We start from the raw sequence: 59,139 nt of genomic DNA, 5'->3' as shown, positions 1-59,139 counted from the left end.
CCCTCCCCCATTTGAGCCGCCGGCTTGAACCCAAATCCCCCTTACCCCCTCCTTTCTTCTTCATTAATTTCCTCCAAAAATTCCTAATTTCATCTTTCTCTCTCCTAGCTCAATCATGGTTATCAATGGCTTCTCCAACTCAATTTCCTTAAATTATCTCACAAAAACCCTAATTTATCAATTGAAGACTTTAATTTCACCTTGAATTTCTCTCTCCTCCTTCCATGGTAAGTGGAGGGCCCTTGCAGAAGCTTTGCCCGCCCCGATTTCTTTCGGGAGGAAGCAAACGGTTGATGTTTCTGGGTGTGGGTATTTTCGTGGTGGCCTGGCGATGGGAGTAAGGTGGTTTCTTGGTGGTGGTTGACAACGGGAGTAGGCTAGCTGGTAGTAGACTAGTAGGTTGTGGCTGGGGTGGTTTTCGTGGTTGGCTTGGATGGGGGCTACGATTCTGGTGGCTTAGTGGTGGTGAGGCTGCTTCTAGGGGAGGGGGAGGGGGAGGGGGAAAGGGAGTGGGTAGATGATGGTTTAGATTTTTTATTTATTTATTTATAAACTAATTTTATTATTAAATAGTTAGAGAGTAATTAGAAGTAATTAGTGGTTAATCAGGTGAATTAGAGGTATCAGGTTGTCTTCAACAAAAATTAGATGGGTTTGGGTTTTCTTTTACAAAAAAGCTTTTAAAAGGTTTTTTTCGCAAAACAGTGCATTTAAAAGGTTTTTTTTTTGACAAATTTGCCCCAATTTTTTTTTTGAATCCTATAGACTTTGTAAAGCTTCTTCAATAATCCTATTTAAAGTACTAGTTCCACTATTGTCTCCTATGAACAGTAATTGGTTTCTTGTTACCCACATGCCCCACATTGTTGCAATAAAGGTATTTATTATTATATAACGAATTCCATCCTCACTATTAATTTGCAAGATATAAGTTTGAATTCATTTCCTTAGAGAGATAGAAATGGAGTAATTGATTGTATGGCTATTGGTTACGTTGGCATTACTCCACGCAAAACTAGACAAATTACATAATCTAAAGACGTGTTGCGAATTATCATTCTCTAAGCCACAACAATCACATAATGCATCCACTTGCATTCCTATTTGAACGAGTTTCTCTTTCGTAGGGATAACATCATAAAAGAGTTTCCACATGAATATACTCCATTTTGGGGAATATAAAGTCTCCACATGAATATACTCCATTTTGGGGAATATAAAGTCTCCATACGATTTTAAAAAAATCAAAAGTTTCCTTGTAATGACTTGGATTTTGAGTTTGAGCATTTGCTGAGTGAAAACCTTACCCTGTTTTGACTGTAAATTTTCTAAATGAATGATCAGGCCAGTACATGAAATCATTATTACTTTCCTTTGGTATGTAATTCCATCCCTAAGTTCGCCTTTGCACTATCCCATTTAAACTTTTCTTTCACTATTGTCGCGTTTTAGAAGCCTGTATTTTGATCAATAAAGTTTTAAACCTTCCATCTTAAACTTTGGTTATACTTAACCACCAGAACTTTTCCATCAGCACTCCTAATCTTCCAAGCAAACCTGGAATTGAAGAAATCGGATTGATACCTTTTGGAAACCTTTATGAGCATAGGAAAATGAACCTAACGACAGGTTCCTAGTTATTTCATGACATAAGACACACTATAATTTAGCATTGAGAACTTTAGAGGCAAGAAGTTGGGGGGGTTTTATGCATCCTATGAACATTTTTGAAGAGACAAGTATCATTAACCATGCTATAGTAGATCGAATCCCTAAATCGCCCGTACCTTTTGGTGACTGTGTAAATGATTTTTTAGCCCAATGAATACCCTTTTCTCCACGCGTGGCTCACCAAAGTCCAGTTATGATTGAGTCTATCTTGTTCGTTGAAGCTGTAAGCAGCTCGAGTGATTTCATAACATGAGGTGAGATACTCATTAGAATAGAGTTTTTAAGTACCAATTTTGCAGATTGTGATAACCTGCACGTAGTCCAAGAAAGAATTTTTGGTCTTGTCCTTCTCTACAAGGAAATTGAAAATTTTCGATTTCTTTCCCAAAATATCAATTGGATTCCCCAAATGTATTCCCATTTTTGCACATTAGGAGTACGGAGAATATCCTTAAACTCACTTATTAGATCTCGGAGAACATACAAACAAAATTTAATGTAAGATTTTTGAAAATTTATCCTGAGACTAGCCCAAACTTAGCTAGTATATCACAAATATTAGTGCAAGAGGTTTTGTGTATTTTGAAAAAAGAATATGGCATCATCTGCAAAAAAAAAAAAAAAAAAAAAAAAGTGAAAATTTTGGGGCTCTTCATCCAATTTTAATACCACTAAATTGTTTGATTTCTTCAGTTAATAAACATTCTTGACAAAACATTCATACATACACAGGAATAGATAAGGAAATAAAGGACAACCTTGGCGGAGGTCACAATGTGGCTTGAAGTTCTATGTTGTTTTCCTGCTAACAATAGCCTTGAAGATGACGGTTGAGACACATTGAAAAATTCATTGGACCAGCGATGGGAGAAATCATAAGCTTTTAGGACCTTAAATAAAAATGTCCAATTTACATGCTTACAAGCTTTTGACATATCAACTTTGATAGCGCCAAGTGAGTGATCGAGCATTTTTTCGTATTTATAAAGTAAATAAGCTCTTGTGATAAAATACACATTATCTTCCATAACTGCCGAATGAGTCTAGAATATTTAGTTTGACAAAGGGAATAATATATTGATGATTGATGTGTTTTTGTGAAAACTACTTTACCAAAAAGGGGGAGGGGAGATGGGGAAAAACCCTTACATATTAGCAAAATGGTACGGAGTACATTAAACTTTAAGAGCTACATATAAAGAATTGAAAGTGAAAATAATAAATAAACAAAACATTTTACACCATTTTGTCAAACCTTCCTAAATTAATACAGTAAGAAAACTCAATTTCTAGAATTTAGTAGCCTATGTATGTTTAATTGACAATATTTTTACTAATCTGATCTAATAATAATCTGATTTGATTGTCTGATTGACTAAACTTGACCTCATAGGCACGTGAGAGCTTGTTATATACACCCGGGTGTACCGAACACCCATGAGTATATTGTTCTCATTTTGATGATTGTTTTTATTTAATCATCAAATAAAGAGCAAACACTAACATTAGGTTAGTTGGGTGTACAGTACACTTGGGTGTATATAACAAATTCTATAGGCGCGTAGTATGCTAATACATAATATATAATTTCCATAAATTTCATTACCAAATTAACAATACTTAGTGATAAAAAAACATAAATAAAGTAATAAAGACTAATGTGAACTTTTTTTTTTTCTAATTTGATTACATAGCCCTAAATGCTTATCAGTATCCCTTAAGATAGTAAGACTATACCAATACATAGCATTACTCATTAATTTATAACTAGATAAATTTAGATTTTTTTTGTTACAAAAAGAAGAAGAAGAAGAAGGAAAAAAAAAAAAAACAGTCTTGCTATTAATGTGCATTCCTTCTTGTTTTAGAGTTTGTGATATCATTAACTTATTGGAGAGAGAATTTTCCAATTTAGAAGACAGACAATAGTTTAAATTATAAGTGTGTCAGCGATGTTTGTGCAAAGAAGACAATCATCAAACAACTATTCTGAGTCTTTGACTGGTAGATTCCTGGTGTTGTATGGAATATAAGAAAAAAGACACATCATTTCCAAGACTAAGTTTTACCATAATCAGGAAATGCAAATGCAATTAATTTAAGGAACTAAGAATGATAATATGAAATTTCCCTCTTTTTTTATCATCAAAACAATTAAACTAGATAAACATCATAGCAAGAGCGAGGGCGCATGTATAAATACAGATCACATATCTTCTCTTCCTCCTACTAAGGGCAACCATAGAAATCCATTTGAATTATAATTAAAGAAAAAAAAAGAAACAAAAAAAAAAAGGAAAAAAAAAAAAAAGCAGAAAACCCAGAAGTTCTCGACTTTTATCTTGATTTTTCCACCTTTTTTTCTAAGCTGAATGTAAGAAAATCATATCCTGATAGATACACGGTTAAGTAAAACCTTTCCTGCAAGACTTTGGCTGTACCAAATCCTTCCGAATAACCCCCCCACAAATCTGTCTATCCCTTTTGTTCCTCTCCTGTCTCGTCTTTAACTTTTTCTTTCTCTTCCTCTGTGCATTAATCTGCAGTCATAGGTTGGGTAATGCAGCACCTGAAGCGTGCCTTACGAACAGTTGTCATGATCTCGGTCTCTGCATGCTCGAGCATCTTCACCACATCTGAGAAGGGTGGCCTCACATCGGGATTGGGGTCCCAACAACGGGTCATGATCTCAGCAAGAACAGGCAAGCAGTCAGCTGGGATAATTGGGCGGACACCCTTGTTGACCACGGCAAATGCTGCCTGAACAGCAGTCATATTCTGGAATGGGAGCATACCCGTAATCAGCTCCCAAAGGACAATTCCAAAACTGTACACGTCAACCTTCTGTGTGTAAGGCCTATGCTGGATCATTTCACTGCAGAAGAAAAATAATAGTGCAGTCAAGAAGATCTCCATGCAAAGCAGAAAAGAATAGATGTCAAGCACAGCAAGTGAGCATACCTAACTAAGGCCATAGAAAGATGAAACACACAAGTGACAGAGAGAAATGTAAGCAACCTCAATTGAAACATCACACCTTCTCAACACAACAGAGGAAGCGAGCAAAGAGTTTTCCTACTAGTGAAACTTTTCCTACATACTACAATCCTCAATCAACTTTACTGTTTAGCCAGCTTACTGAGGCTGAGAAATGCACAACAGTTGTGAAGTAAGCATAATTCTTATACAAGTGATTATAGCTAATAATTGTTCTTGATGTCCTATAGCAAACATAAATCTGTAACTAATTAGAATCTATGTCGCACCAGCCTACCAACCCCCTAACCCCTACAGAAATTAGAATTGTAATTATCCTCTATTCCTCTGCAACTACAACTATACAGCTCCAATTTTAAAATGATGCATCAGCCAAACCACAAATAATAAATTGCATGACACGAGCTTATATAGAAGCAACTACAATAACATACAAATAATGATTTCAGGATACTGTCAGAGAAAATACTACATAATTAATGAACCCTATACATTTATTTGAAATTGAGAGAAGCACGTTGAACACCGAGCATAAAAGTTAAATTTGATATAACATTCAAGTGAACTAATTTCATAAAGATAATTGTTCAATGTCAATATTACATCAGTGTCTTGGGCTACAATTCCATCAGAAGGCTCAAAAGCCAGCCAATGGAAAGCCAGGTCATACCTAGAGTAAAAAAGTACAGATAAGTTTTCTAACAGGACAAGAAAATGGAGCTGCTCTTACAAATGGAATGATAGTTAATTTTCTTTTTTTAAAATATTGCTGAAAGAACCCAAAGCTTGCTCCTTGCTATTCCAAACAACCAAATTCCACATTAAAGTTAAGAGTTGAATTTCAAAAGTATCTTAAAGAAGATGATAACCAAAGTCATTCTAGTTAGGCAGACACATGTACCATGATGGATTCCACTAGAAATCTTTAATGTTGCATGCAGTAAGTTGCTTCTAGTAATAGAAAATATCAGTTGAGTGCAGGCTAGAAAGTTCTTCCTAGAAGCCACCACTTATGGTGTACAAGTTATCTATTGGATGATAATCATCACCCTTCCCCCCCCCCCCCCCCCCTCTCTCTTCCTTATGCAACACTCATAAAAGATAGAATTAAACCCGCCTTATAGGTTATCTATTGGATCATATGAACCTCTCATCCTTCCCCCTTTACGTACGCACATAAAAGATAGAAATAAAGACACCTTGCAGAACAATCGGACAACCATAAATCGACAAATTATAGCAGAATTAAGTCAGTTTCCAAACAGATTATTGATGAAAGCAAGTCTGAACAGATGGGGGGAGGGGGAAGGAATACATGGTATGAGATAAGATTTCAAAGGATATCTAAAATATAGAGGCAAAGTAATGTTGGGATTAGGAGTCAAGTAAGCAGACTTAAACAAGAAAATTGAATAGAGCACGTGAGTATATGATAACTTAAAAGGAAAGAAATACAGCAATTAACAAGAGCAAGGATTCTTACGGAGCCATCCAACGGTATGTTCCAGTCTCTGGAGTCATTCCTTCAGTCTGAACCTCAATCCTAGCAACTCCAAAGTCCGCAATTTTTATGGATTTATCAGCAAAAATCAACAGATTGTCAGACTTCAAATCCCTGTGGATCAGTCCAAGCCGGTGGACATACTCCATCCCTCTAGCCACATCCAAAGCCTGCTTAACAGCTAATTTCAAAGGCACCGATCTGTTATGCCTCTTTGTCAAGAATTGTCTAACGGAACCACCCTTTGCATATTCAGTAACAATACACCAGACCATGGGTTTCCGGCAAGCTCCAATGAACCGAACAATATTTGGATGCTTCAATGTAGCAAGCATCATAACTTCTTGCTGAAATTGTTGCTCCATCAGCTGGGCTCTATCCTGATCATTCTCTGGCCTCTCCAAAATTTTTATAGCAACCTCCTCACCTTCATAAGTGCCCCTGTAAAGCTTCCCAAAAGCTCCCTGTGCAAATGCATCGCCCATGTTAAGCTTCCTCAAGTCGATGGTCCACTCCTCAAAATTCTCGAGGCCCTCAGTTGGGTAATTAGGATCCATAAGAGCTTGGGCAAGTGCATCATCGCTTAAAGCATGGGTTACCCTTCCTCGATGATTATTGCTCCCAGCAACCGAATAATTATCTTTGACACGCTTCAATCCTTGGTGACCCAACATACGAGTGTGTGAATCATTAGAACCCACACTGCTATTATCAACAGACATTGCTACAGATCCCCCACCATTACTCGCTGCCAAGCTCGCATAACTGTCAATCGACATGTTGGAATTCTCACCAACACCAAGCTTGTAAAAGTCATAAAATTTGTTGTCATTGTTGTTAATGCCTATGATCCCGGTAAACTTCGAAGCCTCCAACATCTTGTTCCCCCAATCAGAGAAGCAAGCTCTGAATCTATCTACTTCCTCAGCATCAGCACGCAAAATCTAAATCACCCCCAGCCGAAGCCCTACAGAAAAGCATCCACAACAATTTTCAAGCAGAATCAATAACAAGCCGAATAATTACACGTAAACAATAACAAGTTCTACGATTTCTAGCCAAAACCATAAACCACAAAAACCCATCAAATTAAATGAATTAATCATAACTTAAATTACACACAAGATGAATAAGAGCACAATCAACCCGGAAAACCGCCTCGAATCAACTAAAATAAACCTAATCAGTTAACAAATCAGCATTCTTAGATCAATCAAACACCAGAAGATGAAAATGACAAAATTTTACAAGACAGAATTCCACTCCAATTATTAAATTTCATCTAGAAGGAAAGAATCATTTCATAATCTTCTCCAATAGGTAAAAACAATCATAAATAATCAATCACATTTCTCCAAACAAAAAAAGGGTAAAAACAGTATTAATTAACCTACTAAAAATCAAAACCCTAGTTACTCACCCAGTTTCCCTTCACTTCCATCACCCCCAGAACACAACAACACCCAACTCAATACCCTTTTCCACCACCATAACCAAACAATCATAAACCCTAAAAACCACAACAAATTCAAGCAAATAACCCCCAAACTTTTCCGATGACAAAATTCAACAAACACCCAGAAAACGCGTGAATTCCAGGTTACAGTTACAAAAACAAAAATCAATCAAAAAAAAAACCCCAATTCAAACACTAAATTAAAACAATCAAAAACCCAACAAAAAACACTAAAAACAAGAAGAAAATTCCATGATCTGAACCTCAAAATTGACCAAAAACGCGTCGATCGAACCAAAAATTTGACCAGCTGACTTACGCCGATTTCACCAAAAATCAAACGATTAAACCATAAAAGATCAAGCTTTGGTCGAGGAGAGAGAAGATCGTGACAGTAGTCAAGCAAGAGAAGACCCAGAAAGAGGAGAGAGAAAGTAGAGAGAGAAAATGAGGAGAGAGAAAATAGAGAGAGAAGATGAATGAATGAAGAAAAAAAAAAGGGAATTACAGTCTCTTTTTCTTCTAGTAGTATAGTACTAGTATAGTTTGTCTTTTTTTATTTTTATTTTTATTTTTATTTATTTTTTTATTTGGCGTGTTTAACTGATTAACTAGAAGTTTTTTGGCTGTGAGAAATGGGAGTGTGAAGGACAAATGAGGGAGTGACATGTGGAGGGTTGTGTGGGGTTAGATGAGATTGTGACCGTTGATTTAAAGTTGGTGATGATGATTTGATGATGTTGTTGGTGAGTCTGCGGTCTTCCTCGGGAAAAAGATATTGCCGTTCTTTTTGGCGTTTTTTTTTTTAATTATTTTTTTTTTTATAATTGTAATTGTAATAATATAAATATAATTGTATGTAAATGAATAATAATAGAATTAAAATATGTAAGGGAAGACATAACACACGTAAGCGTGTGGCTTTTGTTTTTTTTTACAAGAGGAATAATATGCTTGCTATCAAAATTAGGGTGTGAAAAATACTTGTAGGAAACTAGGTATAGCACAATATGCTCTATCTACCCATTTATTTACCATATATGTGCATAGTAATTGAGTTTCGAAATTCGTGATTCATACTATAAGAGATTATACTAAGTATATTCTTAAAATGCGTACTATCTGCAAATTAAAAATAGGTAATTGTGTTTAGGCAAGAAAATATAATTTTGTACATTGTCGGAGAGAAAGGATAGCTCTGTGTATCATTTGACAAGTTTTGCTTTAAGCTCTCCATCTAATTTTGCTCTCATTCTCTATTAATTTATTTTTAATATTTTAATGCATTACTTCCTTATTCAACATGTGATGATTGTGAGATTGTTAATGATTATCTTATATTTAAGAGACATATCATTTGCATATAGTTTGAATAGATTGTGTTTGAAAGAGAAGAAAAAACTTTTCGAAATCCCTTTCCCCTCCTCCCCCTTTCCCTGGGGGCTCGACCAGTAATCGAGGGCTGAAGGTCCGTCAAGTTCAGATTAAATAATACTTCGGTTGACAAGAGGATAAGTAACCCCGCGCGTGAGTTAGTTCTTCTCAAAGGTATATAAAGACATTGTTGAGAAAATGATGGTTTTTTCAAATGAAATGCAAATAGCATTCATTATTTGAGGGACCATAATGTTAGCTACTTTGTACATTTCTTTTCCATTTTCAATTAAAATTTTGTGATGTTCACACACTAATTCCTCATTAATTGTGTTTAGGGTGAAAGGTATAGCATACTATAATTTATCTAAAAAATAAAACACGTAATCAATAATTTAAGAAAGCATGCTGCGCTTGAAAAGAAAAGGCGCGCGGTTACATGTATTGCTCACGTGAATGCAGATTTGCCTTCTTTGTCCTACGATTCCTTTTTTTTTAAGTAGATTTATCTCATATTGATCAAATAAACAACATCTTCATTCAATATATGTTAAGGGTAAAATTAATTTGCATTATACACTGTCAGAGTTTGTCAGTTAAGATCCATTCGTTCTTTGTTAGAGTTTGTCAGTTATAAGATTATTCATGGGTTATCTGTTAGTGTTATCAGTTAAGATTTGATTTCATTATTAGTTTCCTATTAAAGTTTGTCAGTTAAGATATGATTTCATCATTAGCTATATGTCAGAGTTTGTCAGTTAAAAGACAAATTCATCATTAGTTCTCCGTTACAGTTTGTCAGTTGAGATATTATTGTTGACCTCTTACTTTGTAATCGAACAATTGATTATTATTGAAAATTACATGTAAAATGTGTGCTTATATTGTGTTCATGTTGTAGATACGGTTGCCTGATTTATATTTATCATAACACTACCTTAGGACCCGTGCCATGCATGACAATTGAAAATAATAATTTTTTGCAAATATAAAATTAAACATAGGCTATGTTTAGTTTCTTCTTTTTTTTGCAAATATAAAATTAAACATGGAATATAACAAAAGAGCAATTAGACCATGAGTATATTAGAATTATGTATTACACCCAATGGGTAGAAATAATAATCCCATTTTAATGATATTTGGTCAATTTTTTTCCCCTAATAAAATATAATAATATGAAAATATTTAAGAAAATAATTTAAAAAGTGCATACATAGATTAGAGTTTATAATAATTATAATGTGAAGCTATATTGTTATACTCCCTTCACCTCATTATGTTCTTTGTATATATTATAAAGCGAAACCAATTAAAATATTTTAAAAAAAAAAAACAAAATTCCCATCTTATATTAAAAAAGAGATCCTAATCAAAATATTATGAACATAAAAATTGCACCGGAACTCTAACTATTGCGCAGTTAATACACTTTTTAATAGTGTATAACATAAATAAGTAATATAGAATAATATCCCTACCTTATAAAAAGTAGAAAACTACTCTTATGAATAGTGTAATGCCAATTATACCCTTTAATATGTGTATTTACATACATACCCTCATTAATATGTACAAGCTATATTTAATGAATAGTGTTTAGACAACTATACCCTCTAAAATATTTATTTACTTTTATGTTTTCATTAATGTTAGTTATCTTGAATAGAGTTGTCAATTCGGGTAAATGGAGTGGGTTTGAGTCGGGTTTGTGTGGGTCGGGTCATCTCGGGTCGGGTCAATACTGGTTAATGTCAGGACCTATGTGGGTCGGGTTCAGGTTGGGTCATGCTTTAGTCGGGTCACGTCGGGTCATACATCTTTTCGGGTTCAGGTTGAGTTTAGGTCGGTCAATAAAAGGTCGGGTTACATTCGGGTCGGGTGAAAAACAAGTCGAGTTAAATTCGGGTTTTTACGGGTTTAAATGAGTTAGGGTCATGTTCGGGTTCGAGTTGGCCGGGTTCGGTTCAAGTCAATTATTTTCGGGTTATAATCAGGTCGGGTCATTATCGGGTTCGAGTCGCTTCGGTTCAAGTCAATAATTTGCGGGTTATAATCAAGTCGGGTCATTATCGGGTTTGAGTCGGGTTCGATTCAGGTCAATATTTTGCGGGTTATAATTAAGTCTGGTCATTCTCGGGTTCGGGTCGGGTTCGGTTCAAGAAATGGCACTTGTAGAATTGAGTCACTATTAGTGGCTGCTTCTAAAGGGGATGATCCAAAAAACTCAAAGAAATGGCAGATCTTATGTGTTCCAAGTTTGATAAATATTGGTCCGATTACTCTATGCTATTATCTTTTGCTGCAATTTTTGTTCAGGTCTTCTATCACTACTGCTTAGGGAAAGATATGGACATGAATATGCATGAAAATGACAATAATTTTCTAAGACCAATAATTCACATGCAATTAGTTCAAGAAACCAACAACTTAAAGAGAAAAATATAGTTGGACATGAGTATGCATTGTAGGAGTTTATAGGTACTACGCAGCGGAAATAAACATGAATCATATTCATACAGTACCTAATCCAAGGATCTAATGCATAACACATAAAGCACAAATAATCGTACCTTTGAAGCGTGATTCCACGTGCGATCGAGCAAGAACAAAGGGAGATAAAGAACCTCAAGCGTGATTCCTCTACTTGGTCCACGGGCACAGATTAAGACCTCCACTAATGCTAGTTAGTCGCAATTGAAACCTTCAATTGACCTTCTATGGAGAAGAGCGACATACTAACCAAGAACCACCACGAACCACCACACGCGCCACCAAGGGGGTAGCCGGCCGTGAGTCCAAAGGGGGGAGGAGTGAGAGCCGTGAATCTGAGAGAGGATTAGGGTTTTGGGATTGGTTGCCTTGATGTCAAAATTCACAGTGTGTGAATTATGACTGCTTCTTACAAACCCTAGGCATGAATCTTATTTATAGATCTCATCTCTAAATAAGAGCCCATGTCATAAGCCCAAAATCTAATTCCAATCTAACTATGCTAGCCTAATCCAATTCATGATTAGTTAATTGCTCATGAGGCCCATTAATGGGCCTCTTACTTGCTTAACCCAATACCCTTGTGTGTGACCAATATAGGATCCATTCTAAAGGGCTTTGGGCTATTTGACTAGCCCAAAGATCATCTCTCATAGTCTAGCAACAGAGGATGACGCCCCAATAGAATGAACTTATTATCTCCATAATAGTGATCCTTGATATATCTAGTAATTGCACTTATCGAAGACATAATTCCTTCATGCATGATAATGACTATAATCTCCAAAGAGGCAAAGACCAAAATTCACTTGCAAGCAATACACCACGAAGCTCATATGCAAGGAATCCATGTTAATAAATTGAAAAAAAGCCTGAAACTCAATAGTCAATACGGAGTACTCTTTTTATCCTGAAAACTCCTAAATCCTAAAATTCGGGTTAGTAATAGGTCGAGGTTTAAATTCGGGTCGGGTTAATAACAAGTCGGGTTGAATTTGTGTCGGGTCAATAACAAGTCGGGTTGATTTCAGGTCGGGTTTGTAACAAGTCGGGTTTAAATTCGAGTCGGGTTAGGAACGGGTCGGGTTGACCTCGGGTCGGGTTAGTAACAAGTCGGGTTGAATTCGGGTTTTGACGGGTTAAATCGGGTTTGGGTCATTCTCGGGTTCGAGTCGGGTTCGATTCAGGTCAATAATTTACGGGTCACATTCGGGTCGGGTCCTCTCTAGGTCGGTTCATGGTCGGGTTCGGGTTTCAAATACTCGGGTTAACTCGGGTCTAGGGTTGGTTTCAGGTCGGGTTAGGTCGGGTTAGGGTCACTATTTTTTTCGGGTTCAGACGGGTTAGGGTTAGGGTTAGGGTCGGTATTTCGGGTCGGGTCAGCTTTTGACAACACTAATCTTGAACATTTATACCTCCTACATATAGTTGATTATATATTTTCTCTTATTGTTAATTTAACTAAATCTATACTTTAGTATTTAAAAACTATAACCAAGAAACTAAGAAAGACACATGTCCTCATTCATTCTATTACACTTCTCTAACTATAGTGCCACATGCATCTTACACTATTAATTTTTTATCATCATTTTTTTTAATTCTTTCATTAAACTTATACTTTATCTTTCATACACACTTCATCTCTTCATCTTCTTCTCTCCCCTTTAATTCAACCTTTTCCTATTTTCTCTTTAATTTTAGCACTTCCACCTTCTATTTAAGCCTCTTTTTCGATTAAAGTTCCAAAATTTTAATTTCTTTAATCATATTTCCGATTACATATTATACCCTATAATGACTTACTGATATTTCCTCACTTATCTTTCAATACAATTTTATACAAGTATGAATAACCCGTGCATTGCACGGGCCAAAAGGCTAGTTTGTAATTTAAAAGTCAAACCAAAAAAACCTTCTAGAATGATTAGCTTTGACACGCGCATCGCGCGCGTTAGCTGCCCTAGTATAGCTAAAAAATTTTAAAAAAATGGAATGATGTTATTTATGTCCATGAAGTAAATAGAACAATGTTATATTTTTCTCCAAGAAATACTTTGTAAGTTATTAGTACTTAAGTAGGAAGACTTCTAATAGAATAATACTTTGCAATTTGTTTAACTTTGTAGGTCTCCGAAATTTTTTATAGTAATAATAGTAATAATAACGATAATAACGATAATAACAACAACAACAACAACAACAACAACAACAACAACAACAACAATAATAATAATAATAATAGATGCTTTTGAGGTATGTCTGATCTTCAGGCATGGTATTTAGATGATGGGACTATTATTGGTGATACTTTAGTGGTAGGGAAGGTTTTTCAGTTTATTATGGAGGAAGGGCCTCATTTTGGACTACATCTCAACGTGGAATAAACTCAAGTTTTTAGGCCTTCAAAAGACCCTCGAAGCAGATTTGTGGATGTTTTCCCCCTTCTATTGCTCGACGTTTGCATGGTGTTAAGCTGCTTGGTGGTCTCGTTAGTTCCGATTCCGATTTTAGTCCCGAGCTTGTATTGTAGAGGGTGACAAAGACCATTGCACTTATGGATAAGGTTGCTAATAAGCTTGATGATCCTCAGTGTGAGTTGTTGTTACTTAAGGCATGTACTGGAGTTTCTAAACTCTACTTTGCCTTGCATACTTGTCTCCTAGCACTTTTGAGGCGGCTCAGCGTGTATTTGACGAGGCTCTTTGATCTTCCTTTGAGCGTATTGTTACTGCTTCGGGGCCCGGGTTTGATGATTAGCAGTGGCGACTTGCCACCTTACCATTTACGTTTGGAGGGCTTGGTGTTTATCCCATAGGTGATGTTCGTCATTGCTTCTCCGTTGCAGTCTACTGGGTTGTAGACAAAGCTTTTGCGTCGTACTGGTATTGTTGGTCTTGGTCAAGCCTTTGAGGATGCGTTGAGTCTGTTTAATGGAACGGTGGAGTCTGACATTTTAACTAATCCTTGTGAGGTCACCCCTAAACTCATGAAGAAATTGGCAAATATATATTTCACAAAGGTTATCGCTTCTGCAGAATCCGCCTTTTCTTTGTCTCCTGGTCAGTTGGCATTGTGAAAGTCGCAGCAAGGAGATCACACCTCTGCTTGGCCTCGGGCAGTCCCTATTTCTGGGTTGGGTCAGACGATGAATGCAAAGACATACTGATGTGTGCTGTGCTACCGGATGGGTGTTCCATGTTCTTTGTCTCGACGCTGTGCTCTGCTTGTTCTTGGGGTTTTACTGGGATATTTTTGGCGATCACACGGTGTCGTGTGCTATTGTAGGTATTAAACATCGGCATAATGTTGTTCGAGATACACTTGTTGATATTTGCTACAAATCTAGGATTTCAACAACAAAGGAGATTGACATAGGGTAGTCTGGTGGGAATGACGAGGCCCTTAGACCTGTCGGTGTGTTACTTAATTCATGGGATCGTGGTCGTGATATATGTGTCGACTTCACAGGGTCTTCTATTTTGACACAAACAAGCGGGCTCAGAGGTTCTCGACGACGTAAGACATTGGAGCTTTGCTATATATATATATATATAATATGTATATATATAATATGTATATATATATATGTATATATATTAATATATATGTTATTTAGTTTTGTCTATGTAAATATTTTACTTTCTTGGTATTATATTCATTGAATTTGTTTCCAAATTTAATTTAAGATAACGAATTGTATGTATGGAAAGAAAAGACGTATTCTTGAATTGTTCCAGAGACTATATAGTTTACCTTATTTTCCCTCTTCTCCCATTTTCAAAAATAATATTTATTTTTACACATATAGAACTTCCTTATTCATTATGTTGTAAAGTAAAGAAACACGTAATCTATAGTTTAATTTAAGAAAGAATATTTTACTTCAAAAGAAAAAAGATAATGTAATGTGTTAAGTAGCTGTAATTTCGATTCTAAAATAAAGAAGAGGAAAAAAAAAGCCTCACTTCTTCAAATGTGTTAATTTAAGGGTGGAATTCATTAAAGGTTATACTCCAACCTTAGGAGCGAGACACGTGATGTATTTGAAGAAAATATCTTGTGTAGGAATAAAAAAGATATTTTTTTGTGTATTGTTCAAGTGATTTTAGTTTGAGCCTCTTTCTTAATCTCACTACAATTAAGTAGATATTAATAACTTTATCATTCAATTCATGCTAGAAATGTGATACAAAAAACATTACTCGTATTAACAATTATTCCTCATACTTATCAATCAATACATGCTAGAAATGTGATACAGAGTACATTATTAACCGTTATACCTCATACATACTCATCAATTTATCATTCAATACATGCTAGAAATGTGATACAGACTAATATATACTTCTAAACTAAGTATAAACCAATTTGCCACATGTCCTCATCTCCTTTTAATTTTCTTTACAATCCTTTTTAGACTAATCAATACTTCTACACTAATCTATCTATACTTAGTATTTAAAAAAGCAAACCAAAAAAGACATATGTCATCATTCTATTACACTTCCCTATCATCTTCTTCAACTCAATGTGCCACATGTCGTTATATATTTTTTATTTTTAATTATACAATTCTTCTTAACTCTTTCATTAAACACTTTATATTCATCTCCTCTCTTTAATTCAACCTTTTTATTTTCTCTCTTTAATTTTAGTCCCTCCTTCTTCTTTCTATTAAGTCTCATTTCAATTTAAAGTCCCAAAATTTTTATTTCTTTAATTATGTTTTCAATTACATATTACACTCATAATTATTTATTGGTACTTCCTCACTCATCTCTCAATGCAATTTTCTATGAAAAAGCCGTGCATTGCACGGGTCAAAAGGCTAGTAAGTATCTAAAAGCAAAAACCAATTCGCCACATGTCCTCCTCGCTCTTCTTTTAACTTTTTTTACAATCATTTTTACTTTCTTGGCCCTTTAGCTCCCTTTCTCCATTTTTCAATAATTCTTCAATATCCATATGTAACCTTCACTTCAATTCAATAAAATTTAATTCTCTTAATCTCAGCACTTTTCCTTTTGCCTCATCTCCCTCTATCGTTCAATTTCAATTTAATTGGATTTGACAATTATAGATTGACCCCTATCATCTTCCTCAAACCCTTTCTCCTTATATTAATTCCTAATAAAAATTATTTCATATCACCTAAGCTCCAAAAATAAATAAATAAATATATAAATAGATAGATAAATATCTCTAAAAATGAATGCAAAATTGTTGCAACAATGAAAAAAGACGATTACTAAGGAGAGAGATTGAAGTGGCAAAGAAGGAAGATATGAATAAGAAAAGGGAATAAGAATCTAGAAATTGATTGCATAATACTCCGTACAACATTGCTTGCTTGTCATATTGAAATCATTTTCAAGATATTAATGTGAAAGAGAAATAGATTTGTGAAGAGAAACTTCGTAATATCATACATTAATGTACATATGTAAATTATAACAAGGATTTGGTCTATAACTAGGTTAGGCCTCGTGCCCTGCACAATAAGGTTTTTTTTTTTTTTTTTTTTTTTTTTTTTTTTTGTAAAACAAATAAAATAAGTATATCTAACAAAAAAAAGTGCTGCTTTAAAGTAATTTTTTTTAATATCAACAATATAAATCAATTTTATTATTACTACTTTTTTGGGAAAATATAATATTACACTATTTATAAAATAATTAAGGAGTTGAAATAATAATTTAGGTAAGTTTATATGGAAGAATCATGAACATCAAATAAAAGCGAATTTATTTGACATAAAGATATTATAAAAGATTTGGAATGATATGATAATAATTTTATCAAATATTCATTAAAAAAAAAGGTTAAAAAGGTAAGGAGGGTTTTGGAGGGAAAAAAACAGCACCAGGATGTGAAATGTATCACTCCCGATGTCTGTTTTAGTATTAAGTTATTGATTGATTGTTTGATATGAAGTATTATTTAATCCGTGCAATTAGAGAATTTAATTCTACGATTAGTACATACACTGCTAATTGTAATTATATTTGTTTTGTATAAGATGTTCCTTAGAAAATAAAACTCTAAAAGTAAGGTCAATTTCTAATTACAAACAAAAACATTAACACTTAACAAATCATAAAAATGTAGCAAGATGCCAAAAGACAATGATCGAAATTTATTCAAGTAATTAAACCTGAATATTTTACGCCAAAAATAACTTTTAGAGTTTATTAACTCATACTAGAGTTATCACGTATCCTCCACCCCTTTTTACATTTCTTTTTAGTCATTCTTGTTTCTTGACCTCAATTTACATTTCATTATGAATTCATATAATTTCTCTAGTTCCCCCTTTATTTCTCAAAAAATCTTTATATTTTGTAATCTCCACATTATTTCAACAAATTAAATTTTCTTAACATTCTCCTCTTTTCATTTCATCTTTCCATTTGATTTAATCACAAGCGTCATTCAATTTATTGACCTATTATCTTATCCCAATATCTTTTCAAATATAAATGCAAATTTCCAATAGAGGTTTTTGAGAAATTCTACACGATGACCTTAGCTTCAAGATTTGAAAATTTTATTTGGTGAATTTTTTGTTGACCATACTGTCTATTGACCCCTTAGAATTTATTATGTCTAAGTATCGCCCCAATTCACTTAAATCGGTTAACCCATGGTTTATGGCTAATTTTTTTAACCTTAATCTATTAAAACTTACCTACCCCATTTAGTTTACACTACACCATCATCAGTCATCACCTAACTCCACCACCTAGTTGAAGATCCTCACCACCGAATCTAATAAGCAAATACCTTAAAACCCTCCCTTGATAGATCACCACCGAAGTCAATAACTAAATACCCTAAAACCCTCCCTCGCCACCGAGTCCAACCTACCACCCTGAAAAACCACACCCATCGTTCGAAACGCAACCAACACCCCTTGAAAACCCACATTCACCATTCAAAACCCAGCCACCACCGACCCTAATGACCCCTTGAAATCCCAAACATGCATGTCCTTCGAAACCCAACCACCACCCTAACAACCCCTTGAAAACCCACACCCATTGTTCAAAACATAGCCACCACCCTAGCAACCCTTCGAAAATCTAGACCCGTTGTTCGAAACCTAGCCACTACCCTAACAACCCTTTGAACACCCATACTGGCCGTTCAAAACCCATCCACCACCCAAAAATATACCCACCACCCCAAAAACCCACCCGCACCATCCAAACCCAGTCCCCTTTACCTGAAAACCCATACCCACCCTTTGACCCCTACCTTCAAAACCCTAACTATAGTTAGTATTAGGATTTTTTATGAAAAGCTACTTATTAAAAATAACTTTTTGTGAGAAACTACCTACTATAAAAGATGTCGTAAGATACTACCTATTTTAACACAAAATGTTGTAAAAGACTACAATAGGCCGGAAACTTGCCGTTGACTTTCTACCCCGGCGTTGACCAGACCACGTGGCCTTTACTAACCCCATACCGCCCCATTTTTTCCCCTGAAGTTTTTTCGGCCACTCCCCTCCTTGCCCCCACTTCCATTTCGGCCGCCCTTTCCCTGCCAACCTCCCTTATTCAGTGCTCATCCCTTCCCTAAACTTGATCGAAACACCTCCCTTTTTCCCTTGCTTCTTGAATTTTCGGCTTATCTCACTCTCGAAACCCCGCCCACCCTCCCTTGACACCCAAGAAATCTCGACCCCCGCGAAAACCAGAACCCTTTTTGATTTCGGTTTTGAGTTTTTTGGATTTCAGGTTTCAGGGACATTGAAGTGGGTTTCGAGGGTGGTTGCAGGTAAGAAGGGGGGTAGGGACGACTAGGGAAAAGGAGGGCTGCGATGGGTAAGAACGACTATGGAAAAGGAGGGCTGCTGGAGTGGGGATGGTTGGAAATTGAAAAAGGGAGGCAAAGGGGCAACAAGCTAATTGCGACAGCGAGCCATCAAGGGTAGGGGTAGTCAAAATCTGGACAAGGGAGGGGGAGGCGACGACAAGGGGTGGGGTGGTCGAAAACCGAAAAGGAGGAGGGGCAGCAGGGGGGTTAGTAAAAGTTGCCACGTGGTTTGGTCAACGGTGAATTCCGGCCTTTAATTTGGTAGTCTTTTACAACATTATGCATTTAAATAGGTAGTTTCTTACAACATATTTTATAATAAGTAGTTTCTCACACTAAGTTATTTTTAATAATAGGTAGTTTTTTACAAAAAAAATCCTTAAAATTAACTGAATCTTTTTCTTAAAAAAATTTCCTTTAAAAAAAAAAATTATTTGTGAGACTAATATCTTAATTAAAGCTATTTTGTATTGATTCTCTATTACTAGTATAATTGATTATTATATATTAAAATGTATTTGTACTACCCTCAACAAAAAAAAATGTATTTTTTACAGAATTCAAATTATTTTTATATTAATCTAAAATTATTTGGATTTACAGTACATATACTAAATATTATTATTATTATCATTAGTAAGGTACCCATTTAAATAGATATTTACAGAAATCTTTTTGTGTGATCAAATATCTTGATTTTGTCATTAAGAAATGATTTATAGGCCCCATTCTTAGCAAGCCAATAAAAGGAGTGAATAGCAACCATCTCCTAATTGCTGTTTAGTAAAAACAAATGTAGAGGTTAGGTGCCAATTGTTAAAATCATGCAAAACTGCACTAGCTACTATCAATATCATTATCTCCTTGCTTCCCTTAATCTCAGCTTATAATACTCAGCAAATTGAAGTTAATTACTACTATATCTATATTTCACCTTCTTCCCTAATCATGCTAGAAAGAATTAAGAGTAATTAATAGCTCTTCTAGAGTGTATGCATAGTTAAAGTTGGCTATCATGTGGAAATTGAAGATAGCAGAAGGCAAGGGTCCATGGCTTGAGAGTCTAAATAATTTTATCGGTCGACAACATTGGGAGTTTGATCCAGAGGCTGGAACAACGGAGGAACGTGCCGAGGTTGAGAGGGCAAGGGAGGAGTTCAAGAGGAACCGTTTTAACATGAGGCAAAGTGCTGATCTTCTAATGAGAATGGAGGTCAAAACATTTTGTGTTCTTACACTTTTAGTAAAAATCTATAGCTCAAAGTAGTTTGACTTTTTTGTTGACTACTAACCCTTAGTTTGTGAGTTAAAGTTTGATATATAACTCGAAATTGACTTAAAATTTTAGTAATATTCATTTATGTCCAAAAATTATGTACAATATGTATAAGTTATGTCAATTTTCAATATACGAGTATAGATTATATGTTTTTGTGACGGGGTCAAGAATATAATAGAGGAAATGTGATGTGATGTTTTGACTAAATTTTTAAACAAAATGTTTGGACAGTTGAGAAAAGGAAAGGCAAATGTGGAAATGGCTGAAGGAGTGAAGCTAAAGGAAGGAGAGGTAATAGGAGAAGACGCAGTGACCACAACACTGAAGAAGACCATCAACTTCTTTACCAGTATTCAAGCCCATGACGGTCACTGGCCTGCTGATAACGCTGGGCCACTTTATTTCATGCCTCCCTTGGTAAGTCAATTTTATTTAAAAATAAAATAATATTATTAATGGGAAGGAGAATTATCCAGGGCAGGGCCGTCTTTAGACATGTCTTTTCTCACACACGTAACAGGGCCCCCCAAAATCAGGGCCCCATAATTTAAAAAAAATAAAATTATAGCCTTACAAATTCACCTTCTTCCTCGTAAAAGACCATCATTTTCAAACTAAAACCTAAAAATTCATCTTTGATTATGAAGATATATTTGTGGATTTTGCTTCAAAAAATATTAAAAGGATGACACTTTTTAAATAAAAAGTTTTTGTTGGTTGTTTTATTGAATTGCTACTAAACTTATTACTATGAATATTTAAGCTCTAAAATAATTTGTGGTACAGTACTCGAAAAAAAAAGCCATTTTATAATAATAATATTTTTTAACCTTTTAAAATAGTCCTCTAAAATTGAAGGGCCCAATTTTAAAAGTTAGAACAGGGCCACCAAATTGTCGGAGACAGCCCTAGAATTATCGTTGTTGCTTCCTTCATTTCATATTATTTGTATTATTTTGTTGAAACGTTTGTTAATACACAAATTGATTACTAATAAGTATCTTTAATTATACAATATTAAGAATTATAAAAATTAATGTGATATAATGAAATACATATAGATACTAATTTCTTCTAAATATATATATATACTAATTTAACAATATTTATATAAAAGCATTTGTTCTTTATGCATTAGTAAAAAAAAAATATTAGAGGAAGTACTCTAATACAGTAATTCGGTAGCTTTTCTAATTAACTTTCAACAGCCTCACCATTATGATTAAACAAATAGAGTACATAGAGAAAAGATGAGTCAAATTCATCCACATTTCAACCTTATTTGATCGATCACTGTTACTTTTTGGCCTTATTTGGTAATTAACTGTTAACTCGTATTAACTGATTGGATTAGCTGGTTGCATTTAATATTTTGACACTTTTTAATTTTCTATTACTATGCATCATGCACCGAATTCACGTAAGGAGTATTGCATACAAAATCATAATTAACGTCGCCTTGATAAATAAACTTTCAGGTAATGGCACTATATGTTACTGGAGATCTCGATAAGATTTTTTCCCCTGAACACCGAAAGGAGACAAAGCGTTATATTTACAATCATCAGGTAATTAAATGCCCTTATATAAAATTTAATTGTCCTATTTTATGCCTATTTAAAACAAAGTGTGAAGTATTTATTTCGAAATATATTGCAGAATGAAGACGGGGGATGGGGATTCCACATAGATGGCCATAGTACCATGTTTGGTTCTGCAATTAATTACATTGCCCTAAGGTTGTTAGGAGAAGGCCCTGATGATGGTGAAGATAACGCGATTGCAAGGGGTCGTCAATGGATCCTTGACCATGGTGGTGCTACGAGCATTCCATCTTGGGGAAAATTTTGGCTCTCGGTTTGTTCATACTAATCTCCTTCTTTACTATGTTGTTTCTTGTTTGATTTAAAGTAGCTAGCTAGCTAGAATACTACACAATTTAACCCATATACTTATGTACAAGTGTACAACGTGAGCACCATATATTATACTTCGTATATACATGCTTTCGTTACAAATGACGTTCATAACATATTAACATGTGAGTTCTTTTGAATACGTATGTTGATAGTGATTTTAATTTACTACTATACGTATGTATGTAGTTTGTTACATAGTCTTTTTATCTCGAGTAACACAAAAACTTGTAACAAGCTGGCCCTTCTTATGGCTTTGGGTCGATTACTATAGGTGCTTGGAGTGTACGAATGGGATGGGTGCAACCCTACGCCTCCAGAGCTTTGGCTACTCCCTGATTCTTTACCGATGCATCCAGGTTCTCATACTACGTACTCTGTACAACCATATTTATGTGCTAATTTAGAGAGACTAAAATATGGAAAAGTAGTTATTTCTATTTTAACTTATAAATCCAAAATTGACCTTTGGTGTATAATTAAATTGCAGGGAAAACTTTGTGCTATTGCCGATTAGTGTACATGCCAGTATCATACCTGTATGGTAGGAGATTTGTTGGTCCAATCACTCAACTCATTCGGTCACTTAGAACGGAAATTTACCCCCAGCCCTACCATGAAATTAACTGGAACAAAGCTAGAAACTCTTGTGCTAAGGTAAGTTTTAGAATTTCTTACGACCAATCTGTAAGAGGTGTGACAATGTAACGACTAATTTTGGACACGATCGAGCATAATTATGTAGTTTACACAACTAACAACTTTTTCTAGGAGGATCTTTATACTCCACATTATGTGTTGCAAGACATGATTTGGGGATTTCTTCACCACATTGGTGAGCCAATCCTAAACCGTTGGCCTTTCTCGAAACTCAGAGAAAAGGCGCTCAAAACAGCAATACAGAATGTACATTATGAGGACATTAACAGCAGATACTGCTGCATTGGTTGCGTTGAGAAGGTACATTGTTTTCATTCGCAATGATAACAAACAAGCCCTTAGCCCTCGGTTTTTGTCTTTACTTTCTTTCGTTGTATGCCATATTAAGCACTTGTGGCATAGGTACTTTGTTTGATGGCTTGTTGGGCGGAAGATCCGAATTCAACAGCATACAAGAAACATCTAGCCAGAGTCCCAGATTATTTGTGGGTTTCTGAGGATGGGATGAAGTTTACGGTAATTTTTAGTAACGAGGCAAAATTGTAGTGTAACACGGTAACAATGTTGTGTACAATTTTTCATGTGCAATTCACTAATAATCCTCAAACAAATTTCGGAGCAGGCCCTTGGTTGCCAAACCTGGGATGCAGCACAAGCGTTTCATGCAATATATGCCAGTGGTCTTATTGATGAATATGCAACAGCACTTAAGAAAGCACACAGTTTTCTCAAAGCCTCGCAGGTTTTTTTTTTTCACTCAACAAACACTTTTTTTTTAATGTACTATAAAATTTCACAGAACACTTTCGAATTCTGCAAAATATATGTAAAAACCAAACATTTTAAACCTATATCATACAGAGTAATTTCTTAAGAGACCTATGAATATCAAGAGTATTTCAAATGTATAAAATATCTCGTGAAGCTTCTCCAAAAATCATTACTCATGTGCATAATACGAGTAGACCTGGTTATTGGGCGGGTCGGGTCAGGGTCAGTGCGGGTCGGTTGTGGGTTAGGGTCAAAGAGGGTCACATTTTATAGGGTCCATTTAGGGTCGGGTCAATAAGGGTCGCGGGTCGATAATGGGCGGGCCTACAAAATATCAATTAAAATAAATATTGGACAAAGCCATTATTAAATACATATGAATACAAATTAATCTATATAATTATTTTTACATTATGTATTTTCTTTATCAACTAAATTGGAAAAACATGTTGGCCCTATATTGACCCTACCCAATAAGGGCTCTGTCCATTAATAGCCCTATAAGCTTGGCCCTAACCCTGTTATCATTGGGCTACCCTGTCCAATAACCACCTCTAAATACGTGTATCTAAATCTTATAAACTGTGATGCTCTATTGCAATAGGTTAGGGAGAATCCATCAGGAAATTTTAAGCAGATGTATAGACATATTTGTAAAGGTTCATGGACTTTCTCAACACCAGATCATGGCTGGCAAGTATCTGATTGCACTGCAGAAGGACTCAAGGTGATTGAATACAAACATTTTAAATCATAAAGCAATTTTCTTTTTTTTTTTTCATTTAAATTGTATGCATCATGATAAAAATGAGATCAATTTCCTTTCTAATCATGTTATTAACCGGTCCATATACATGATATAACTTGCCATAAGGTAGGGAGATTATAGAAGCAAATATGTATGAACTCCACCCTCAAATCACCCCCCCCCCACACACACACACACAAATGTACTGGGATCTCCTTCAGTTTTTTTTTATTTCTTTATTTATATATATATATATATTTTTTTTTTCTTTCTTCGAGTTCTCATCTTCAAACGCGAACACCTAAGCTCGCAAAGTAACAACATACCAATAGTTAACACCCCTGTTTCCTCCTTTCCTTTCCTTTCCTGTCATTTTCATTTTTATTTATACAATCCTTCAAAAATTGGAGAGAATTCAACTACAACTTTTCCCAGGTATTTAATCATAGGAGATCCTAATTCAATTCTAGAAAGCCTCAATTTCAATAAGATTTTTATACACACCGAGGTGCAAGGTATATCCAACGATATATTTTGCTCATTTTGATGATTATTGTTCATTTAACTATCAAATGAGCAAAAAATAACCTTGATATGCCTTGTATAAGAGTGTGTTTAATATTTTTCATGAATTTCAAGTAAAGAAACAACTTGAAATACTATTAACAAGTAATTGTAGTTGATTGCTTTACCAGAAGATTTTGTATCCTTATATTTTTTTTAATCGTTAACCCACGGTCTTCTTGTATAGGTTGCACTCATATTTGCAAAGATGTTTCCTGAACTTGAGGAAGAGAAAATGGAAGCTGAGCGCCTATTTGATGCCGTGAATGTCATTCTTTCTCTACAGGTTTGTGTTATATGTAAAATTAAACTACTTAAATTATGTTTGCTTCAACCTATTTTTGACTTGTTTCAAACAAAATAATATCTGCTAAGTCCAGATATATTCATAAATCATAATTTCAAACAATATAATTACATAAGTTTCGATAATTTCAAAAATAGTTATACTAGCAACATACAAGTAAATTAAGTAAATTGCTAGTACATATAGAAATGTTGGAGTAATTATTCCATGCATATAATTCTATCCTATTGTTAGAGTGAGAATGGAGGTTTAACAGCTTGGGAGCCTCAGCGAACATACCGTTGGATTGAGGTATAACCAACTTCTTCTATCATAATATAGATCAAGTTTAAATTCAAACTAGTTTTATAATTTCTTATGAGATGTATTGTCTAATCTCAGAAATTCAATCCTACAGAGCTCTTCGACGATGTTCTGATAGAAAGAGAGTAAGCTTCTATATGCTACTAACTTTTTTCATACTCCATAAATCCATAATCATCAGCTGAAACTATGGCAGTTCCATTCCAAAAAAAAAAAAAACAAAAAACTAATACTATGGTACTTATTAAAGATGGGCCAAGACGATCAGTTGTAGAGTTAAAAAAAATAACTAACAAAACTTACTTTTTTCTAATTTAATGAATATAATCATGATTCTGTTATTATAGGCATGTTGAGTGCACTTCCTCAGTAATACAAGCTTTAACACTCTTCAAGGATCAATACCCAAATCACAGGACCAAAGAAATAGAAGACTCCATTTCTAGAGGAATACAATACCTTGAAAGGACTCAAAACCCTGATGGTTCTTGGTAAATACAGAGTATATTATTTTCGTACTGTTGATTTTTAATTAAAATATGATTTTAGTACCAAAAACAAAATGACAATGTTTTCTAACACACATAATGCAATTTTGATTATCTTGAATTAATCTTGTTAATTTGCTTAGTTAAATTTTCTATCAAACTAAATACACTTGCAGAATTGAGAGTGATTTCCTTTGGGTTTGTTTTGTGACCATAGGTATGGTTTTTGGGGAATTTGTTTTACATATGGAACATGGTTTGCAGTAGAGGCACTACTAAGGTGTAATAAAAACTACCATAATAGTCGGGCTGTGCAAAAGGCTTGTGAGTTTATACTCTCAAAGCAATTGCCCAATGGCGGGTGGGGCGAAAGCTACCTCTCAAGCTCAAACGAGGTACTCTAATCCACTCTCCTCTCTCCCTCCCATGTGGTGGTAAAAGTTGCATCTCTTGTAGTGAAATAACATCAGTCTGTCAAGAGTTTTCCCTGAAAGTCTAGATTTGTGCTTGGTTTGGGATTGTGGAACAGGTTTATACAAACCTAAAAGGGAATAAGTCAAATCTGGTGCAAACTTCATGGGCATTGTTAACTCTCATTAGAGCAGGGCAGGTGAGTATAACTGTATTCTATTTCTATTTTACATTTCCTATCGCTACTTAAAAAATGCCAAAACTATGATTGACCCAAATGGTTCTCAATGTAACAGTGGGAAGTAGATCCGGACCCCGTAGACCGAGGGATGAGGTTGGTAATCAACTCACAGTTGGAAAATGGAGACTTCCCGCCACAGGTAATTACATGGTTTTCTTAAAAAATAAACCAGTTTTGATATTCAATAATATTACCTCTGATTCTTGAAATTTACTGCAGCAAAATAAATAAATTAAAAAAAAAAAAAAAAAAAAAAAAGAGCTCAACCTAATGGGTACTTGCTAGTTGCTACTTCTAGGAAAGGATAGAGAGCAAAAAGATATACTTCTATATTAAGGGCTTGTTTGGTTGAATGTGGGAAAGGCAAATTCCTTGGAAGTTTATATTCCATGTAATTGAAATTCCTAAGAAATGCCCAAGTGTGTTTGGTTAAACATGGGAAGTGGAAATTCCCATGGGAAGTTTCACTTACCTAGGTCCCCCTAGGTAATTAACTTCCTCCATTTTGTGGGAAGTGGAACTTCCTAGGAATTTCTACTTCCCATGAATTTGTCAACCAAACAACACAAGAGAATTTTAATTCCTAAGAATTTCTACTTCCCATGTTTTTTGTTGTCAACCAAACAACACCTAAGTGTAATAGGACTACAGGACCCCAAGAGGACAAGAGGTGGGGTAGGAGATGATAAAAAAATGAAAAAAAACATTGTCATAAAGGAAATAAAATACAATAAGAGATTAGATATTATAAGGAGGAATAATTTCCATATTCATAAAATTAAAGTCAAACGATATCAAAATTCCTTGATTACACACCTTTTATTGGGCTCTTTTATTTAATTAAAAAGAATCATAAAACTAACTTAATTAATGGTTAGCAAAGGTAAAGTACTAATTAAGCAATTTTTAGTTTAAATAAAATTACTGGTTTACTATTAGAAAATAAAATATATTTAAAAAAAAAAACATGCTTTGTATTTTAAAAAATCAACGAAGGTAAACCGCTAATTGAATAGCAGTTTTGTCCATGATAATAAAGCTAATTCAATTCCCGATATTATTCAATAAACCGCTAATTCAATTAGCGATTTTATTCAATGAACCGTTGATTCAATTAGTTACCTTAGACAAAACCTCTAATTCAGCGATTTCACTTTGGACAAAGCTTATAATTCAACGATTATAATGTGAACTGACAAATAAATAAAAGGAGTCTTGAGATAGGGATGATAAGGAGCTTTGATATCTTCTGTGAAAAGTGAGCAGAAGTTCAAAAAGAGTTCATTTTATTTTAGAAGTTTATGATAGAAACAATCATATAAATTTTCAGTTAATGATTAATATCTCTACTTTTATCCTCTTATAATTAGCTCTAAAGATGGTGTGAAAGTCTTCCGTCCCTAAATAAAAGTCTCATTTACTCAACATACTTATTTAGAAGAGTGAATTTAAAAAATGATAATAGGTTAAGTTGATTAATTATAAACTAATAATAAAAGAGTAATGTTTGCTTATTTGAAAGAATGAAAGGTGAATAAAAAAGTGGATACAAAAAATGAGACTTCTAAACACAAACAATTGTAGTAAATGAGACTTCTAAATACACAAACAATTGTAGTAAATGAGACTTCTATTTAGGGATAGAAAAATAACACTTACCAATATAATAAATTTTAAGAAATTTCCAAGGTGAAACTTCTTGTACCTAAGGACCAATGCTATTCTTCATGGTAAGAGTAGACTGTTCCTCTATATACAAGAATTTGCCTTGGAAACATGAATTTGAAGTTACAAACCCAGATTCTCATTTAACTTCAGTCACAGTACACAGTTTTACTTCTTATCCATGATATCTAACAGCTGTGTTAACTTTATACAGGAAAGCACTGGAACATTCATGAAGAACTGCATAATCGAATATTCATCATACAGGTGTATTTTCCCCATATGGGTTCTTAGTGAATATCGCCGTGCACAAACACAAAGATCAGCCATACGATAGCCAACTCAATGGAACTCCAAGAAAGATTGGTCACAAGCTATTAGTATCTATAGTGTCTTGCTGCTAAACATCACAGGATGTAGAAGCAAATCAATAAATCATCCTTAGTTAGCTATAATCGAATTTTATGCTCTAGTTTACTAATCTTTGTCAATGTAAGGGTACTGAGGTAGCTTCTAAAGGGTGAATCCCAAATGTCAGGCCACATTACATATTCACTTTTCTTTTTTTTTTTCTTTTTTTTTAAAGGGCATTTTGTTAAATAAAAAGAGTGAGTTACATGAAAATTGCTTAAACAAACCAAAATTCCACAATTATCTTGCTTTCTAACAAAATTCCCTACATACCGTCCATGTCAGCTAAATAATCCGGGATTTTTTAAAATTTAAACAGCCTGAAAGCGCTAATTGAATCAGCGGTTTATAATTTAATAAACCGTTTTATTGTGAACTGGGAAAAAATTATTTCATATATATAGACGTTGACATGGATGGGAGGTAGGGAATTTTGTATAAAAGTGACGTATTTATGAAATTTTGAGCTTCTTAAGCATTTTCTATGGAAATCACTCAAATTATAGTGTGTTAGGTCAGAAAATATGAAGCTTTTATCCTTTTTAATTTCCAATTGGGTGATGCCAAAAGCACAGCTTTAGTCAGAGTCTTAGAGGTCCTATAAAAAGAGCTCACAGAATTCAAGAGTTGATATATGAAAAAAAAAATTATATGATCTTATAAATATCATGGAACCCATTTATGGAATTCAAAACAAAACCAAAAGACTTTAGTAAAGAAAAACAGGGTTAAAAGATGATTCTCTGGAGTGAGATTTACATAACTGAAAGGGACATGATTTGACTGGTGAGCCCAGGATCTTCTTGCAGCAGCTCCCCTTTAGATTGTTTTCCACTTCCCCCATCTGCTTCTCTTTAGAAGTCTGTCACCAAATATAAAGACAACGCATCAAGTTAAAATCTCCAGCAACAAAGTAATCTCTATAAATGAACACATACAGCTGAAATTGGGATAAATTTCTGAAATATTGGTAGGTGGTCTTGCTAATATGACACTAATCAACGATTTGTAAAATGATAAACTGAAAACCAAACAAGTGAAAGACTAATTGATAAGGTAGAAAACAAACAAATTAATAAGCACAAAAACTTGTAAAGAAGCTATTGCAGTCTCAGGGGTCCCACTATCCTTGAACTTCTGGTCCTGTTCATCCATTAAGACCAATTTTTGCAAAATATTGTTGAGGATTTACAAACACAGATTCTGTAAGCCCAGGAGGACACTCACATTTTTCCTGTATAACAAAGGAAACAAAAGCACCAATAAGTACAAAAATCTATAAGGTAAACAATCAACCAGCACTATAGCAGTCGCATATCAATTGAACATAGGTCCCAAACTGCACCACGCCCCAAAAGTTACAGACATTTTTTTTTTTTGATTAAAAAAGTTACAGACATGTGGTTCAATTCATGTATCAAGAACTTTTACTGATATTGAACTTACCAATTAATTTGTATGTATTCGTGTCATCAGGCACTTGTCGCAACTCCTCCAAGGTTTAGTAAGAACGCTTCTTTTCTGTTTCTTTAAATCGTATTTGGTTTGCACCTATATAGATCATAGAACAAGATTATATTTAATAATACAAAAAGCATGATAGACAAAATGCAGCCCATGAAACTAATGTACTAGAGGGGAAATTTTGATAGGGAGCACTTAAGATGAGTCACAAGTTATTTAGTGCTAACATCAGACTATAGGTGATATGTTCATTTTATATAGTGTTTTACCCCTGTCCCTTGGTCATATTTAGGAGTATTTTTGGTTCTTTAGAGCCACTTTTATTACTAATATGCGTTTTCTAGTGTTTTCATAGATTTGGTATTGTTTTTATAGGAAATTGCAGATTTGGAGCATTTTCCCGACTATTGGAGCCACTACGAGCATTAAAGTAGGAGTGCGATCCTATAACCTTTTTTCATCGCCCGAGACTGGTGATTAAGGACTTGGCAAAGAAGAGTTAGAGGCATTGGACCGAATAGTAAAGACCCAAAGAGGAAACCCAGATGGGCCAACTGATAGCCCAATTGAAGAGTCCACGTTGCCCGAGAGCTCGCCCGACCAGGTAAGCCCTCGCCCTGAGGCGCGCCCGGACAGGCGAGGCACGTAGGAAGGAATGACTCTCCGCCGGAGGCGTGCCTCACAGGCGCGAGCAAAGGATCCCATGACAAAAGGCGGCCCGGCCGAGCGAGATGGCGCCTCACCAGGCGCATGTTTCTAAGAGAAGTTTAAGCGATTCTTTTAGTTTGTTTTTAATTAGGATTTTTAGCTTAAGTATATATACGCTTTTGTTAAGCGAGTTTTGTACGTTTTTCATCAGAATAATTATCAGATTTTAGTTTTAAGCTTTTGGTTAATACTCTTGTTCTCTCTTCACTCTTGGCTTATGCAATTCATTATTTCCGTTTACTTTGGTAACGATTTCTTCCCTTTTTATTTTCAATAACTTAATTGTTTTATTAATCATGTCTTGTTTTTTTGCTTTGCTTAGTTTAGATTTTAATATGTGCAAGTAGTTTTATTTCTAGGGTTTGGTAGATCCATCAATATGAAGGGGTAATTTATTATTGTTGATTGTCAATGTTTTGGTTAATTTCTTATTGATTGATTTATTGCTATGCAATTAGATTAGGCTTGGTTTCCTTAATTGTATGAGTTATGCAATATTGATTCGAGATTCGAGAGATAAGAATTGATGTGTAGACTTAGTTTCAATAGGCAGATTAATTTATAAATGGGTTAAGTTAAGATTCGAGAGATGCAATTTAATACCGTTAAATTAATTCTATGATTGTAATACGTAGCGAAAGCCCTTTATGATCTGATTATTGATTATTGTGTTTTACCCTAAAATATTATTTATTGGTGAATCTATACCTTAAGCTTGATTTATCGATTTCTTCCTAGTTTTATTATTATTAGTTATTTGTTTTCCCTCAGTTAAATTCTCACAAAATAAAAACTTGGCTACTTAATAGTTTAGATTATATTAATTAATTAGGAATAGATTGACTTGTTTTACCGTAGATTCGACCCTACTACCCTAACTGCCTTAGTTAGAGGACTTAGGTAATTCTTTTGATTAAGAGATACAACTTTATCGTGTCAATAGGAGACATGTAACAATGAACAAATCACACTAAACAAGATCCTCATTCCTCATAACATGTTTTTGGAGAGTAACAGGATGAGTGATAAGATATGTAAATTGCTTCACACATCTACCTATGTGTCACGGAGTCACGGACTCACGGTCAAGTGTTATGACATTGGATATGTGTAGCACTCTCTCGTCTATTGGACGAGGGCACAAACCAAGTGCGGAATGGCTTGTCAGCACGAAGCAACACATTCTAAAGGCAAGTTTGATGGGCACTCTGGCGACAATAGCGGAGTCAAGGGGGATTGATCAGGGTTGTGACAGTCCAGCAGGGCAAAAGCGGGTTTGATGACGAATTTTGTCTATTTTGAGGGTCTCTTGAGATTTTATCTGATTTGGGTGTTTTATACATGTGGCAGCATAATTTTTATAAATGCCTACAACAACACACAAGTAATAAAGCTATAGGCAATGGGTAGGAAGCTCAGATATTATTAATCATTGCCTCCTACAGAGCATCTTTTTGAAATCACATTGTTTTCCTAAATAATAATTTATTCTAAAGCCTAGAAAACTTAAGTAAAAACCCTAGACAGCTTCATTCAAAGAGAGTTGGATTCTAACAGACTAACACTATGCAGCCAGTCTCCGCTCTGGTGAAGGGTTGCATTAGCTAATTGACAACAGCATAAAACATTGTAGAAGCTTTGCAATAGATACTAGTCCAAATTCCAAATTTAGCATGCTAGGCCAGAGGGCCCAGAGGTGTGCCATGTCAGGTGATCTTCTTAGAATTGACCCACTTAAATTCATTTCTCTCCATTGACTAAACTCTACCAAATAAAACAAATTCAGGATGTTTGTATTATTTGCACAGCAATAATGAATCTAAGTTCTTCAAATAACTTTATAATCTTTATATAAATTTGGAGGAAAAAAGAATGATGAAATATAATCTACACAGGGAATGAGGCCATCGCAATTCCTTAATCATCTGAAGACCTACGTCACTTGACCTTTGGGAAGTAAGCCTCTAAAGAGCGGTAACATCAAGCTTTTGAATATCTCTACTCCACTAAGCTTCATTTCTCCCAAAATAAAAGCCTCATAATTTATTCAGTCAGAGTCCATCATTTATTAATCTTTTTCATTCACATTTTATCAACAAAACCCCTCCAACCCTTATATTTCTCTCTCTTCCTCAAAACAGTTGACTATCCCATTACCTTCCTTTTATTATTCAACTTTAATCAACAATACACCACTATAACTCCTTCCTAAATCCGTGTACACCGGATAAACGTGGTGGAAAGGGATGTAACACTAAAATTCTTTACACTCTCCTCTCTTAATCCCTTCTTCTATTTTGAAGACCAAAATTTATTGAACTACTAATAATCTAACTCCAACTATCTTATGCCTGAGCATAGGTACAAATTCCAATTCAACATAGTCAAATAACTAATTCAATCGTTAAACAACAGTAACATGTCTATAACATAGCTCAAAATAGCATCTTGTTCACTTAGGAGCTAAGCTCCACTACAACACAAATTTAACAAGCCATCCAGCCATATCTCAAATTTTCATATTCTTTTTTCATTCAAATCCCTTCGCCTTTTTCTATTAGTATGGTTATTGACAAGCACAAGTTATTTACATGGATATCGAATATACATATTATTCATCGGCAAACACCATAAAGATAACATAAAACCAATCTTTTCTTTCCAGAGGAAAAAACCATAAAATCATGGCAATGTTCATTTTTCATGAGCTCCACGTCAACACGAATCCAATTAAGTAGCAAAATGAAACAATATATCAGATATGAACAAGGAAGCGAAATTCGAGACAAGCAATGTCATTATATATAGTAAAGGGAGCTAACCTGCTTCAATTATGAAATAGTATCAATCATAATGTTCACATATAAATCTCAAAGCAGCAATAACCTATATATAATTCACATATTACATAAATTAGGCTAAAATTTTCTTCAAAATTGAAAAAATATACAAAAATATGCTAAAATTAAGCACTAACATACTGTTCTGCTTGGTTCATCCGCCATTTTAGCAGCTGAAATGCAGACTAGCTCAAACTTCATTACTGTTTCAGAAAAATAGCAATTAATCAGAGTGTATTCAAATTATAAGTAGAAATGAAAACGATAAGTGAAAACAAAACAAAACAAAAAAAAAAAAAAAATAATAAATAAATAAATAAAATCATGGAGAAGGAGGAATGTAAGCAGGGTTTAATCGGAAAAACCCTAGATCTGTAAATTGATTGAATGCTTAATTTATGAAGAAGATGAATGAATCTTGGAGATATTTAGTATGCCGGAAAAAAGATATTGGATACAATTTTCCGACGGCATTACCGGAACCAACTATCCGCGCACACTCACTCATCCAGAGATCCTCCGCTCTCCAAATCCACATCGTAAATACGAAGTACTTTTTTCGTTCCTTTTTACGGGCCCGTTTGGGGGTGTAAACGTTTTCAGATGAAATTTTCATGGAAAACCTTTCACATTGGAAAATTCATTTTTACGAAAGTTTATCGTTGTTAGGTTGAATGTAAAATGGAGTAAAGCATACAACTACTCCCTAAACTTAGCCAAATGTTGCACTTTACTCACTGAACTCTTAAAAGTTACAATTTACTCACTACTCAGGTGGCTGGAGGTCATTTTTCAGGTAGTAACCTGATATAGCAGGTTAACTCCCTAAACTTTGCCTAAACTATTATACTAATAGGTAAACTCCCTAAACTTTGGTTTTTTTAAAAAAAAAAATTTAATTTAACAATCTAATCATACATTTGTAAGCTTATGGGAACTAACTAAATTTTTGACTTGGAAAAAAAAAAATTCATTTTTTCCTTTGCACTAGTTTGGTTCGTTTTTTTCGTTTTTTTAAAAAAATAAATAAAATTAGATGATCCAATTAACATCAGAGTAGAAAGAATGATTTACCAAATCAAACAATTAGGAATCATTGCTCTTCGAACAAGATGAGCATATTCATTGTGTGCCATTATATATCACATATTAATTAGTTTGGTTGTCTTTTCTTCAAAAAAAAAATGTTTGAATGTTTGATTTATTATACACATTAAACTCAACAAAATTTATAATTAGCAGAATTTAGTAGAGAACCTAGTACTAAAAATCCCTTATTGCCTCTTATAAAAAAAACTCTCATTGTCGTATGAATTTGCAGTTGCGTACGTTTATTAAAGAAAAATACTTAAAGTTCCAAATTTTGTGAAATGAACATGATCTAGAAAAAAGTTTAGAATTTTTTTGTGATGTTGAAATTAAGATTGCTTAATAGCTAGCGCGCGGTTGTTTACTTATATTAATTAGTATGTGGCTATAAAATATTCTAACTAAAACAACAAATAAAAAAATTAAAAAACCAAAAATATATAAAAAAAAAACAAAAATATTGAACTATAGTTGTTGGAGTATATATATAGCTGTTGTTAGAATTTTATTACATACTAATCGTTTTTTAAAAATAATAATAATAATAATAATAATAATAATAATAATGGGTTGGCCGGAGGGAACGATGAGGCCCTCAGACCCGCGGATGTGTTACTTTATTCATGGGATCGTGGTCGCGATGTCTGTGTTGATTTGACAGGGTCTTCTCCTTTGACACAGTCAGGGCTATCTGACTTCATTCCTGGGCGGGTTGTGGCTGATGCAGCTCATCGGAAGCGGGTTAAGTATGAAGCTCGATGTCAGGCGATTGGATATGGTTTCATTCCCTTCTCCTTTTCTTCGCTTGGGGAATTAGAGAAAGAGGCTGTTGCGTTACTGAAGCGGATCCAAAGGTTCTCGACGACGCAAGACATTGGGGCTCGTGCTGCAGCTCATATCTTCACTAGAGTAGGATTTGCAATAGCTAGAGGAGTGGGGGCCCAGATTGTATCTCGGCTTCCCACTAATTTATTGTAGGTTGTATGGCTTTTGTTTTTGAGATAATAATAATAATAATAATAATAATAATACTAATAGTTATTATTATTACAATAATAATAATTATTATTATTATTATTATTGTTGTTGTTGTTGTTGTTGTTTTTGTAATGACTAGCTAATTAAAAATCATGTGAGGGAGTTTAGGGAGCTGTCAGAAAGTTTAGGGAGTTCTTGCATTTTACCTGTTATTGAAGGTCAATACTCAAGTTAGTGAGTGATTTGCAACTTTTGAAAGTTTAGTGAGTGATCTGCAACTTTGTGCAAAGTTTAGGAAGTAGTTGTGTAGTTTACTCATGTAAAATGACTTTTCCATTTTATCAAGGGGCGGCTAACGCGCGCGGTGCGCACGCATAAGGCGGCATAGCTAGTCATATCTAGAAGCTCTTTCGCTTTAGCCTTAAAATTTCAAATTTAGTTGTTGGCCGAATCTATACTTATATATTAAAAAGCGTTCCGTCCATCATGAGATTCGAATTCACAACCACAAAAATATGCATTAGTTGTCTTACTATCTCATCCATATATTATTCATGGTTTAATACTCAACTCATAAATATATAAGTATATGGATTGGATTGAGATCTGAAAAAAAAAATAATTCTATAATTTGGTAATAATGATCATCGAGATAATACATACAAGCAAGAAAAATTAACAATTGTTATAAATTTTAGTTATTTAATTATTTTAATAATTATTATGTCTTTATTTTCATTATATTATAAATTATATACAAAGGATATGTCTATATAATTTTTTTACAAGAACAAGTTTATATAATTAGTCAATAGTTGTTCCATAAATAATTTGTTCAAAGGTTTAATGAAAAATTATTATAAATTATAAACAAAAAATGAATTCGCACCAAAAAAAAAATGAATAGATGAATAATAAAGAATGAACCTATCTATTCAATTACAAGTGTTAAAAAAAAGAACCCGAAGCATCGCTCGGGCGATACACTAGTTAATAACTAAAAAATATGTAAACAACTATGTTTATGGGTATAAATGTCGTCCAAGACAACTGACATTAATGCATGAGAGCAAATAAGTACATAATTAAATATTTTAGTTTTTTAGAGGATATAATTGTCCAAACACTATTCATTAAAAAAAAACTTGTACATATTAATGAGGGTATATATGTAAATACACATTTTAAAGGGTATAATTAGCATTACACTATTCATAAGAGTAATTTCTACTTTATAATTAGCATTACACTATTCATAAGAGTAATTTCTACTTTTATAAGGTAGGGAAGCATTTTTCATTGTTGGAAAAATTGTCATAAATAATACGACTTTTCACCCGTCCGCTAAAAACAAGTCGACCTTTTGATTATCTCTAAATAATACAATCTTTAGAGGGTATCCGCTTTAAACATGATATTTTACCTGCAACTTAGATGACCGGTTAACCTTGTTTATTTATTTTTAATAATTTCGTTTAACATTTTAATTAACTCTTAATTAAACTTTAATTATGGCTAACAATTAAAATATTTTTTTTTTTTAAAAAAAAACATCCACACCCACCCCCTGACCACCAGCCACCGTCGCCACCATTCCCTTTTTCCGGCAGTCTGGTGCGGCCCCACTCCCTGCGCACCGGCGCCGGTCGCACCCAAATCCCCCCTCCAGCGCCGGTGCCGACCCCTCCCTCTTTCCCTGAATGGAAGCCCTCTACCCGAAATGCTGATTGAAACCCACAAAACTCCTCTCCTTAGCACCTAACCACGAAACTCCCTATAATCCATCCCCCACCCTCAAAAAACCCTAACCGAACCTCCGCTATCGTCGACGACGATTTCGGTTAGAGTTCTTAGGGGTGGGGGAGTTGGATGGATTTTAGGGGATTTTGTGGGGCGAAGAAAGGGTAATCGGGGAGCGAGGGGGTTGCTAGTTTAGAAGGGAGAGAAAACGCAGAAGGGGAGCGGGTTGGCGTCGGCGCCGGAGTCGGGGGAGAGGGGAACGGGCAAAACCGACGCCGGGAAAGGTGGCAGCGTGCCTGGTGGGTGAGATTGGTTTATTTGTTTTAAATAAAATTAATTAAATAAATTAAATTTATTTTAATAATGAAAAACATTAAATAAATAAATAAAAATCAAATTATATTGTCAAACCAATAAGATTATTACACGTGTCCCATTTTACCTGATAATTAGGTTACAAACCGGTATTAACTTGTTTTCAGCAGATACCCTCTAAAGGTTGTATTATTTAGAGATAATCAAAAGGTCGACTTGTTTTTAGCGGATGGGTGAAAGGTCGTATTATTTATGACAAATTTTCCTTCATTGTTTAGTTGAACTGAAAATCAAATCAGTTACTTTAGGGCTTGTTTGGCATCGTTTTTGTTTTCAGTTTCTTGTTTTTTTTTAAACTAAAAACCAAAATTAAAACTGGAAACAAGAAAAAGGTGTTTTCACTATTCTGTTGTCAGTTTTTAATATTATCATGATTTTAATAAGTTAGAATAATTTTTAACTCATTATGTCATTATGTGACATATATTATATGGTTTTAAAAAGCAAACAATCAAAAAAAAAAGAAAACCACAGTGAAAATGTGAGGGAAAATGTTTTCTCTACACTTACGATGAAAAATGTTTTCCTTCTAAATTTGGGGGAAAATGTTTTCAATAAGGTGGAAAATGATTTTCCACCCCAAATTTTACATTTTAATATTTATACCAAACCAAACAATGTAAAATGGAAAAACACTTTTCAGTGAAAATGTTTTACGCCCTACCAAATGGAGCCTAAGTAAGTACCTTGCTTGGATACAATACCTTTAACTCACAACTCACCACACTTTTTACAGTCTTTTGTGAATTATTTATACAATACCTTGGTTGAATTTGGGGTAACATATTAAGGGGGTAGTCAAATTTGAAAAAAAAAAAAAAAAAAAAAGAACATTAAGTGATTAGAGGTGTAGTTGTAGGAGACATGGTGCTTAAAAATGAAATATGGTAATTGTACCATGAGGAAAAGAAAGAGATGGAGGAATAAATACCCGCATAATAAAGGTAATACTTACCCACTCTCCCCTAGTATAATTATTACCTAAAAAATGAGGGTATTAGTTTCTCTTTCTTCACCTCATACCTCATTATCACTACATAATTTTCCTTACAATCACACCAATACACCATCACTATATCATCCTTTCCTATTTTCACTCTCATTTTGCCTAGTTTGAATTTTAAAATTGTAGGGAATATTTCAACACTCAACTTTGAGCCCCACTGTGATCATGCACTTAAGCATGATGGCGTCCAAAGGCAAGAAAACTAGTGCAAAAGAGTTGTCAACAAGTTTTAGGAACTTGTAAATCATTCACGGGTGTGAAGGTTACACCTCATTCACGATCATAAAGATCGCTAACTCCATAGTGGTCTGAAACCATTACTGGATATTCGGGGATGATGATACGAATCCAACCTACAAGAGATTGAACCTGCCCTAAATTGGCCTTTATTTTAATCTGATGATATTCATGTGCGTTTTTCGATCGACATACATACATAAAATTAGCCCTAAACATGTTTAATCTATGCTGGTTAATTATTAATGCACAAATAAAGCTAGTCAAGGTTATTGTTAATTGAGTTACTAGATTATTAAGGGTAGCTATTTAGTAAGGAAAAAAAAATTGCTTCAATGGAATTTTATAGAGTGAATGGTCTTTGGAGAGAGAAAGAGGGGGTGGGTCTATTGGGTATTATGAGAAGGGTAATTGAGAAAAGTTAATTTGGTCATTTACAACACTAACTGGATGGAAACTTATAATAAGGGTCCCACTTGACGGAAATTTTAACATCCGTTAAATTGTAGTGGTAGTCAAATAAATTTACAAATAATGGTAGTTGTTTTTTTTAAAAATAAAAAAAAACTTAAATGGTAGTTGTTCACAAAAAGTGTAAAATATATGGTAGTGGTTCACAGAATAATAATAATAATAATAATAATAATAATAATAATAATAATAATAATAATAATAATAATAATAATAATAATAATAAACTAAAACAAACTAAACTAATTAGTTCTAAGAGAAGTTCGCAAGAACGTGTCTTAAATCAGCAACTGTGAGACCCTTATTTATTAAGAAATTACAGTTTTGCCTCTAGAAACGAACTAAACTAATCAGTTCTAAGAGAAGTCCACAAGAACGTGTCTTAAATCAGCAAATGTGAGACCCTTATTTATTAAGAAATTACTATTTTGCCTCTAGATAAATAAATTTTATTTAATTTTAAATTTTATTTATCAAGAAGATAATCTTACATTTCTCAAGAAAGTGCAATAATATGAGTCATAGAAAATGGCAAAAGAAGACAAATTAAAAACACATAAGAAGATTAAGAACATTGAAGAAAAACTAGCATGATTAAGCAGTTGAGATAATCATTAAGGGTCTGTTTTTATTGACTGAAATGAGCTGAATTGTACTGAATTGAATTGAACTTATTAGAACTGAACTGAACTGAACTGAATTGAATATTATTTTATAAGAGAAGGAAATTAGGAGCTGAACTGAATTGAAAGTAATCGTATGAGAACAGGCCCTAAGACACTGCTTGTTTTGACGGAAAACATTTTCCATTGTTTGGTTGGTATACGGAATAAAATAATTTTTCCAAAGGTGAAAAATATTTCTCCAACGAGTAGAAAATGTTTTTCTTGCAAAAGAAAAGCATGTCACATTTTCCTATCTACTCCATTACTCCTTACATTCCTTACTTCTCCTCTCATTCATATTCTCCCTTTCACTCCTTTATTCTCCTTCCTTTTTAATTTTTATTGTAATAAGAAAACAAAAAAATTTAAGGAAAATTGTATTTTTCTTTGCTAAATATTTTCATGAAAAATTATTTTCCCGAAAAAGTCAAACGGGGCCATAGAGCGAGTCCACATAACATATTTTACGAAAATTACAAATAGAAATCAATAAATATTGGAACTTGTACATAAATAATCAAACAAGGATGTGTGGTTTTTACAATATTATGTTATGTGTGGTTTACTAAAGTGATAATGTGAACTGATGATCACGTGAAAGTTTAATAATCCGGGATTTAATGTGAACCTCAAATCTCATGAAATGGAAACCATATGTATTACCATCTAAACTAGAATTAATTCATACATTACTAATCCAAATTTATACTACCTCCGTTACATATTATTTGCAACGATTGAACATTTTCTCCCTCTACTTTATGTCAAATCGTTGCAAATAATATGTAACGGAGGTAGTATATAAATTATTGTTGTCATTGTATTATAATTTACACACGTTTATATAAGTCTTTTAAATAAGGATGTGGAGTTGGCTTGATGGTAGCACTCCCATCTCGTAACCTCGAGGTTACGGGATCGATCCTTGCCCCCAGCATATGCTGGAATTTCCCCTACCCCCGTTGTACCCGCCCTTGTGGCTCATATGAATAAAAAAAAAATATAAGTTTTTAAATCGTTTAATAATATACGGAGTAAAAAAGGTTTTTATGTAGTAATGATATTTATTCTTTTAACTAGGTTAGTTCCCGTGCCATGCACGGTTATTTTAATTACCCCATATTTTCTTTTAACAAATTAATTTATTTATAGCATAAAATATAAAAATTGTTTAAAATATTTTGAATAAAATTGAATAAGAATGGTAAATATTATTGCTCATTTTATATAGTTGACAAAAATAAACATTTTTTTAAAAATAATTTCCTTAAATAAAATATACTTCGTAATAATTAATTATTAAAAAAAATATATTAAGGATACACCAGAAATTGACATGTGTCATTGCTAGTGTGTCTATTGACCTTTTATTATTATTATTATTATTATTATTATTATTATTATTATTATTATTATTATTATTTTAATCTTTGTTAAGTCTTTTATTGAAGGGTATCCTTCTTAAGTCTGCATATTTAAAATTGAATTTTCCTTTTGTTAAATCAAAGATTTTTTTTAAGGGAAAAATTGCATAATTATATATCACTGTATATATGTTAGGATAATCATGGTATATTTAGTAAATATTTTCTTGGTGATTATTATTGTTTCCTTAATTCTGTGAGATAATTGATGGTGGGAATATATATTCATATCTTTGTCATTATTGTATCTTTGTCATATTATTTGTTTCTTTAAATAAATTTTTACTTTTTTTTTTAAAAAAATATACTATGGACACACTAGGAGATGACACGTGTCATGGCCGGTGTGTCTTTTAGTATATAGTTATTGATTATTGATTTTAAACCTAAAGGTATGAGTATGAGTCATACCCACCTCCCCCCTTGGGTTACAAAAACCCATACCTTGGGGGTTTGAGGTATGGGTTTGAAAAATGAAATTTCTAAAAACAAACACAAGGTATGGGTTTTGGTCATTTTAAACTCATACCTTATACCTATTATGGTTGAACCAAACACCCCAATTAATGTTAAAGCTATTATCAATGGAAATATTAAAGTTTATGTATATATAAGTCTTTGAGTGGCAGATTAGCAGCAGCTTGGACAAATATATAAAAACCCAGCTACGACGCCTACGAGTATTAAATTTTTAATTAATTGTGAAAGAATATTCATTAGCAAGGGTTAATGGCATTAATCGCTGCTGGCATTTGCCGCCCCTCCAATAACGGAGCAAATGAATCAATTTTAATTACTACAAATAAATTTTTGTTCCGACTTGTTCAATACTCCTACTTAATAAACAAGCTTTAATTGAGTTTGTTCGCGAGTTGTTCACAAACGTACCAACTTATTTGCAGTTCTAGTTATAAAAGTTGTTAAATTCTAAATTAGGTTCCGTTCTCTTCACCTTATTTTTGCTGAATTGAAATTATTTTTGCTGAACTGAAATTATTTTTACTGAACTGGAATTAATTTTGCTGAACTGAAATATTTTTGCTGAACTGAAATTATTTATACTGATTTTATATTATATTTCTTCTTTTAGTTTACCGATTTTTATAGAACTGAAATTATTTTTGCTGAACTGAACTTATTTTTGCTGAACTGAAATTAATTTTACTGAACTGAAATTAATTGTACTGAGTATCATTTTTATGGTGAAGAGAACAGGGCCTTACTGGGTATTGGATAAATGATGTAAAATAGTAAATGTTTATATGGATATATTTTGGCTTTTTTTTTTTTTTTTTACTGTTGAGGTTTATTGTATTTTTGGAAAGATTGTCTGTCAAAATCATAAAAATAATAAAAAATCATTCGCTTATTTATCTCCAAATTCAATTCGAATTGATCAACCGCCTTAAAATAAACCTCCAACACCTCTAACCGACATGTATTGTACTGAGCACACTTGAATTATCTAATTTTATTTCAAATTATGGTTCTTGATTTTAGTATATGCGTTTAGAAATTTCGAACCCAAAATAACAAATTTCTGAATCCCCCACTGGCCACTGGTGATCAAATATTTCGTTTTTTTTTTTACAACACACAAACTCAATTGACTGAGGAGAAACTAATTCCAAATCAGCCATTACAATGCTAGAAATCTCTTGAGGATATTCCTCAAGCCACACCCTCAACTCCTCAAAGTTGCTACTGTATTTTGCTAGAGGTTATAATGGGCCTCAATCTTAGTTAGCATGGGCCAATTAAAGGAATGGATAGCAATGCAAATAGGTTAGAGTCATTATCTGGCAAATTAAATCGCTCATTCTTACTTAGCATGGGCCATTAAAAGGAGTGGATATGAGGAGTGGAGGACAGAGATTCATTATCATGCAACTTAGATCGATATCAATATTTCTTTGCTAAGGGCCGTCCCAATAAATATAGAGGTCCTGCAATTTAAATTAGTCAAATATAGGGCCTTTAATTTTTTTTTGACAAAGAGAACTCATAATTAAATAACAAAGACAAATTACATCCTAGGAGCTAAACAAAAAACAAACACACAACAACCTAAACACTAAGGGCCTGTTCACATTTACTTAACTTCAGTTCAGTTCAGTTCAGCTCCGATCAGTTCAGTTCAGTTCAGCTCTTAATTTCCCTCTCACATAAAATATTCATTTCAGCTCAATTCAGTTCAGTTCAGTTCAGTTCAGCTCCAATCAGTTCAGTTCAGCTCAATTCAGTAAATATGAACAGGCCCTAACACGAAACGAACACCCTGTAGAGAAAGACTGAAGTGTATGATAGAACCAGAACGCCTTGCGCCATACCAATTACTCTGGAGCCTTGACAACCATACAAACCCTACCAAAACCTTATCGTGGACCAAGAATTTCCAAGTGAACTGAAAACCTCGAGATGGACGTAGATTGCAGGTTGAAACCCGTGAAGGAAACCGAAACTTGCAATGAACCTTAAGCCCATTTGCAATGGAAGAAGCGGAGAGATGAAATAACAACCCAAAGTTGTATGCACCCTGCTGCTGTAAATAAGACCTTTGACTCGATTCCATTCCCAGGGAACGAAAAACATAGCGACCTCCTAGGAGTCTAGGAGCCTTTAATTTATTCATATTCATTATTCTATATTAAAGATACACAATATACAAAACTAGACCCATGTAGTGTAGTTACCTACCTTGGTAATCTTAAGTAAATAATTACAATTAGATGTTTGATTAAGGAGTATGGGAGAAAAGCCAAGAACACAAAATTTTTATAGTTAATTAAATGCATTGATAACTCTTTCTAATCATTTTTTTTTATATAAAAAAGGAAAGGAAAATATGAACTATCATAGGATTTGAACGCTAGATTAAAAAACATACTTTCTCCGTTTCTTAATACTTGCAACACTTCTTTAAAATAAAAATGTCACAATACTTGCAACACACTATAATTGGAAAGATATTTTGAGAAATAGTTGCACTATTTCCCTTAGTTAAAGTATATGACCCACTAAATTATACTCCCTCTGTCCCTAAATTACATTCTGAGGAATAAATGTTAGAAGTAGGAATGTAATTTAGGGACGAAGAGAGTAGTACTTTTAACAACTTCTCACCCTATTTTAAAAAGTATATTAAATTATGTGATCCCACTATTATTAAATATCGTGAAAAAGAATGTGTTGCAACAATTAAAAAACGTGTAAAGTATTAGATAGTTGAATTGCAACTATGCCAAAATCTAAACAGTATGATACATACACAACGAAATAACTATATTCAAAAGTTTGGGGCCCATCAGATTGTGGGCCCTGAGCAAAATTTAATCGAAATTCATTATTACACTATCTATAGTTCACCTTCTTCCCTAATCAAGCTAGAAATAATTAAGAGCAGTTAATATATAAAGTAGTTCATTTAGAGTGTCCACTTGCACCAAAAAAAAGAAAAGAAACTATAGTGTACACTTAGTTAAAGTTGGTTATCATGTGGAAGTTGAAGATAGCAGAAGGCAAGGATCCATGGCTAGAGAGTCTAAACAACTTCACCGGTCGACAAACCTGGGAGTTTGACCCGGAGGCTGGAACAACGGAGGAACGGGCCGAGGTTGAGAGGGCAAGGAAGGAGTTCAAGAGGAACCGTTTCAACATGAGGCAAAGTGCTGATCTTCTAATGAGAATGGAGGTCAATTATTTTTTATTTTCTAATGAGAATGTAGGAGTGATAAAACCTTTGCAGCGTATAAGGAGGCTAAGAGCAAGGCAAAGGCAGCTGTTCGCCAAGCAAAAGAAAAGGCATATCAGGAGGTTTATGAAAAGCTTGATTCCAAGGAGGGAGAAAGGATCATTTATAAGATGGCAAAGAGAAGACAAGAGGCAAGGAAGGATATTGGCATGGTGAAGTGTGTCAAAGATAAGAACCAAATGGTCCTAGTGCAAGAGGAGGGCATCAAGGACAGGTGGAAGGGGTACTTCGATGAATTATTTAATGGAAGTAATGGAGTTGTGATAGGAGATACCTCTATGAGTGATGAAGAAATCAACATGGAGTATGTGCGAAGGATTAGGAGAGTAGAGGTGGAGATTGCACTGAGGAAGATGAAACCTAAGAAGGCGGTTGGCCCTGATGGGGTACCGATAGAGGTGTGGAGGTGTTTGGGTAAGATTGGTATTGATTGGTTAACAAACCTTTTCAACAAGATATGGACGGCTACAAGGATCCCACAAGATTGGAGGAAGAGCACCTTGGTCCCGGTTTATAAAAACAAAGGAGACGCTCAAGATTGTTCTAACTATCGAGGAATTAAGCTTATGAGCCATACTATGAAGTTGTGGGAAAGGGTGATTGAACAAAGGTTGAGGGCATGCACAAGCATTTCAGATAACCAATTTGGTTTTATGCCTGGGAGATCTACTATGGAGGCAATCCATTTGATAAGACAAATGATGGAGTTTTATAGGGTAAAGAAGAAAGATCTTCATATGGTCTTTATTGATTTAGAGAAGGCATATGACAAGGTGCCAAGAGAGATACTTTGGTGGGCAATGTTGAAGAAAGGTATCCCACGAAGGTATGTAGACCTAGTTAAGGATATGTATCGGGATGTGTCAACAAATGTGAGGACATGCGGAGGGTTGACAAAAGATTTCCCTATTACAATCGGATTGCATCAAGGGTCTGCATTAAGCCCTTTTCTTTTTGCAACGGTTCTAGATGAATTAACTAGACCAATTCAAGATGAGGTTCCATGGTGTATGCTGTTCGCAGATGATATCGTTTTGGTGGATGAGACTAAGGATGGGGTTAATGTCAAGTTGGAGCAATGGAGGCAAAGGTTGGAATCTAGAGGGTTTAAGCTAAGTCGGAGTAAGACTGAATATTTGGTATGTCGTTTTGGCACTCAGAGGGGGACACGCAATGAAGTGGTGAGTTTGGATGGAAAGGATTTGACCATGAGTGAATGTTTTAAGTACCTAGGGTCGATCATCCAGAAGAATGGTGACATTGATCAAGACGTGACCCACAGGATTAAGTCAGGGTGGCTTAAATGGAGAGCGGCCACGGGAGTGTTATGCGACCGCAGCATTCCCTTAAAGTTGAAGGGAAAATTCTACAGGACTGCCATACGACCAGTGTTGCTCTATGGTACAGAATGTTGGGCTTCTAAGAAAGAGCATATTAAAAAGATGGAGGTTACGGAAATGCGCATGTTAAGGTGGATGTGTGGAAACACTTTAAGAGATAGAATCAGAAATGAGGTTATTCGCAAGAAAGTAGGTGTGGCGGGCATTGTAGATAAACTAAGGGAAAATCGTCTGCGTTGGTTTGGACATGTAAGACGGAGACCCGAGGGTGCACCGGTGCGAAGAGTGGAAGAGTGGGACCATGGAGGGATTAAACGAGGAAGAGGGAGACCAAAGATGACTTGGTTGGAAGGAGTGAGGAAGGATATGAAGTGCATGGATTTACGTGAGGATGAAGTTTTGGATCGTAAGGGATGGAGGAGAAAGATTTATGTTGATGACTACACGGAATAATCAAACTTGGTTCATGTTAGCCGACCCCACTTTTGGGATTAAGGCTTTGATTGATTGATTGATTGATTGATTGATTTTATTTTTATTTATTTATTTATTTTTTTGTGTTTCATTACACTTGCTTAGTTAACATATAGCTCTCGTCAAAAAAAAAAACCTATAGCTCAAAGTAGTTTGACTTTTTCTTACTAGCTATTAAGTACTAACCCTAAGTTCATGAATTCAAGTTTGGTATTTTAGTCTTTTACTACTAAGATTTGATATATAAAATTAGTTGTATTCATTTTACATCCGAAGAAAAACATATGTGGTTCAATTATACTCTGTATAAGATATGACTGTTTCAAATTTTCAATATACGAGTATAGATTATACAAGTATGTTTTTGACGGTGTCAAGAATATAACCTAGGAAACAAAATGTGATATGATTGTTTTGACTAAAATTTTAAACAAAATGTTTGGACAGTTGAGAAAAGGACTGCAAAATGTGGAAATGGCTAAAGGAGTGAAGTTAAAGGAAGGAGAGGTAATAGGAGAAGAAGCAGTGACCACAACACTGAAGAAGACCATCAACTTCTTTACCAGTATTCAAGCCCATGATGGTCACTGGCCTTCTGATAACGCTGGCCCACTTTTTTTCATGCCTCCCCTTGTAAGTCATTTTTATTTTTTATTTTATTTTATTTATTTATTTTTGACACAGTAAATAATAAATAAATTATGGATGAGGAGGAGAATTATCGCTCTTGCTTCTTTCATTTCGTATTATTTGTAATATTTTACTGATACATATATTACCGATTTGATTAACCAGTTGCATTATTTAATATTTATATCAGCTCTTTAATTCTTAAATTACTTTTTACCGAGTAGATCGATTCCGTAAATGATAGTCATAGTATTATGCACCAAATTCACACAAAGAGTATTCCATACAAAGTCATGATATCACATTGATAAATAAACTTTCAGGTAATGGCACTATATGTTACGGGAGATCTCAATAAGATTTTATCCCCTGAACACCAAAAGGAGACAAAGCGTTATATTTACAATCATCAGGTATATAAATAGTGTAATACACTAGTAGAACACTTTATTGTCCTTTCTTTCTCTTGATAACATCTACTTCCTCCGTTAATGGTTATTTGCAACAAAGGGGTATTATTTGTGAAATATAAAATATTCCTTTGTTGATAACCATTAACGGAGGAAGTAATTATTTGTCCTATTATTTTCTGCCTGTTTAATACAAAGTATTTTTATTTCGAAATATATTGCAGAATGAAGACGGGGGATGGGGATTCCACATAGATGGCCATAGTACCATGTTTGGTTCTGCAATTAATTACATTGCCCTAAGGTTGTTAGGAGAAGGCCCTGATGATGGTGAAGATAACGCGATTGCAAGGGGTCGTCAATGGATCCTTGACCATGGTGGTGCTACGAGCATTCCATCTTGGGGAAAATTTTGGCTCTCGGTTTGTTCATACTAATCTCCTTCTTTACTATGTTGTTTCTTGTTTGATTTAAAGTAGCTAGCTAGCTAGAATACTTCACAATTTAACCCATATACTTATGTACAAGTGTACAACGTGAGCACCATATATTATAGTGTTATACTTGTATACATGGTTTTGTTACAAATGACGTTCATAACATATTAACATGTGAGTTCTTTTGAATACGTATGTTGATAATGATTTTAATTTACTACTATACGTATGTATGTAGTTTGTTACATAATTTTTATCTCGAGTAACACAAAAACTTGTAACAAGCCCTTCTTATGGCTTTGGGTCAATTACCATAGGTTCTTGGAGTGTACGAATGGGATGGGTGCAACCCTACGCCTCCAGAGCTTTGGCTACTCCCTGATTCTTTACCGATGCATCCAGGTTCTCATACTACGTACTCTGTACAACCATATTTATGTGCTAATTTAGAGAGACTAAAATATGGAAAAGTAGTTGTTTCTATTTTAACTTCTAGATCCAAAATTCACCTTTGGTGTATAATTAAATTGCAGGGAAAACTTTGTGCTATTGCCGATTAGTGTACATGCCAGTATCATACTTGTATGGTAGGAGATTTGTTGGTCCAATCACTCAACTCATTCAGTCACTTAGAACAGAAATTTACCCCCAGCCTTACCATGAAATTAACTGGAACCAAGCTAGAAACTCATGTGCTAAGGTATGTTCTAGAATTTCTTGCGACATAATTATAAGAGGTGTGACAATGTAACGACTAATTTTGGACATATGTAGTTTACGCAACTAATAACTTTTTCTAGGAGGATCTTTATACACCACATCATGTGTTGCAAGACATGATTTGGGGATTTCTTCACCACGTTGGTGAGCCAATCCTCAACCGTTGGCCCTTCTCGAAACTCAGAGAAAAGGCGCTCAAAACGGCAATACAGAATGTACACTATGAGGACATTAACAGCAGATACTGCTGCATTGGCTGCGTTGAGAAGGTACAATGTTGCCATTCGCAATGATACCCCTAAGTTATTTTCTTCACTTTCTTTCGTTGTATGCCATATTAAGCACTTGTGGCACAGGTACTTTGTTTGATGGCTTGTTGGGCGGAAGATCCGAAGTCAACAGCATACAAGAAACATCTAGCCAGAATCCCAGATTATTTGTGGGTTTCTGAGGATGGGATGAAGTTTACGGTAATTTTTAGTAACGAGGCAAAACTTGTTGTGTAACAAATTTTTCGCGTGCAATTTACTAATGATCCTCGTACAAAATTGAGAGCAGGCCCTTGGTTGCCAAACCTGGGATGCAGCACTAGCATTTCAAGCACTATATGCCAGTGGTCTTACTGATGAATCTGCAACACCACTTAAGAAAGCACACAGTTTTCTCAAAGCCTCACAGGTTTATTTTTCATTCAATGAATGCTTAAATATCACAAGATATTTTTGACTTTTGCGAAACACATATAAAAAGCAAAATTTTTAAAGCTTGAATTTTTCATAGAGAATAATTTCGTAAGAGGTACGAGTATTTCAAATGTATGAAATATCTCATAAAACTTTTCCTAAAATCTTTACTCATGTGTATCTAAATCTTATAAACTGTGATGCTCTATTGCAATAGGTTAGGGAGAATCCATCAGGAAATTTTAAGCAGATGTATAGACATATTTGTAAAGGTTCATGGACTTTCTCAACACCAGATCACGGCTGGCAAGTCTCTGATTGCACTGCGGAAGGACTCAAGGTGATTGTATACAAACATTTTCAATCATAAAGCAAAATATTCTACTTCATCTAAATTGTATGCTTCATAATAAAAATGAGAACTATTTCCCCTTTTAATTCGATGGTATATTTTACTCATTTTAAATGGGGTTGGCAATTCCTAACCCAACCCGATAACCTAACCCAAAATTACTGAGAGAAACCCGAACTCGACTCAACCCAAAAAACATTCGACCTGATTTGACCTTTTTTTTTTTTTTTTTTTTTTTTTTGAGGAAATTTGACCTAAATTTCATATTAAGATATAATATTAAGTTTTACACTATTATTGATAGTTTAAGCACAATCTGAAATTGACTCAAAAGCCATCCCAAACCCGATCTACTAACCCGAATTGGCACCCCTAATTTTAATGATTATTGTTCATGTAATCATCAAATGAGCAAAAAATAACATTAATGCGCTTTAAAAATGAGTGTATTTAAAAATTTCATGAATTTCAAGCTTAGGAAAACTTGAAATGCTATTATCCAAGCAATTGTGGTTGATTGCATTACCAGAAGATTTTGTATCCTTTTTTACTTATCATTATGTTCCAACGGTATTGTTGTATAGGTTGCACTACTATTTGCAAAAATGTTTCCTGAACTTGAGGAAGATAAAATGGAAGCTGAGCACCTATTTGATGCTGTGAATGTCATTCTTTCTCTACAGGTTTGAGTTATACGTAGTATTTTCTTTGAGTTATATGAGTGTACATTTAGGAGAAAATACAAGTTTATCTCCTTGATAAACAAAATATATTTATCAAACCAAGGCTCTCGTCTACGATAATGTCAAAAATATAAATAACTAGATGAAGCCCGTGCGATGCACGGTTTGTTTGATTATTTTTTTAATTTTTTTTTTTTGTATTTATTCGCTAAAATTTGTTATGTATTTAGATAAAGTTACTAATATTAAAAGATAATATTTAATATTTAATTATTTTAAACTTAAAAATCTCATTCGCCAATTTTGCTTACGTGGCATTTGAATTATTTAATTCTAAAAGAAATTAATAATCTCTTATTTAATTGGCTATTACTAAGATTTATAATCCTACATGGCGCGCTAAAATAATTAGATCCTACGTGGCTCTCTAAAAACTCGGGAAAAAACTCCCCTTTATATATATATATATATATTAGATTCAACAACTTTTTTGTATATATAGGTTCCATTTTTTATACGGGTATATATAGATCCCATAGTTTTTGATTTATTTACCAAAATGTCATGTTGACTGGATAAAATGGCAAGTGTAAATACATTAACTTTTTGTCAAATATGAATCCCACGGTTTATTTATTTATTTATATACCAAAACTAGATTAGCTCCATGCACGAATATAATAATAAAAAATTTTATAATTGTGTACATTTTCAAGTCATATTATCACTTAAAGTATATAAAATCTTTGTATCAACATAAACCAAAATACAAGTACAAAATTTAAAATAATATAAATAAAAGAAAATTCATGTCTACAACAAAACTTAGTGAACTTTGTAATTAGACGGAATAATCACATATATACAGCCATACAACACTAATATTTGCTTTCCTTAAAATTAGCCATATGTACCTTAAAGATAATGTACTGAATAAAAAAAGTTTAGGCGGAAAAAAATTGATAAAGAAGTTGACACGTGTATAATTAGGTAAAAGGGATGATGTCAGTGATTGTTATTTTAGTATTAGTAATACATGTCATCTTGACTAGACAAAATTGTTAATTTATTTACAATTCTACTTTGTGTATTAGGAGATAAACTGGAGCTTCCTCTCATTAGATTAGAGACCATCTTCAACATACAAGTATATGTTTTATTACGATTCATCGGCTTTAACTACTTAAATCATGTTTACCTATACCTATTTTGACTTATTTCAAACAAAATAGTACTATCGGCTAAGTTTAGACACATTAATAATTTCAAACAATATAATTACATAAGTTTCAAATATAATTATACACTATCAACCCACAATAAATTGCTAGAAAATATAGAGATATATTGGAGTAATTCCATGTGTCTTATGGTCTCTTATCCTATCCTATTGTTATAGAGTAAGAATGGTGGTTTCACAGCTTGGGAGCCTCAGCGAACATACCGTTGGATTGAGGTATAACCAACGTCTTCTATCATAACATAGATTAAGTTAAATTCAAATTAATTATATAATTTCTAATGAGATGTATTGTCTAATCTCAGATATTCAATCCTACAGAGCTCTTCGATGATGTTCAAATCGAAAGAGAGTAAGCTTCTATATGCAAACTTTTATCATACTCCATAGTTATCAACTAATACTATGGTAGTCCATTCAGAAAAAGAAAAAAAAACCTAATACTATGGTAGTTAACTACAGATGTTCATAGACCGAGCCAAGAAGATCAGTTGTAGAGTTAAAAATAACTAACAAAACTTAACTTTTGTAATTTAATGAATGTAATCTTGATTTTTACTGTTATTATAGGCATGTTGAGTGCACTTCCTCAATAATACAAGCTTTTACACTCTTCAAGGAGCAATACCCAGATCACAGGACCAAAGAAATAGAAGACTCCATCTCCAGAGGAATACAATACATTGAAAGGGCTCAAAACCCTGATGGTTCTTGGTAAATATGGAGTATATAAATTTTGTACTGCTGATTTTTAATTGAAATATGCAATTTTAATTTTATCTTGAATGTATCTTTCTTTTCATTTGTTAAGTTGAATTTTCTATCTAAGAAAATACACTTGAATTGAGAGTTTCCGATTTCTTTTTGGTTTGTTTTTGTGAGGATAGGTATGGGTTTTGGGGAATTTGTTTTACCTATGGAACATGGTTTGCAGTGGAGGCACTACTAAGGTGTAATAAAAATTACCATAATAGTCGGGCTGTGCAAAAGGCATGTGAGTTTATACTCTCAAAGCAATTGCCTAATGGCGGGTGGGGTGAAAGCTACCTCTCAAGCTCAAACGAGGTACTCTAATCCACTCCCCTCTCTCCCTCCCCTGTGGTGATAAAAGCCGCGTCTCTTGTAGTGAAACATCACTCTGTCCTGAGTTTTCTCTGAAAGTCTAGATTTGTGCATTAATCCTTGGTTTGGGATTGTGGAACAGGTTTATACAAACCTAAAAGGGAACAAATCAAATCTGGTGCAAACTTCATGGGCATTGTTAACTCTCATTAGAGCAGGGCAGGTGAGTATAACTGTTTTCTATCCTACATTTCATATTGCACCTTAAAATTGCCAGCAAACTTAAAACTATGGTTAACCCAAATGATTCTCAATGTAACAGTGGGAAGTAGATCCCGACCCCGTAGACCGAGGGATGAGGTTGGTAATCAACTCACAGTTGGAAAATGGAGACTTCCCGTCACAGGTAATTACAAGGTTTTCTTCTAAAAATACATCAGTTTTGATATGCAGTCACTAAAGCTAACATAAGTATTTAATATATCTATTCAATAATATAACCTCCTATTCTTGAGTTGCAGCATAAATCAAAGAGAACTCAACAGGACACCACCTGTGGGTAACTCCTACTTCTAGGAAAAGATAGAGAGCAAAAGATATATTGTATCAAGTATAATAGGACCCCAAGAGGTGGGGTAAAAGATGATTGAAAACAAATAAAAGATTGTCATAAAGGATATAAAATATAATTAACAGATTAGATATTATATGAAGGAACAATTTTCATATTCATTAAAAAAAGTCATGACGATATCAAAATTCCTTGATTATGCACCTTTTAGTAAACTCTCTTATAAACAAAAAGAATTGAAAAACCACTAACTAATCAATGGTTACTTGGTCAGCTAAGGTAAAGTGCTGATTAAGCAGTTTCTAGTTCAATAAAATTACTATAAGCAAAAATATGCATTGTTTTATTTAAAAAAAATCAACAAAGGTGAACCGCTAAATGAATAGCAATTATGTACTTATGTCCATGGTTGAAAAAAAAAAAAAAAAGCTAATTAAATTATCGATTTTATTCAATGAACCATAAATTCAATTAGTTACCTTAGACAAAACCTCGATTTTAGCGATTTTACCTTGGACAAAACTTCTAATTCAATATTTTCAAGAAATTTAATGTGAACCGACAAAAAAAAAAAAAGGTATTAACTCTTAAGATGGTGTGTATGTCCTCCATCCCTAAATAAAAGTCTCATTTACTCAAGAGTGAATTTAAAAAATGATAAGCGGTTAAGTTGATTAATTGTAAACTAAAAAAAGAAATAGTAATGTTCAGTTATTTGAAGGTGAATAAATAAGTGGATACTGATAAAAAAAAATGGGACTTTTAAAAACACAATATTGTAGTAAATGAGACTTCTATTAAGGGGCAGAAAAAGTATCACTTACCAACATAATAATGTAAAAAATGTTCCAAGGTGAAACTTCTTGTATCCAAGGACCAAGGCTATTCTTTTGTGGTAAGAGTAGACTGTTCCTCTATACAAAAGTTTGCCTTGGCAACAAGAATTTTAAGTTACAAACCCAGATTCTCATTTAACTTCAGTCACAGTTCAGAGTTTTACTTCTTATCCATGATATCTAACAGCTATGGTAACTTTATACAGGAAAGCACTGGAATATTCATGAAGAACTGCATAATCGAATATTCATCATACAGGTGTATTTTCCCCATATGGGTCCTTAGTGAATATCGCCATGCACAAGCACAAAGATCAGCCAGACAATAGCCAACACTTTCTGGATCTCCAAGAGAGATTGGTCACAAGCTATAAGTATCTATAGTGTATTGCTGCTAAACATCACAGGATGTAGAAGCAAATCAATAAATCATCCTTGGTTGGCTATAATTGAATTTTATGCTCTAGTTTACTAATCTTTGTCAATGTAAGGTTACTGAGGTAACTTCTAAAGGGTAACTTCCAAAAGTCGGGCCACATTACAATTTTCACTTATTTTAAGGGCATATTATGAATTACAGGAGTGATTTTAAAAGCAAATCAATGTACCATACAATGTTGGCTATCATATGGTTTTATGCTCTAGCTTACAAATCTTTGTCAATGTAAGGTTATAATGGTAGCTTCTAAAGGGTTATTTCCAGAAGTCAGGCTAAATTTGCCAACACATAGCCATGTAACACTCAATAAAATTATAATAAAGAGAGGTTTTTTTTTTTCATAGATTTTGTTCCCATTACAAACTCCGCCAGTGGGTTTCCCGCTGCCAGTCCCAAGCCTGGATAAAGGAGGAGGGTTACGGTAGGCCAGTGACAGCCAGTATAAAACTTCGTCACATCCCATGACATGAGCCAAACAGATATTTTCGTGGGGGCGTTCCCTACTCAGCGACGCGCTGCACTTCCTAGACCCGGGTGTAGTGATAAGTATGCAAGGGTTGCTAGGTCGTCGCCCAGAAGCGACGCGCCACATTGCCCGAGTGTGGTGTCAAATGAGCAAGGGCGTGCCATTGGGGCGTTCCCTACTGAGCGACGCGCTGCACTTCCCAGACCCGGGTGCAGTGATAAGTATGTAAGGGTTGCTAGGTCGTCGCCCAGAAGCGACGCGCCATATTGCCCAATTGTGGTGTCAAATAATCAAGGACTTGGAGTTGGGATCAGGAGGGAGCGTGGGAGAAAAGAATTTAGTTTGCGGATTGGTTCTTGGAATGTGGGGTCTCTTACGGGAAAATCAGCAGAATTGGTAGAAGTAATGAAAAGACGACGCGTGAACATCATGTGCCTCCAAGAGACAAGATGGACAGGAGAAGGAGCTCGAGGCTTGGTTTTGGGGTATAAGGTATGGTATGTTGGGCAAGAAACGAGCCACAGAACAAGGAATGGTGGAGCTAGGAACGGAGTTGGTGTGGTTCTCGATGAGAGGTTGGCAAAAGAGGTGATCGAGGTCTATCGGAAGAACGATAGGTTGATAAGGCTGAAGTTGCTATGTGGCAAGGAGATTGTGAATGTTATCAGTGCTTATGCTCCCCAAGTGGGTTTAGATGCAGAAGAGAAACGACAATTTTGGGAGGACCTAGACGAGGTGGTGCAGGGTGTCCACCACTCAGAGAAGTTATATATTGGAGGGGATCTAAATGGGCACGTTGGGGCGAGCCGAGATGGCTATGAGAGTGTCCATGGAGGCTTTGGGTATGGGCAGAGGGACGCCGGTGGTGAAGCTATTATGGATTTTGCCCAATCATATGATTTAATTTTGGCTAATACTTGGTTTAAGAAGAGGGATTCACACTTGATAACTTTTCGGAATGGAGCAAATGCAACTCAAATAGACTTCCTGCTCACAAGGAGCATAGATAGACAAAGTTGCATAAACTGTAAGGTTATCCCAGGGGAGAGTGTGGTCACCCAACACCGGCTATTGGTAATGACTATTCGTCTGAAAGAGAAGGCGAAGAAAAAAGTTAGACAAGAAGAACCAAGGATAAGATGGTGGACCCTAAGGGATGCAAAAGCTAAGGTTTTTACAGAAAAGGTAATTGAAGAAGCGGATTGGGATGGAGAGGTGGATCCGGACATGACCTGGTTACGAATGAAGAACTGTTTCCTAAGAGTGGCCAAAGAGGTCTTAGGGGAAGTAAGGGGAAGAACTTCGGTACAGAGAGATACTTCGTGGTGGAATGAAGAGGTGAAAGCAGTAATTAAGCAAAAAAGGGAATGCTATCAAGCCTTAGGAAAATGTAGGAGTGATGAAACCTTTGCAGCGTATAAGGAGGCTAAGAGTAAGGCAAAGGCAGCTGTTCGCCAAGCAAAAGAAAAGGCATATCAGGAGGTTTATGAAAAGCTTGATTCCAAGGAGGGAGAAAGGATCATTTATAAGATGGCAAAGAGAAGACAAGAGGCAAGGAAGGATATTGGCATGGTGAAGTGTGTCAAAGATAAGAACCAAATGGTCCTAGTGCAAGAGGAGGGCATCAAGGACAGGTGGAAGGGGTACTTCGATGAATTATTTAATGGAAGTAATGGAGTTGTGATAGGAGATACCTCTATGAGTGATGAAGAAATCAACATGGAGTATGTGCGAAGGATTAGGAGAGTAGAGGTGGAGATTGCACTGAGGAAGATGAAACCTAAGAAGGCGGTTGGCCCTGATGGGGTACCGATAGAGGTGTGGAGGTGTTTGGGTAAGATTGGTATTGATTGGTTAACAAACCTTTTCAACAAGATATGGACGGCTACAAGGATCCCACAAGATTGGAGGAAGAGCACCTTGGTCCCGGTTTATAAAAACAAAGGAGACGCTCAAGATTGTTCTAACTATCGAGGAATTAAGCTTATGAGCCATACTATGAAGTTGTGGGAAAGGGTGATTGAACAAAGGTTGAGGGCATGCACAAGCATTTCAGATAACCAATTTGGTTTTATGCCTGGGAGATCTACTATGGAGGCAATCCATTTGATAAGACAAATGATGGAGTTTTATAGGGTAAAGAAGAAAGATCTTCATATGGTCTTTATTGATTTAGAGAAGGCATATGACAAGGTGCCAAGAGAGATACTTTGGTGGGCAATGTTGAAGAAAGGTATCCCACGAAGGTATGTAGACCTAGTTAAGGATATGTATCGGGATGTGTCAACAAATGTGAGGACATGCGGAGGGTTGACAAAAGATTTCCCTATTACAATCGGATTGCATCAAGGGTCTGCATTAAGCCCTTTTCTTTTTGCAACGGTTCTAGACGAATTAACTAGACCAATTCAAGATGAGGTTCCATGGTGTATGCTGTTCGCAGATGATATCGTTTTGGTGGATGAGACTAAGGATGGGGTTAATGTCAAGTTGGAGCAATGGAGGCAAAGGTTGGAATCTAGAGGGTTTAAGCTAAGTCGGAGTAAGACTGAATATTTGGTATGTCGTTTTGGCACTCAGAGGGGGACAAGCAATGAAGTGGTGAGTTTGGATGGAAAGGATTTGACCATGAGTGAATGTTTTAAGTACCTAGGGTCGATCATCCAGAAGAATGGTGACATTGATCAAGACGTGACCCACAGGATTAAGTCAGGGTGGCTTAAATGGAGAGCGGCCACGGGAGTGCTATGCGACCGCAGCATTCCCTTAAAGTTGAAGGGAAAATTCTACAGGACTGCCATAAGACCAGTGTTGCTCTATGGTACAGAATGTTGGGCTTCTAAGAAAGAGCATATTAAAAAGATGGAGGTTACGGAAATGCGCATGTTAAGGTGGATGTGTGGAAACACTTTAAGAGATAGAATCAGAAATGAGGTTATTCGCAAGAAAGTAGGTGTGGCGG

General features: G+C 34.5%; 3 protein-coding genes and 1 long non-coding RNA gene across 7 annotated transcripts; 2 read left to right on the top strand and 2 right to left on the bottom strand.

The window, feature by feature from the left end:
- Positions 1–3,784: 3,784 nt before the first annotated feature.
- LOC145596024 (serine/threonine-protein kinase STY13-like) lies at positions 3,785–8,132 on the bottom strand. 2 transcript variants are annotated; one of them, XM_081652456.1, is made up of 3 exons: positions 7,889–8,132; positions 6,152–7,136; positions 3,785–4,546 (listed from the first exon to the last, which is right to left on the bottom strand). In XM_081652456.1, exons 2-3 carry the CDS (start codon positions 7,045–7,047, stop codon positions 4,207–4,209), a joined length of 1,236 nt encoding a protein of 411 aa, XP_081508582.1. In that variant the 5' UTR covers positions 7,048–7,136; positions 7,889–8,132; the 3' UTR covers positions 3,785–4,206. The 2 variants fall into 2 exon arrangements, with proteins under 2 accessions (XP_081508582.1, XP_081508583.1); XM_081652457.1 differs by having other exon boundaries at positions 7,945–8,132.
- A 12,205-nt stretch (positions 8,133–20,337) lies between these two features.
- On the top strand, positions 20,338–29,481 carry LOC145594677 (lupeol synthase-like). Its single transcript, XM_081651013.1, has 18 exons — positions 20,338–20,535; positions 20,833–21,018; positions 22,080–22,169; positions 22,261–22,458; positions 22,792–22,876; positions 23,008–23,174; positions 23,289–23,477; positions 23,580–23,693; positions 23,800–23,919; positions 24,553–24,675; positions 25,448–25,546; positions 25,802–25,858; positions 25,949–25,995; positions 26,218–26,361; positions 26,576–26,753; positions 26,888–26,968; positions 27,066–27,149; positions 28,890–29,481. Exons 1-18 carry the CDS (start codon positions 20,338–20,340, stop codon positions 29,010–29,012), a joined length of 2,283 nt encoding a protein of 760 aa, XP_081507139.1. The 3' UTR covers positions 29,013–29,481.
- On the bottom strand, positions 29,437–34,874 carry LOC145594678 (uncharacterized). 3 transcript variants are annotated; one of them, XR_014102856.1, is made up of 6 exons: positions 34,576–34,874; positions 34,240–34,301; positions 34,081–34,144; positions 30,533–30,637; positions 30,156–30,320; positions 29,437–29,948 (listed from the first exon to the last, which is right to left on the bottom strand). It is a non-coding gene; the product is annotated as an uncharacterized LOC145594678 (long non-coding RNA). The 3 variants fall into 3 exon arrangements; XR_014102855.1 differs by having other exon boundaries at positions 29,437–30,320; positions 34,236–34,301; XR_014102854.1 differs by having other exon boundaries at positions 29,437–30,320; positions 34,576–34,870.
- Positions 34,875–45,482: 10,608 nt separating this feature from the next.
- Positions 45,483–56,057, top strand: LOC145596022 (lupeol synthase-like). The gene is made up of 18 exons (XM_081652453.1): positions 45,483–45,774; positions 48,096–48,281; positions 48,602–48,691; positions 48,913–49,110; positions 49,443–49,527; positions 49,659–49,825; positions 49,926–50,114; positions 50,202–50,315; positions 50,404–50,523; positions 50,746–50,868; positions 51,465–51,563; positions 52,963–53,019; positions 53,109–53,155; positions 53,374–53,517; positions 53,691–53,868; positions 54,008–54,088; positions 54,188–54,271; positions 55,479–56,057. Exons 1-18 carry the CDS (start codon positions 45,577–45,579, stop codon positions 55,599–55,601), a joined length of 2,283 nt encoding a protein of 760 aa, XP_081508579.1. The 5' UTR covers positions 45,483–45,576; the 3' UTR covers positions 55,602–56,057.
- Positions 56,058–59,139: the final 3,082 nt, after the last annotated feature.

The sequence above is a fragment of the Chenopodium album genome, chromosome 19, assembly GCF_948465745.1.
Source record: "Chenopodium album chromosome 19, dcCheAlbu1.1, whole genome shotgun sequence".
NCBI classification, from domain to species: Eukaryota; Viridiplantae; Streptophyta; class Magnoliopsida; order Caryophyllales; family Amaranthaceae; genus Chenopodium; species Chenopodium album.
This window is presented reverse-complemented; position numbering and strand designations above follow the sequence as displayed.

What these genes read in the sequence shown, in the direction of transcription:
- LOC145596024 (XM_081652456.1), bottom strand. Translation starts at nt 7,047, where the DNA reads ATGTTGGAGGCTTCGAAGTTTACCGGGATCATAGGCATTAACAACAAT. An exon ending in ACATACCGTTGGATGGCTCC is followed by an intron (nt 4,547 to 6,151) that starts GTAAGAATCCTT and finishes TTTCTTCTGCAG; the next exon opens with TGAAATGATCCAGCATAGGC.
- LOC145594677 (XM_081651013.1), top strand. Translation starts at nt 20,338, where the DNA reads ATGTGGAAATTGAAGATAGCAGAAGGCAAGGGTCCATGGCTTGAGAGT. An exon ending in GAACATACCGTTGGATTGAG is followed by an intron (nt 25,859 to 25,948) that starts GTATAACCAACT and finishes GTCTAATCTCAG; the next exon opens with AAATTCAATCCTACAGAGCT. An exon ending in CTCTCATTAGAGCAGGGCAG is followed by an intron (nt 26,969 to 27,065) that starts GTGAGTATAACT and finishes TCAATGTAACAG; the next exon opens with TGGGAAGTAGATCCGGACCC.
- LOC145596022 (XM_081652453.1), top strand. Translation starts at nt 45,577, where the DNA reads ATGTGGAAGTTGAAGATAGCAGAAGGCAAGGATCCATGGCTAGAGAGT. An exon ending in GCACTGCGGAAGGACTCAAG is followed by an intron (nt 50,869 to 51,464) that starts GTGATTGTATAC and finishes ATTGTTGTATAG; the next exon opens with GTTGCACTACTATTTGCAAA. An exon ending in ACCTCTCAAGCTCAAACGAG is followed by an intron (nt 53,869 to 54,007) that starts GTACTCTAATCC and finishes ATTGTGGAACAG; the next exon opens with GTTTATACAAACCTAAAAGG.